The sequence below is a fragment of the Cimex lectularius genome, unplaced genomic scaffold (genome assembly GCF_000648675.2).
Source record: "Cimex lectularius strain Harlan isolate CLEC.00 unplaced genomic scaffold, Clec_2.1 scaffold32, whole genome shotgun sequence".
Taxonomy (NCBI): domain Eukaryota; kingdom Metazoa; phylum Arthropoda; class Insecta; order Hemiptera; family Cimicidae; genus Cimex; species Cimex lectularius.
Window position 1 is genome coordinate 134930 of NW_019392689.1, and position 71239 is coordinate 206168.

The window sequence follows — 71239 nt, forward strand, 5'->3', positions numbered from 1 at the left end:
GTTCGAATCCCGTTCGTGCCATTGACTTTTTTATCTCAACAGAAAACCTTAATTAATTGTAAGATATTAATTTTTTTATTTTTCATTTTCCTTGGCACTTTACTTTTTTAGGCAAAGACTCGATTATTAAACGTTAAAAAACGTGAAACTTTGATTAATATATAAAATATATACAAATCAAGTTATATTACAAGTGGGCAGAATTTTTTGCTTTTTACTGTATGTGCCAATCCTATAAAATCCCTTGTTCCATTTGTATCGTCCATCAACAAACCCCGTTTTCCTAAAGCAATTCAGGTTAAATTAATAAAGAAAAAAAATCTGGGCCAGTCGCACGCCCGAGAATCCCAAGGATCCCGGTTCCCCATAAACGGTACTGACGATTCTAAACGAGCCCGATGTGAAGAAAAAAACTAACCCAAACATCGTAAACAATCCGTCCAACACGGAAAATTAGACGGTCAGAGAAAGGGATCCCTTTTGTGAAGATAGGCCGGGAAAAACTTGCATGACCGCTGGTATAATCATGTACAATGGCCTCCCACCAATCTTCTCCGTGTTCCCCCGGTACGCTGAGGGCTCAGTCATGTTCTTCACTGTCTGCAAGACGCTGGCTTTAGCTGGTGCAGGTAATTGCATTTTAATTTATTGAGGGTGTAGTGGTTTTTTTTCGAAAAATTATACAGAAATGACAAAATCCACAAGCAAACATTGGAATAAATTTAATAAAGAATAAGAAAATTCATATGCAAGCTGCTGATAATTTAAAAAATTGAATGAATATATGATATTTATTTTCGTTATAACAAAATCATAATTCAAAAAATATTTATATATTTACAAAAAAAACTACACTCTACAAAACATAAAATCGAACTCTGTCCTCCTTCTTAACATCAAATCGGTCATTTAACCGTCTGCCAGAGTCTTCAAAAACTTAAATATTAAAAATAAACAATTAAAGAAAAAATATATACTAAACGGAATATAAAAATAAGCAAAGTGAACAATTGGGAAAAAAACGTTAATGAAAAAATAATTAAATTATTTTACTAACATAAAAAAGAAATGGGTCCAGATGAGGTTTGACTTCATCTGGATTCATCTCTTCTTTATTTAAATTGTAGTGGGTTGATGGTATGATATGGTTATTTAATATTATTTTACTAGCACGTTACTTTATAATAAAGATGCTTTTGTAAACAGAACCAAATCCCTCCAATTACTACCATTTAGTAACGAAATATCATCATCCTCTGAAACATAATCTTTTTGAAGGAAACACATGATGGTTCAGTATGGGGCACTCTTCTAAAAAGTGTTAAGTGGTATTTAAAAGTCTTATTTAAATTGCATAAAGAACATTTATAGTTTGTCCTTATATTTTTAGGGATGGTTATAAAAAAGGTAGGTTGAGATGGGAAGTTGGTGTCCGAGTGGATCGAAGTCACGATAGCTCAAGTGGTAGAGGAGCGGCGTATTTAGCCGAAGGTCGTGGGTTCGAATCCCGCTCATGACACTGACTTTTTTATCTCAACCAATATATTACATAAAGATTAATTAATTGAAAGATATTATTTGGTCAATCGGACCCCGAAATATAATGGATTATATATTATATTACATTTATCAGCCAGGGTTTGCAATTGAGAATTAGCCTCACCTCGGACTTTAAAAATAATATCTTTATATTCTGCTGAGAGGTTTTTATTCATGTGGCTAACATTAAAATTTAAACGTTTGTAGTCCTGAAAGTTTTCAATTCTTGCGATCCTTCGAACTCTTTTTCTTTGACCCTGTGCAATTTTACCCAATACCAGGTTATTTTGACTTGTCCGATCCAAACTGGGATGTGCATCTAGATGTATATCCTCCCACCAGCAAGTTTTTAAACTAAAAAGTTTTGTACTTATTTCCATACACAATAATCTTTCCTGGCTGTGATTAAATAACATACTTAAAGTGTAAGAAAACTGAAGTTTCAAGGTGTAAGAAAAAATTGTGCCCCTCCCCATTTTTACATAAATCATAATTCGGTGTATTTATTGGCATCCTGAATAGCTTTTTTTATAAAGAAACGTAGATTTTCGACCTGATCATAAACTTCACCATTCCAGACCTGACATGTTAGCACATGAAACACTTTATATTTAGGTACTAAACTGACGTGCCTATCCTATGTCATTTATGATTTAAACATTTCCTTCCTCCGCCCTTCCTGAACATGATTTTTGTCTTTTCTAAATTTATTCGGAGGTTCCACTTTCCAGCACTCGACTTTCTTATCGTGAGCCGTAAAACTCCACTGTCATCGGCTCAAAGTAAAGCATTTATCTTGATATTGTCAATTAACAACCCGCCGCCAATTTCTTCCGGAAAGTCATGTAGAAACAGGGCAAACAATTGAGGACTCGATATACATCCCTGCGTGATCCCATTCTAGTAAAAAACTAGAAGTCAGTCCACCTTTATACAGCTTACATACTGTAGCTTCAGTGTTGGCATATAAACTTTTGATTGCCTTTACTAACTCAGTTGACACACCTAATGCGTACAATTTAAAAAATGATCTATTTCGATCAATACTGTAAATTCCCCTCAAAATCAACCTATGGAGCATAAACGTTTTTCTTAGGTTGTCTCCAAACGAAGTTGATCATGCTAAAGGGCAAATATTGGATCCATGGCCGAGTGCCCTTTTTCTAACACCCACCTTGTAATATCTTTTCCATATATCTGTCTCATCAGCCCAAGAGTACAGTCTTAAATATAGCAAGTTGGTGTGTCTTCAATTTTTAGATGTATTTTGTGACCCCTACCCAGCAGGCTACTTTTCTTAGTAGCTTAATAGGTTTTAATTATATACCCAAAAACAAAAACAAACAAACATTTGTTTATTTCAAATTATATGTATTTTATCATTATAATAATTACATACTTATTGTAATTTAAACCAAATTAAAGAGACCAAAATTCATGGTTTTAAGAAAAATTATTTAATTTTGATAGTTTGAAAAAAAAATCGAAAGCGATTTTTAGGCGTACGGATTGGAAGGCATATGCTACTTTTTGTTCAAATGAGATTATCAGCATAAAAGTAAACAAAGCATAACTGTTTATTTTGAGACGATAGCTTCTAAAATTACCTGTAGAATGATGTAGAATGTTAATGGATTTAATTTTAAACTAAATAAATTGAGTGGCGGTTAAATTTATCCATCAGTATTTTTATTGTTTTATTAATAAACGTTTATTAAACATTGTTATTTTAATGTAAACCAAATTAAACGAGACTAGAAATTCATGAATTTTAATTATTTTTTTCTATTACATTTATTTGATATTTACAACCATAAATTTACATGGTTTGAAAGAAAATTTACCGAAAAATCAAAAAATCCTTTAATGATAGATTAAAATTTAACTAACAATTTATTACCTAGTTTAACTTAATAAATCCTACTTAATACTAAATACTACTTAAATTTTCTTAACTCTACTACTTAATAATAAGAGCTTCGCCAACTTAAGCGGTTTGTCTGAGTGTTATTTTGTCAATTATTGTGTAGGTGTGTAATAGTCAATCATGTTGTTTTTAATTTTTTCGTTTATACAATGAAAAAACCGGATACTCGTATTTTGACATTTATTTCAAACTATACATAATTTTTATCGTTAAATTAATTACAGCATACATATTTCAATGTAAACCAATCAAACGAGATCCGAAATTCTTGTGTTTTAATAAAAATGATGTAAGCGTGATGGTTTAAAAAAATTCACCAAAATACCGGAAAATCATTTAGTGAAATATTAAAATTTGACCAATATTTATACCTGGTTTTGCTCTTAATGACGCGTATTACATCCTAGTCTTCCAGAGGGCCTTAACTCACCTAGGCATCGAGTAAATAAGCGATCGGACTGCGTCCTGTGGGACAGAAACCCATTCTTCATCCAGGTCGCTTTGAAGCTGTTCAACGCTTGCTGGAGGCGGCGAACGATGTCTAACCCGTCTTTTTATTATGTCCCATAACTGTTCTATGAGAATCAAGTCAGGAGAACGTGCTAGCCAATTCGTTGTGGTAATCCCTACATCCTTCAAATAATGGGTGGCTACTGGAGGACATGCGGACGAACATTGTCATACGTTACGAAGTTGACCCCACAGCTTCCAGAAGAACTTCCGCAATGTACCTTCGTACAGTCAAAGATCAACAGACAATCCGTTCGATACGGCCATAACTGGTATGTGACACACGCATGGCACATGAAGCAAAGCGTTCCCCACGCACGTTCCAGGTCATCTGATCGCCAGAAACCAAACCGGCACACATCTGTGAAGAAATACATCCCGCCGTTGTTTAATGTCCAAGCGAGCTGATTTATGAATAGTAGGTGAGAACTGATGACGGACGTCTGGAGACTAAGCTTGCAATAATAAAGGTGGGGTATGTTGTTTAATCTCTTTAAAAAGATGAGATTAGGCTATTCTCTGATGACCGTTTTAGAACTCACCGTTACGTTAAGGACCGTTCGGAGTTGACAATCCGTTAAATGCCGGTTCCATAATGCGTTAAGAGCAATAAAACGATCGTCTCTAGCCGTCGTACTACCTTCTCTTCGATCGAGACTTCCGGTGACCCCCTAAACCGGTGAAGACCATCTTGGATGGTAGAACGCGGCATAACTTGGGCTATGTAACGGACGCTACTTCCGTTGTTGGTAGAACAAGTTCAGGCGAGATCTCGACTTAAAACCATGCTTTTAAGGAAAAAAATTAATAATTATTTGCTTACCCAAATTTATTGTTTCATCAAAGAAAACAATTTTAAAAAAACCATTTCTCTATTTTTAATGTAAAAAGTCTAAGAGGCAAACGGTAACTTTTATAAAGGGAAACAAAAGTTATTGATGCTGTGTTCAAGTTTGAGGTCAAATCTAATAATACAAAATTTTTATACTTATTATGTTTTCTTCTTTCCCTTTTATTTAGTTGTTTTTCATTTTTATCCTCTGGAAGTGGCGAGGATGATGATGAACTCAACTTTTTTTCCTTTCTCTTCTTTTTATTTGTCCGCAATGGATCCGCAGCTACTCTCTCCATGGAATTTATAAACAACTTCTTTATACTTACAATAGTTATTATGGAAAATAAACAAATAAATGCAAATGTCAGGGTTTTTTTCCTTTTTTTTAAATTAAATGTGCACATCATGATAGTTGGGATGGTTTTGTTCTATTAAACCAATCGTCGTATTTTTAAAATTCCTTTTGTTTATAGTTTAAAATGATAATTTTTTTAACTTAGCCGTTTGAAGAGATTTAACATAAGAATATTGTTCAGGTCGTTTTTTAAGATTGCCTGTCTTTTTGCTGTGGGAATAATTAAATTGCAACATGAGATGGACTTCCGGTGCAATTTAAAGAACACCTCATTGTTTCATTTTATGATTGTCTCCCAAATTATAATAATTAAGAATTATTATTCCATATTAGTGGAAACTCATTTTTCTCAATTGTAGCGGCGAAGTCCACTTCCTTTTTTTTTTTGTGTGTGATAAATAAGTTGTGCATTCGGAGATGCTTCACTTTTTTCTTTCTTAAAAGTGAAATTGCCATGTTTCACCGAATATGATGAATTATGATTGCCAATGTAGAAAAAAGTAAAATTTAAAAAAAAATAAGATGTAGTGTACATTGAAACCTGAGTTTTATTTGTGTTTAATAATAAATAAGACTTGGTAGCTCTGACATGGCAGAACATTTTTGAAAAAGCCATTAAAGAACTTTTAATTTTTATGGACTTTATTAACTTTAGCATGGTCTTTCTGATTTTTCTGTAGCTTTGGACCGTCCGAATGAGAAGATGACCAGAGAAAAATGGTCAGAAACGACCAAGCCACTGTTAGGTACATTTTGAGGCAGACCTCAAAAAGAAATCTCCTTATCATTAACTTATATCACTCAATAAATTATTAACTTTATTATCACTCAATTTCTTTTTTATCAACACTAAAACTTTTTGGAGGGCAAGGTGCACTTTTTAAAAATCCAATTAAAGGCATCTGAGGCATTATTTTTCAATAAAAGATCGGTTTATATCATCGCATTATTTTTCAATAAAAGATCGGTTTATATCATCGCATTATTTTTCAATAAAAGATCGGTTTATATCATCATGAGATGTCGTGCTGTGGTCTAAAAGGGTCTCTGTAATTTGATCGTTTCCAATCATTTCAGTCTGCCTATTGTGTTGGTTCCTCACCCTGCTTATCCCCCTGATGCAAAAGAAGGCAAGAATTTTAAAAAAAAACTTGTAAAAAACTTCTTCCTATCCTCACTGTTTGACCTGCAAATAACTAAACTAAAATAAAGTCTGAACACAATTTTATACAAATAATTTAATGAATTAATTTCATCTTTTTTTTTTTATCATTGCCTGGTTTACCCATTCCCACTAAAGTTTTAGCCAGATGCATTTCATCAACATCCCCTTATTTAAACTTATTTAAAAATAAATTAATAAATTACAAAATTTTCCTAACATTGAAGGTATATTCAAGAAGTCTTGTTTCGTTGACAATTTTCATATAGATCAGATTCAGATGATCTTATTTTATATTGTGATATTTCTTCTTGGGTTCTGCATGGAGATGGCCACTGTTAGTTTAGTTTTGTACAGCCGTATCCGTCTGTGCCTTAGCCTGCTTATACCCCTAAGCAGAAAAAGAAAGAAAACTCATTTATTTTGCTCTGGTATAAAGCAACAATGTAATTCTAACAATAGTTGTTATTTAAGGTTTTTATTTAAAACTATGCATGACAAACAGCACTAAAGAGTAATAAAATACGTTGAAGGACCAAACCAGCAAGAATAGGCAGACCAAATGACTAAAAACTGTCAAATCACACCCAATCAAACCAAACGAAAACATTTCACAGTACTAGATGATACAATCTAATCTTTTATTAGCAATTAATGTAGTCTTTAATTGGATTTTTAAAAAAGTGCATTTGTGTATGTCCTTTGGTATTTATTATCAATTTTAGAATTGTAGTAATTTCACTGCACTAAGTTGACCTCTATAGGTTCAATATTAACAAACACACATGCATGAGAAGATCCAAAGTATTCTAACAGAAATACTTGAAAAATTATAATGTAACATAAAATATCCTTAAAAAAAGTAATTTAAAACCTTAAAATTTATAACTGCTTGTTATGATCCACGTAAATTATCAATTTTAAAAAATTAAGTTTTCCTCCTTGTCTTTTAATTTTTTTTATTTTTTTTTAATCCTGTGTCAATTTTCTTAATTCACAAGTAACATAGTGTTTCAAGAAGGTCAAATCAATTCCCCCTACACAAAGAAAACTGCTTCAAGTTGCATGTAATGCATTTTAAGCATAAGTGCAAAATGATATGAAAAATTATGTTGTATAATAGTTTTAAAAAAAGTCTGTCACATTAAAAAAAAGTTTTTATTTTTGTTTTGTCATTACATCATCGAACGCTGTTTTAGAATCTTGAATTAAACTCAAGGCACTACTTTATACAACCAATAAACAGTAAAATAATAACTGAAAGAATGAATAATAAACTCCCTATTTGAATTGTATTTCTTTGATTTCAAATACTTTTTTAAAATATTTTTATTGATGACAGTAACATTGCAATTTTTGTTTTAGCATTTGGTTTCTCTATTGACTCAAAGATAGAGTTACCAAACCCAACATTTTCACCGCTAGCTCAAGGAGACAAGTATCCCATTTTAGACTCAAGTTTAAGTCCAAAGATAATAAAAGCTTTCTACGAGATCAACTTCATTCCTGTTGCCAAGCCGAATGAATACCAAAACCAAGTAGTAGCGCTCGGGAACAAACATTGCCCTTATTCAAAAGAACTGTGCAAATACGTTTACTTCGTCCCTTCGAAGATATCGACAGTACAAAAGGTCGAGGAGATAATCGAGAACAACAAGAACAACGAGGTCCCTGTCATCCAGGGCCTTTTAAGTGATGCTGAAGCTAAGAAATTCATGAAAGAAATTAACGACACTGTCCATAGCCAAGTGAACAAAGTCGTCGTCACATCGAACAAAGTCGATAGAAATGGAAATGGCTCGGATGTGCCTGTCTACCAAGGGACTGTCCAGACACAAGATGTTCTGAAAAAGCCAGAATACCCAACATACTATTCTCCACCGCCGAAGCCGTACTATCCTTCGACCAACAGGCCCCACTACCAATGGACGGACTACAGCGGATGGAGGAACAACCCTTGCCTTCAAGGTCCCTGCCAATGGAGAGCTGCATTCCCAACTCTGTCTATTCCAAATTTATGAAAATATATTCATATTAAATTGAAAATATATTAAAAATTAAATCAACAACAGGATACATTAATTTAACAACATTTTTATCTATGAAAGCATATTATTTATTTCAGCAAATGAAACCTGAATACTAAAAAAATAATAATTTACTTTTTTATTGCTATAAAAATATTTTTTATTAAGTACAAACTATGGTTATACAAAATTAAAGCCAAAGAAAATTAGCTTATTTTTTATTAAAATGTTTTAATTAATTTATCAGGAAAACATTTAATTTAAAAATATAAAAATCTGTGATTTTATTTAAAATTATGTTAATTTAATAGGTTTTATGAATAAGTACAATAGGTAAATAATTAAATAGTCAAATAAAATATCAGTGAAGCAAGATAAAATCATTGTATTACTTCTTAGAATAGAATGTTTTGGATTTTATGTACAATTTTAATGGTTTTAAGAAGTTCAAATTTTAATTTGTGTTTTGTTCAAGAAAATAAATAATTACCCAAAAATAAAATAATTACATACAAAAGTTTCTTTTTTTTTCACCACAATACTTAGCCGTTTGACATTGGCCAATGAATTGAGTCAGCAGTTTGATTGTTTCTTCTTATTAATAATTTTTTTAAACATTTTACAATCCTGTGAATAAATTCAATATTAATAGTGACTACAGTTCACTACTGAATTGATTGAAAGCAAGATTGAAATTATGGTTAAAAGGAGTCAGCCTCTTAACGATCTGCACACTGCGACCAGTCTATTGTGCAATCTTCATTATTGTCTAGAGCTCTTAATTAAGCTTCAAGCTTTTTACTAAGCTTTGTTAAGGGTTCCTTGTGTATTATTCAGGCTGTGGCTTGTCTTTTCCCTAGATGTGGGTACTCAGCTATCCTTCACACCAACAGCGAACTTGTTCCACTGTTTCTCATTCTTCCTGGCAATATCTGTGTAACGTACACGTGCCGCAGTAGTCTGCAGTGTCCCTTCAGTAGTCATTCTTGTTCTGACACATCCTAGGTTTAGTTATGACATTAGTTTCTGTATTCCTTTCATGAACTGTACCTCTGTCCTGCATGGGTGATGAAAACAACCATGTCAATTGCACTTGTATACTAGGAAAATTGAAGAAAAGCTCATTTAGACTCCAGAAATAAATTCAGGAAGAAATCAGATACAATGATATGGTACACAGAAGGAGCCGAAATATGACCAATCAAACTCATTTGGGAAGTATTTCAGTCTTTCAAGCTGAAATACACACAATCAAATCCTTAGAAAATCTTAAAAGAGGTTTCACTGGCAAAAATATCCTCATAAGATTATTTATTTATTTATTTACGGATCGTATAAAAAAAGACATTTTACAATAACAAAAAATATAAATAATATATGTAAAAATACAAATAATATATATAAAAAGAATAAGGACGTATATACATGGTAATAATATAAATGGTAAATATAAATGATAAATATAAAAATACAATTAAAGAGTAAAAACTGAAGAACAAAAATGAAAGACATAATTAGTAACCAAATAAGGCAGAGGAAACAAAATAAAGCTGAAAGACAATTGAAACTACAATAATTAGGTACATATTTAATGAAAATAATGCTCTTTGTAAATATATAATAAGACTAGAGTGCAAGAATTAATTGAACTAGTAAATGAAATAAATTGTAATAATTTTGTACAGTATGAAATATAAAAGCATTCAACTAAGGTGTAAGATATGGTTTTTCACAGATTGCACAGAACTATTGAAGAAGTCAATGCTATTGCAGATGTTGTTACTCTTGATCATCATTCTGTGTAGAGGAGAAGAGAGCATGTAGTTAGAGCTTTGGAATTCAATATAAAATAATTTATAGGTTTTAAGAGAGTGCGAAGGGGCGTGTAGCTGTAGTTGATAGAGGAGAGAAGGACTATCAATGAGATTGTTTAATAATTTAAATACAAAAACAAAATCAAAGTAATCCCTTCTTAGTGCCAGTTCGAAAAGTTTAAATTTAGAGCGGATTCCAGGGTAGGCAGAATTCGAAGGAAGATTGAGTTTGTAGGAAAGTTTTTTTAAAAATTTGTTTTGCACAGATTGAAGAATTTTTTGATAATTTAGATAGAATGGGTTCCAAACAGGTGTAGCATATTCTAGTATGGGTTGTACAAAAGCTTTATAAAGATGGACAAAACATAGAGGATTTTTAAATTCATAGGAGTTCCGGATGATGAAACCTAGCATCTTCATAGATCTATTTTTTATTGAAGAAATATGTTCTTTAAACTTGGATTATTTAACTAAGCGGCTATTAAAGCATTACCGTGTAAAAAAATGACATCAAAATTAGTCAATGAATCATGCAAATTCTCCAAAACCTGGGAAAACACAACAACCTGATGGTATCTTGGGTACCAAGACCCAAAGGAATTTTGGGTAACGAAAAGGCAACACACTGGCCAGACGATCTGCAGAACTATATATAGGCACTGAATGTATTCTTGGGATAACAAAAACTTCCATCACACAATGGATCAAGAAAAGATGAAAAGAGAAGTGGATAAACTCTAGAGCTAGACAAGGGCAAAAGACAGACACACTGGCCAGAGGATCTAAAAACTATATATAAGTACTGAACCTATTCTTGGGATAACAAACACTTCCATCACAAAATGGATCAAGAAAAGATGAAAAGAGAAGTGGATAAACTATAACTAGTACTAGGTAAGCTTCTACTAAAACAACCTTGTTTTAATTTGTATGGCTTTATGAACTCGCATATTAGCCAGAGTATATAATTGAGTAGATGATTGTATATAGTTGGGGGGAGGAAGGGTATCGTGAAAAAAGGGCCAGGGGCGACGGTGGGAATCAAACCCACAACCACAGGCACTACAAGCCGAGTCTGTCACACTAACCACTTGGCTATTGGTATGTCCCTTCCCTGTTATGGTTAGATAGGACTAAACTCAGAGTATTGGTAGGACTACATATATACCATCTGAGAATTGTGACAGGTCACAATGACCTCGTACTTTTTAGTATAAGGATCGAATCAACAAACTGAACTGTGGAACTAGGAAAGTACAATAAGCGAGAAGGCTGCGGTGCTTGGGGAACAAATACCTCAACTTCCTAGTATCCATCATCATCATCATCACCTTTGCTCTAAGATTCATACCCATTGTTGACTTATATATTATATATATTACGCAGGGCGGGCGACCAAGACCCAAGAGGTTAAATGCCTGGGTAGACTCATACCCTATACCTAAAGGGTCCGGGACTTGGTCGGTTCACGTGCCCTGCATAAACCTCTTAGACTTGTTCACAAACCCCAAGATTTTGGACCATTTTATCTTGGGGAGTGATTGTAGTAATGTCCTCTCCTTCAAAAGTTTCGAATCTATACCTGGCGGCACTTCTTACCTTGAAGCTAGCTAGCTTACCTCCTTTACCTAGCTTACCTAGTTCTAGTTATAGTTTATCCACTTCTCTTTTCATCTTTTCTTGATCCATTGTGTGATGGAAGTTTTTGTTATCCCAAGAATACATTCAGTGCCTATATATAGATCTATACCTATCACACTCTGCGGGGTAGTGCTGTGCCGTTTCTTCTTTTATTTCACAAAAATGGCAGAAGGGGTCTGGTAAAATACCCATTACGAAGAGGTGTCTTCTCAAAGGGCAATGGCCCATCAGGATACCTATCAGCCTCCTAATTCCCTTCCTTGAGTTAGAGAATAGCCAATTCGATTCTTTTGGTTTGATCTCCTTCACAAACTCCTTCGATTGCCTATGTCCGGGGGACAGATTCCATTCTTTAAGGAATTGTTTCATGCCCCAGCTATTAATACTTTCTTTCGCTGTGCTTATAGAGTGAGGTAATACCGGTTGTGGCCCGACAAACGCAGTATTAGAACCTTCTTTGGCCAGGCTATCCGCCTCTTCATTGCCATAGTGTCCTTTATGTGCTGGCATCCAAAGAGGATTACCCTATTCTCATACCTAGAAGTGATCCTATTGATAAGATCAACAGTTTCCTCCACCAGCCTAGATGTTGATAACTCTTTTTGTAGTGACCTAAGACTAGCCTGACTGTCGGAAAAAATTCTAATATCTTTTCCCTTGATTTTATTATCCATGTGTTCTGCAGCAAACATTAATGGCCCATATTTCTACCTGAAAAACGGAGGTGTTTTTACCAAGAGGGGAGGAGATGCGGATCCCTAATTTAGGTATATGTATTCCAGCATCTTCCCTTGCCTTTAATAAGTGAACCATCGGTGAAACAGTCTATGTTACGATGGTCATCATCCATGCTGTAGTTATATTCACGCGGAGTAACTACTTGGAAGTATTTTTTCCCTGAAGGGGTCTTAACCTTTTTATCGCTAACGCTTAACCCATTGTTGACTTATTTTCCATGTTCCCTTGTCTGATAGATCTTTTGGCAATTTGGTATGACGCTAAAGAGTTCAAAGGTGATAGGTGTTCCGAGCAAACTTTTTTTGGCCTTTTATCAGCCGTCTCATTGCCTCTTGTCTGGTGTTATTTTGTTGTTTTCCCTCATTTTTTGCAGGGCATTGATGCAATCCTAAATGATTTAAACTTTACTATCAATGAGGTAGTTAGTTGCCTTTAGTGCCACCTGTCTGTTCAAGTAGATGACTATTCTTTTCTGGTAAGCTTTAATGTATCTATCCACCAAATCACCGATTGATAGGCTATCATGGTTCTAACAACTGCTGTATATAACCATAGGGACATAGTTTAATTTAGTGCTCAGCTTATCTCACAAAGGATTTACCAATGGTAATTTTTACTCTTTGTGTGATTTTATTTAGTTGTTTAATATTTGTTTAGCGCGATCTTTTTTTAACTTGAGCACATATTAGCCCCACTCTGTGGTGACCTGAAAAGTGTCCATTCATGACTGCACCAGGTCATCTGCATATCCTAGATAATTAAATTCCCTAGTCAGATGGAAGATGGGAGGCAAGGAATGAGAAATAATTTAAAACAAGAAACATTACAATTATTTATTTACATTTTGTGTGTTGGTGACAGTTATACAAATTGAACTATTAAATAAATTATTTACTATTTAATTATAAAAGTTAAAAAATGAATTTAAAGATAAGCTTGCCAGCCCTGGAAGAGCCCGCTTAGATTGGCAGGATCTGTGGCCGTGTTAATGAGATAGTTGACTTGTCCTTCGACACCGGTTGCACCACCGCCTTCCCGCCCTTCGAGTTTCTGTTTAAGCCTCTGCAAGGCCCACATTGCAAGCGCGTTCAACTCTTCGGACGATTTTTCCTCTGTAAAAATGCATTAACATCAACCATGGCTTTTATACCTTTTATCAATATAACAAACCTGAATCGATCGTGGTAGAATTAGATCCATCTTCGGACTGAAACGTTTGCGCCTTTTTGGGTGTTATCGTCCACGTGTATAGAGGATCGTAAAGAAGCACCTCAAGCGTAGTCAAAATTGGTTCCTGACATTTTCTCAGTACTTTTAGGGTTTCTTCGCAACATCTCCTGAAAACCCCTTCGACTCCGGTCACTCCCATACCATCGACTATATCTCTAGTCAATCTAAAAGGCACAGTCTCGGGTGTTGGAAGGATTCTAGCTTGTTCAAACGCAATTCCTGTAAGAATAAATTTGAAAATTATTCAAATAAAAAATAAACAATCCTATGTTTCAACCTGAAATATTTTTTTTTATCCTTACCAAAATCTATATGGATAACTTCAGCAGTCTTAAGATCCATGAGGATGTTACAAACATGCCGATCTCCGATGCCAAGAATATATCCAATCATTGAGTTAGTGGCAACACTAAAATTTTGTGAGATTAATTTAACATACTACAATAACTAATTAATAAAACAAAATAAACAACCTGCGAGTATAAGCAAGTCTGCTTTCAAACCATTGCGTCGGTGTCGGATATTTTTCAGTAAAGAAATACCTAAAGACCGGATTCAACTTGGAGCAGATTTCATTAAATACTTTCAGTTTAATGTCTGCCTTCCTAAAATTAAAAGTTTAATGTAAACTACAATGTAATCGTTTAATGTTTAATTGTGCGTACTTGTTAGCAACGTCTCGCATTCTTTGGCGGCATTCCAAAGTGCTTAAATCCTTCGGATAGTATCTTTTATGCGCCCCCTGTCTATAATTATTTCCAGCGAGGTACACACCGATGGGCTCTGTGTTATCCACCCACTCAATTAATCCACTTCGCTGAGAAAGAGGAACAACCTAAAACAATAATCACTATGAGAAATGATCCATAAAGTTTCCCATTCTTTTAATAAATTAGATCATGTAAGAAGCAAGGAAAAAGTTATTTTCCCTTCAATACGGGAAGAAGTATGGAGGTTTATTTTCACTGTTATTGATGCATATAAAGAATCTATGGATATTTTCAAGACAAAAAATAAAAAATAAAAATCCACAACAGCTTAGTAAGTATTAAATACCTTGTATGTTCTAATAAGAAGTTTTCTATTCGCTGTACTTTCTTCACTTCTAAGTAGTATATTCATGACTGTGAAGACCTGCTGCATCACTGCATCTTGCCTTAGATCATCTTTGCCCTTGATGAGCTGGTACCTCGTAACACCGTCTGAGCAGATGCAGCTGACTTTTTTGGGCTGATTGACCCCACCTACTAGGGTATAAACCTCAGCGAAACCTTGAATGGCTAAAAATCGAACTAGTTAGAAATATTATTGAATAAAATAATATTGAATATAAATAAAAACTTACAAACTATATTACTATAGTTGCCTAATTTGTTGACTGGTATGCTCATCGATAAGCAAGGGAGAATGTTTAAACATTTTAATTTTCTTATAGGTTCCCCAGTTGCTATTTTGTAATCTCCTGGACGCATAGACCTTGGGATGTCGCAATTGGCAAGGCTTATATAGGCCAATGAGAGCTCTTGCATCTTTAGAACTATCTCACAAATATTTTTATCTTTCAACAGCTCCTCATAAATTTGCCTTATAAAACCAATCCAATCAGTACAATGTTAAAACAGAGGTGTTATGAGGACTTACAAAGCACCACGGACACGCGGCTTTGAATTTTCCTTTGAAGTGCTCGAAGAAGCTTTCGATGAAATATTTTTCTCCCTTTGGAGGTAATCTACATCTTTATATGAATTTGCTAAGGCTAAGATGATCGGCACTGAATGATATGGATGCTCTTTACAGCAACGTACTAGAAAAAAAATATGAAAAAAGTAACATTGTTGAAACAAATATTCTAAAGATTAAATAATTTCTTAGAAAGAGTAAAGAACCAGATGATCACATGTAGTACAGCTAAGTTTTAGCTCTAGTATTTCTCTCTCTAAAATGCAGAGAAAAACAGACTTATAAAAATAGTTTAATTACTTAAAATTGAGTTGAGAACTGAAGTAAAGGCAGATTTCTCATCAGAGATCCTTGCTGCCAACTGCGATAGAATTAGTATGAATTTGTGCGAATTGATTTTCTGCATGAACCTGTTTATTTCATTTTCTAAGGTTTTGTGTTGTGTGTCTGACAAGCCAAGCCAGAGCGAAACAACGCGGAACATCTTGAGATCATTTGAATCGCCTTCACCGAGTATCAAGCAATTGATGTACTCACTGAAAATTTTATTAAACAAATCAAAAATTTGTCTTATTGACGAAATGCTAATGTACCATACGTTAGGGCCAATATGAGGTAAGTGTGTATCTCTTTTTTTAAAGTCTTCATTTCCTCGTTTACGAGTTCAACTTGAACTTCGTACGTCTTGGTCACTCGAATGTAATCAACAGAATCGGCCTTTCCTTTTTGTAACTCAGCTAACATTTTTTGACTTACTCTTGCATTTTCACACTGGGAAAAAATTCATTGGTTAAATATACACAACACTGTGTGGAGACTAAAAGATCCAGAAAATAATACATTATAGGTCCCAAATTAGAGTAACTGAACATTTTAAATAAATGCACAGAGTATTATACCTTCTCGCTAAATTCCTTTGAATTAAAATACTGTATCAACCTCTGGTACTCAGAATCAGCATATTTCGCGAGGCAATCAGCAGCCGCCAATCTTTCTTTTCTGTTTCTTTCACTAACTGACCTTGCCTGAAAAAATTCTCATTCAAACTCAATGTAAACTTATAAAATCATCCCCCTCAAACAAAAAAAATTACTTTTTCAAAATATTTCTGTATTATAACAGAAGCCTGTTCAGATTTGCTTTCTGCCATCCAGGTACCGTAAGTGAGAAGCGCTTGAGACAATAAAGACGATTCAGTATAATTTTGTTCATCCATCACCTTTTTAATTAAATATCTAGAAAGCAATTTAATTAAAACATCCAATTATTATTTTATTGATCAATTTTTACTTTGCCCTTAAAGAGTCGCCGGTTTTCCAGGCAAGCTGTGCTTTTTGAAGGTACACCTTATCTAAAACATCTTTCCTAGGGTTCAACTTCTCGATACTTTCAAGCCACCTAAAGCAACCAAAAACTCTTTAACATGCCCAGGAATTGTTGAAGTTGTATTTATCACCTTTGAGCTATCAAGTATGATTCAAATTTGGTCGCCTTTTTGGCTAAGTTAAGCCAGACTTCAGGAAGAACTTTTCTATCCATCAACATCCCTCTCTGATAATAAATCGGCTCAAAATCGACCCATCGACCATTCTCCTCATTTTTCCACTGTAGTTCTCCATTGTTTTCACAGCTGACTTCCAATTCCTAGAAAAGAATAAGGAATAGATTTGGCAGGCGTTTTTGGCTAGTTATTATAAGGTTCAAAAGATTACTCGAAGTGCTCGCAGTCTGGATAACGGCTGATAGATGTTGTTTGCAACTTCAAGGCTTGCATGCTCGACACTGTTCACAACCAACACCCTAGCGCTATCCACAAGTTGACAAGCGGTGATTTTATCTTGATTATGTATTGCTTTCAATGCACCATATAACAAACCACTATAATTTTCTATAAACAAATTAGAAAAAAAAATTAATAAAACATGTATCAAACATTACATATTACACTAAGGTATGTTCTAAGTGCACAAGGAAAATGTGGTCCAATACGACCAAGGAAATCAATTATCTATCCAAATCATGTATCTAGGAAGCCAAAGGTTAAATTTTATAGAGCATATTTTTGCATTTTTGATGAATATCACATAAAATCATGTATTTGAACAATATCGCATATTTGAAGGATTTTGACATAAAATCACATTTTTCATGTAAAATATTTAAATTATTTTATTGGTTTTTGGGGAAAGCATACTAAAAACTGTAAAAAAACAACAAGTTGATGAAAAGGATTGAACTCCACACTCACCCCATCATTTATAATTTCTAAGTCAGTTAAATTCGAACAAAACTTAAACAGGCCACAACAACGAGAAGAGAAAGTCCTAGGAATACTGATAAAAGAATACAAAACCCCTTCTTAGGTCTTATTTCAATATTCACACAAATTTTAAGTAACCATAGGCCAAATTTCACGGAAGACAATTTAGAGAAGTACTGGTTTATTAACATTAATTATACTCAATTAGTATAACATAAACAATTTAATTATGTAAGTGAGAAAATATTTTTGCTAAATGTAAATAAACTCTAAATACTTGTAAATTTTAATTATTTTTAGTTTTAAAGTTTTAATATCTATTTCATTTAATTATCTATATTTCTGTTGAAAGCTACTATAATAGTTTTAAAAAAAACTGGTTTACTGCGTATCATTGCTTATTTTAACAAATTAATACAGCATATTATTGCATATTTCAGAGGGCTTTCAACCGCATATTTTATGGCATATTTTGGTAATTTTTAATGCATAAAAATCTGATCTCTGATTATAACTGTTTAATTTAATTAGTAAATTTATATTTACATTAGTTGTAAAGATAAAAATAAACAAACAATAAAAAATTAGACGAAAAATATTTAGGAAAAAAATTCCATAATTAGACTTGTTCATAATAGTTGGAAATAATTTTGCATTAATTTAGGATAAAACATGTATAAGAACCATCACAGATTTGTTTGACAAATAAGTTCAAAGACTGACCTTCTTTAGGCAGATTTAATGACCAGTCTCCCAGCCTCCAAGCACATTCGTAATCTGATTTGTCATTTGCAACTTGCTTGGCAATCGTAAATTTCCCACTCATCCTTAAAGCGTCCACTAAATCTGAGCACAAAAAATTAAGCGTTAAAAAATTATTTTATCACGTAAAATCAGCTCAAGAACCTTGGGTGAATGCGGGATCTTGGCTCAGCTCACATTGCTCAATAACCTTAGACCAGAGGCCCATTTGAGAGTAGAACTTGATCCTCCCGGACGTTTCGACTAAGTGGATGTCTCCGCATCCGTAAACCGCATCAAATTCACCTATTTCTTTGTATCCCTGAGGAGAATGGGAACAGTTTGAATATTAACAATTAAAGAAAGCGAGATGGATCAAGCACACCTCCCACAGGAGTTTTTGAAGGATGATAGCTTCCTCAGGCTTGTACTGGCTTATCTTCTCAAGTGGAGAGAGATTAGACAAGTCCTCCGGGATTTGGAAATCACTTTAAAAACAAAAAATTGTATACAGGCACATTTCTTACATATAAATAAAAGCTTACCTCAATATTTGTTCAGCCCAAAGTTCAGCATACAGAATTGAGGTGAAATACGCTTTACAAAATTGAGCGGCTTGAGCAATATAAAGGTAATCCAAGCCCAGCTTTTTACTAAGCCTACAAATAAAATAAAACTACTGCACTCTTGTATTTCAGAGGTAAAGTAAAATTGTTTTAATATCTACTTGATTTCACTCATGGCTTCTTGTTGTCGGTAAAAATTAATAACACGTAGCATGCACTGTATTGATGCCCTGTTCATATAAATATTAACGGCTGAAAATAAAACAAAATATTTCTTAAACTGATATATTATAACATGTATTTGAAACAACTGCATTTTTTATATTGAACATGCCAAAAAGAAAATTAAAAAAGTAATTCCTGTCAAAAGGGCTTAGATGTCCGCATGAGGGGTCAAATCTACTTCTTCCATTGTATTCTCAATTAAAAACAACAAAAAATTCTGGTTCTGCCAGAATTTAAACACAAGACCGCTAGCATGGCTAATACGAGTCGGACACCCTAACTACTCGGCCACTGTGGTCCCCTCATACAAATTTTTTTGTGCCAGTGATTTATTCATTACAGTGATGCACAAGTAAGATTCATACCTCCCAACGTATAACAATAATAAGAAAAAAGAAAGAAGCTTACATTTGGTATCCTCCACTTGCGTTCCTATTCCATGTGCCATGTTGAAATGTTTTTTAAAAAAGTCGTTTATTTTATGTTCGATTTGGCTAATGAAATTTTCTTGATGTTTTAAAATCATATATACCAAATAAGGGAGCAACTCTTCTGCAATATGGACCTATAAATTCGATTAAAAACATAAAATGCAAATGAGTTTGAAGCATTTTTCAATAGGACTGACCTGTGTGTCAACTATAGGTATGAGAAGCCTCAGAAAAGACTCCTCTTTTGTAAAAGCGTTGAGAATTGAAGATGTCAGCCCCCTCACCCACTCAGCGTGCAACAAATAGATATAATCAGGGCACCAGAGATGCAAGCTTTCTTTCAGCTTTTGTTCATGCATTTCAACGCAATACGAGCTCTTCTGCTTGCTGCTTTTGGAAACAAACGGTGATATATAACATTTTTCAGTTCTCTGTAGCGAGTCTTTGACCTGGTGACCTTCTTTTGTTTTCATCAAAGCTATGAGAGCCGATGCAGTTGATGAAACAAGTTCAGGGTCATTGTTAACCTGGACAAAATTAATTTAGTCGTTGTAAATTTTTTGCGATTCTGTGTACATACCAAGAGTGGTATAAGGAGAGATATAACTTTGCTGCAGAAAGAAGGTGGCTGGGATTGAGATTCAGGCTTTAAAACAAGCGTTGTTAAATTGCAAGGACCTATCTCCCCCAAGCACTGGGCTGCGCATTTTGTAATCTGGAAATGCAAATTTAAATAAATACCAAAAAAACATACAATCAACGCTAAAGAGACAATTAGTTATTTACTAAATAATTATTCTTACTTCAGAATTATTTGAAGTTGTCAACTGTATCAAAGAGATTATAAGACGGTGTAGAAGACTTTGGGCGCAGTCTTCAGATAAGCCTCTTGACATTCTTAATTCCTCGTAAAATTTGGCCAGCTCATCCTTTTTAACAATGAGCTATGGAAAAAACAAGTAAATAGTTAACATGCTTACCAAATAAACATTTTATTTTAGTAACCTGTTGACAAAGATGTTCTAATCCTTCTGTCCTATAAGAAGGATCCAAATTCTGGCTACCGGCAGCGAGGAAATTTTTAATGACGTCTTTCAGGCTATCTTTGGTGTTTTGACTTTTCTTCAACGTTAAAAATACATCACTATTGGGCAGAGGATCAAGGTTTTCCACCGAGGTGAACATTGACCTGCATTTGATGAGCAAATGCTCAAGGATTTGCATAGCTATTTCATCTGAAAACCTATTTGTTAAATCCACATACTAATTATATATAATTAAAATGATACCTTTAGTAGGATTTTGTTTGACAAATGCCACTAATGTGGGCACAATGTGAGTCAAAAGGTCATTAAACACAATCGCACAATGCGGTAGTGACACTGTGATGATCCTGTACATATAATGGAGCACGGGTATCGCTAATTCGCTTTTGCTCATCATAAGAAGTACATGTATGACCTGGCGAATGACATAGCCACCTGTCCGTTTGATTTGTGTTATATTTTTTAAAAGTTCATAGCAGAAAGCAATATACTGCGAGAGAGCCAAAGCCCTAAAACAAATTTAAAGAACTTTAAATTATATGTAATAGTATATATATATTACACAGGGCGGGCGACCAGGACCTGAGGGGTTAAAAGCCTGAGTAGGCCCGTACCCCATCCCTAAAAGGTCCGGACCTGGTCGGCTCACGAGTCCTGCATAAACCTTTTGGACCTATTCACAAACCCCAGGATTGTGTACCATTTTATCCTGGGGAGTGTTTTGGTTATGTCCTCTCCTTCGAAAGTATTAAATCTTTCCCTAGCATACCTATCGCATTCTGCGAGGTAGTGTCGAGCCGTTTCTTCTTTTGTTTCGCAGAAGCGGCAGAAGGGGTCTGGTAGAGTACCCATTATGAAGAGGTGTCTTCTCAAGGGGCAATGGCCCGTTAGGATACCTATCAGCCTCCTTATTCCCCTCCTAGAGTTAGAGAGTAACCATTTCGTTTCTTTAGGTTTGATTTCCTTCAGAAACTCCTTCGATTGCCTGCATCCGGGGGACATATTCCATTCCTTAAGGAATTGTTTCATGCCCCAGCTACTTATACTCTCTTTTGCTGTGCTTAAAGAGTGGGGTAATACCGGTTGTGGCCCGACAAATGCAGTATTTGATCCTTGCTTGGCCAGGCTGTCCGCCTCCTCGTTGCCATAGTACCCCTTATGAGCAGGTATCCATATGAGGGTTACCCTATTCTCATACCTGGTGATAGTCCTATTAATGAGTTCAACGGTTTCCTCTACCAGTCTAGATGTTGATAGTTCTTTTTGTAATGATTTTAGACTGGCCTATGTAATAGTATAAGAATTCGACTTTGCCGTGAATGACTCAAATTTAAATTTGTAAATTCCCTGAAGTCAGTCAGCCCCTTTCAGCAGTGTAGAAAGAATATATGGAGAAAAAGTGAAAAGTCAACCATAGGAGATCTAACCTGCAATGGAATTAGGCCCCCCCCCCAGCACTGATATCGCTCCCATGAGCCCCAACATAGGACAAATTATAAGTAATTATGCTTTTTCTAGGTAGTTAGGCACATTAATTGATATGGAGATGTCACAGACCCTTTCTATGGCTCCTTATCAGTAGTCAAAATGATTTTATAAGCATATGTATATAAATGTGCCAAAAGTTTTACTATTATCTATTGTAATTATTATCTAGCTATAATCTATTCTTTTTATCTAATGTAGTTTTTAAATTCTAGATGTTTATATATGACTCTTGACTGTTCAGTTTTGCGTCATGTGACCCTGACTGCAATAAAATAAATAAATGAGTGAAACTGTGTAGAAAGGGAAGCAGATTGGTTTTGTACAGGGTATCTCAGGTCTCAGAGTTCAACTTCTAGGGTGAAACTTCATACCAACAGAACTTATGATTTTTCCTTCTCAAAGGTGGGATAATAGGTCATCTCAAAAAAATAACCAGTTTTTCTTTCAATCCTCAACATTTCGGATTTATTTTAATCATTCCTCAGGTGAGTTAACGCAGTGGTTAAACTGTTGAGGTCGAAATATAGAAAAAACCAACAGAACATTCAAGCCTTTTAGTAAAGGAACCAAAATTGATTTTCCTCCTTTTCTAAGGCATTCATTAAGATTCGACTGTAAATTGTATACTTCTTTGTGCATTCTACATATTGAGTATCTCCTTGTTGGGGATTTTGAAGAGCAAGTTCTTTTTTATAACCTTTTCTACCAACTTTTTCAGACACTTCATATTAAGTACAGATTGTAATCTTCACAACAGAAAATAAAGCGAGTTTCTGCGTGTTGTTATTGTTACTTGACGGTGCGGGACTTTTCCAGTATGTTCTTCCACAGATTATTATATATCAGAGAACTTTTCCATATTGTTCTAAGACAGGGTAGGTATAGCATCCAAGTTTTAGTATCTCTGAATCCCATAGGCCAGTTTCTTCAGCACAGCCACAGTTGCACAATGCCCGTGTTCCAAATGGGTCAGAAGGACAAGATATACCTTGGGCACATGGGTGGATTTGGTGAATGGGCTGCCGGTACACAAACATGGAGAGAATGCACTCTGAGGCCATATTGATTCATTTTGGTTCGCTGTTTTGCCCCTCTGAGTTACAGTTATAATCTATTATGTTCATCTAATGTTAAATTTTTAAACTCTGAATTTTTATGTATGTTTTTTGTACTCTTGGCTGATAAGTTTTGGGCCATTTGAACTGCAATAAGCCGGGCGCTGGGTAGGTGGGTTCTCCCTTTTTGTGACAGTTCATGGGTATCACATGGTTTATGGCCAATAAGCTAATTTAAAAAAAAATCATGCTGAAGTAGGAGGTGAAATTTTTGGAACATTCAAATAACTACATTCTTGTCAAATTTCAAAGCATTTCTTTATTCCATGTTCCATACGTTTTATTTGTATAATTTTTATTGTAGACGATCTAAAGATTCTAACGAGAGGATATGGTAGGTGAGGTCTATTTCCAGCCACAATTTGGGCAAGCATTTGGTTTCATCACCTCTCTGCACAAATGTATTTTTAACAAGGAACCTGACGGTTAATTATTATGGACATTTTTTTTAAATTTTCATGATGTTAAATCAATAAAACAAATTTCTATAAATGGAAAACTACAGTTAATATTCAGTAACTTTGTTGTTTTAGATGTGGGCATCATTCATATGTAACTTCACGGAACAAACTTCATGTGTATGGTCTACGAGTGACTTCATAAATTTTACTTTAACCTATTGCCATCTACTTCTTGGTATTTGTTGGACTGAAATATGAAAAATTCAATCTTATCAACCCAAAAAGTAAAAGTAAAAAAGTATTTCCTGTCATACATGAGGGCTTAACATCCAACTACCCATTGGGTGTTGTGGACGAGGAGTCAAACCACTTTACAATACTTTTTTCATACTGTAATCAATTAAAAAGCCATGGGCTCTGCTAGGATTTGAACCCAGAACTTTAGCGTGGCAAATACAAGTGGTCGCCCTAACCATTCAGCCACATGTTGCTCTTATTTCAATCACTACTACGCTTTTATACATTTTTTCATGTTGGATTCAAATTGGCATACCCAACTATTTCAATAATGGTTTCAACAATTTTTTCTCAATTGAGTCTAAAATCATAGGTTTGGTTTTGCAATAGAAAATGTCCTTCTGATCGCACCATCACAAAAAATAAGAAAGACCAGTACCCAAAATCTATAGTAAACATGTGAAATTTGATCGGTTTTCAACAAGAAACAACAACATACAAATACTCAAAAGACAGATACAAAAAAACAGGCACTTTGAATTAAATAATTTTTATTAAAACTCATGAATTTCTTATCTCATTTAATTTGGTTTGTATTAAAATAAGTATATTAATATAATGATAGAAATACATGGATTTTAATAAACTTCAAAATATGTGTGTCTGTTTTTGGTCTTTGAGTATATATTTACCTCCTTTATACTGAAAACAACGATTTAAAATTAGCACTGTATTTATTTATTTTTAGATTTGTTTTTTTGAGATAACCTTTACCTGATTTCATCACAAGTAGCCACAGTTATGTACGTGAACAGAGTGTGCATTGTATTATGTATATGTAATGGATGTTCAAGAGCCAGGAGTACCAACAGCTCCCTATTTGGATCTGGGCTTGTTTTCTGAAAGCAGAAATTAAAATTTAAAACTGCCCCCTTTACTTCTTTAAACCAGCACATTACCTGAAGGTATGAAAGTGCGGCACAAATTCCTTCGTAGTCTATGTTCAAAGATGTTTTCTCCGGAAAAGCAACTGAATGATCGTCGCCGCAGAGTTGGTTGAAATAATGCAAGTCGTGCAGCTTGCTAAAAATGCAAACAAGAACTTTTTCGAACTTTTCCGTTAAAAGTTCTTGAAACTTATGGGATCCTGAAAAAATTCAATAATCCTTATAAACTGTACTGAGCACCAACAAGCCTTGAAAAGCAGTATGGTGGTGGTCCCAAAACACATTCAAGCAATAAAAAGTAAAACAAAGAAAGAGGGTGTGAAATTCAATAAATACCCCGTCACATGATTAATTCAGCAACAACCAAAATAAAAGGAAGAGTTACACCTATATAATTAATGTTTTAATACCTATGATTTGTTCGATGAATGCATGTATAGACAATGTTTGCTGCATCGTTTCAGTTGCTGGAGAAAATTTCGGCAAAAGGCACGACACAACTTCAGGAAAACATTCCTAAAAAAAACTCATTTATTTTTTTTTTTTTTTCACATTAGACACAAATAGCACACGTACCTGGACTAATGTTGATCTATCCATATTTATAGAAAGGGCTAAAAAATCCAACTCTGCCTTGTCTTTTTTTGATATTACAATCGGCACAAGAAATTGTTTATAATCAGTGAAAAAATCAGTCCTGCTTATACAACCCATCAAACTGAAAGGGAAATCCTACAAATTTATTAATGGATTTATTTTAATTTTTTAGTCCTTTAGATTTTATCATTAACAATGAAATGTATGCAATTATTAATAACAAAAATCACTGAATGATCATTTTATTAAGTATCTATTATCTTCTACATTTTAAAATTGATGCTGCGTGTTGGTTTGCACGTCAGTGAACCCACGCTAACCTGGCATTGGGTCTGTTGAACTACTCGGCACTGTGCCATCTTCAGTGAGGAAGTGGCACAATGCTGAAATGCATTTGGGTTGTTCAACAAATCCACATGTGAAGAAGGGCCCAATGCCGGTTTTGACAAAGTTTTTTTTTTTAATGTTCACTTTTCAGCCAATCTTCTGTCTGACTAACTAATAGCTGTCTTACCTACAAGGCATATAAACCCCTGTTTAGGGTTGCAAATGAAGTAAATAAAACTCTACTACAGTTTTTATTCATAAATATTTTTTTTAAATATATAAATCCATATTGTAAAAAATCCATTTCCGGGGTACCACAAACCTTAAAATTTTTAAACAGCTCGTACCAAGAAAGAACAATGTGATCCAAATTTTGTTCCAACAGCATTGTAACATTTGATAGATTCATATCAACTTGGATTTGGTTGAGAATCCGCTGAATTAAAGCTAAAAAATAAAATATAATAATTTTAAGACAATTATTATAGATTAAAACGGTTCAACATACTTCTTTGTATATTTTTTGATGAAACTAAAGTAGACAATTTAAACAAAGCTTTTCTTCTCCAAACATAGGAATTGGTTATGATGGTGGCGATTATTTTTAAGGCGCAACAACTTCTTTTCAGCGCTTCTTCTTCGATGTCTTCTTCAGGTAAGCCACCCTTTTATTGTTACGTTTGTCATTAAACAAATTCTAAAAGTTGGAGTCATTTATAAAAATTGTCTTACCTTGACGGTGAAAAGGTCGGAAACAGCTTCCATAAGTCTGGTAAATGCTTCCATTTGAATTTCCATCAGGTCCTGTGATACTACCTCGTTCTTGAAAATAATAGGAATGTGTTCGATTGCCTTGAACCTGACCTAAAGTCATTACGATGAGTAATTTGTTTGAAATTATTTAAAGGAAAATTCACACCTGATTGGACGGACTTTTGAAAAATTCTAAAATTTGCAAAGCAGTGGGCAAGTTGATGCCGTTTCCTGCATGCTCTATTTTCCACTTGTTGTTCCTGTCGGTTTTGACCATTGAAATCAAAACGTCGACAAAATGTTTCATTATTTCAGGGCCATAATCTTTTTTCTCTATGATAACTTTAGAACAGGTCGAAATGAGCGAACAAAGATCCTCATGGTGGTCTATATCATTACTATCATACACATGAGGAATAACATCTACAATTTTTAAAAATATGTAAATAACTTGGAAAATAAATTGTAAATCAAGCACTTACTCATAGTCATTTTAAGAATTACAATTAATTCTTCGTGGTGTTTAAACCTGGAACTGTAAAGATCCCTGACCAATAATAAAACCTTTGTCAAAATATTATTAGGCAGCTTTTTTCTGGCAAGAATCGTGTTCAAAACCATCAAAATCTATTTAAAATTAAACAAAACCATTTTAAGTGAAAATATTGGATGAAAACAATACTTAATAAAAACAATACTTACAATTTTAAAACCCTTCAATGTAGTAGGTTGAATTGTGTCATTGCAAACTGTAAAAAGATAATCCTCAATACAATAATTGCCGTTGCAGGTGCTGTTAATCATGGCCAAATTTAAAATTAATTTGAGAGAGTTGAGCTGTATTAATGGAACATCTTCGTAATTAACCTTCTTCACTTCTTCAAATCCTAGAATCAACCATTAAAATTTGAAAACGTGAGTCTTACTAAAGAGAAAAAAGATATTTACCATCAAACGCAAATTTTTGAGAGGGGGTCAGCATCGAATTCGCTAAAAGAACAATCATTATAAGCAGGAAATAAAAATCCATTATATATTTGAATTTTAATGGTTTCAACTTTACTTGTTGAACTTTTGTAATCCTGAATGAAAAAAACAAAAACGTGCTGCGCCATTTTTTCCACATTTCTATTATTCACATAACTCGGTTGTTTGACAATTTCCTGGAAAAATATGTTAGCAGCAATGAGCAACTCATTCATCACTTCTTCCCTGCTCTCTTTCAGTTGATTTGTTAAAAATGGCCAAAGAAGTTCTAAGCAATTGTCAAGCAATTTCTTAATCCTGAAATATGTGTCGGTTGAATTAAATGGAAAAATTTTTAAAAAAGAAATTATGTAAAAACCCACTCTTCCGAGCCAGATATTTTATGTTGAAGAGCTAAAGAAGTAAGGACAACGAGAGCAGTCGCATGAGGAAGGGCGACAAGAGGATCATTCATTCCAATAAATTCTTCTTCTTTTTCTTTTAATTTTTGTATGGTTTCCTTCAAAAATTGAGGATATTCTATCAAAGCATTACAGTTGTTTTCTGAAATTTGATTTGATCAACACTCTTTTATATTTTTTATTTATATCACTTGCTACCTTTGCTTTGTACTATTGTTTTTGGAAGTTGTTCAAGAGAGGTAGACAAAAAGTACAACTCAGATTCCCTCCATTTTGGACTTGGAACAATTTTTTCATCGCTTGGAAACTTTGATTTGAGCAAAAGAGCGAACATAGCTTGTCCACACAACACAGCTGAAGAGCAATCGTCGAGTACTCTGTTTATAATAAGCCATTCCAAGAGCTTCTTCCTCACCTTTGATTTTAAAAATTTAAGAGCTGAAAATATTTTTACTCAAATACGCTACCTCTGGTGTTTCTGATATGACACCGTTTTGGCACAGGCATATAAAAGTCTTGAGTGATTCTTCGGCAAACGGGAGCACACCTGTTAAATAAAGTTTCAGCAACGAATCGGCCATAAAAGTCTGAAAACCTTTTCTGATCAAGGCTCGGACTAAAGGGTGCGTTTCTTCGCTTGGCTGTTTCAATCCTATCTCTTTTGAGAAATGTAAAAAGCTGGAAGTTGTTTATTAATTATTTTTTGAACAAACAAACAAATTAACAATAAATTCTCTTACTTTATGGCTGTGTTCCAAATATTCAGCCACAAATTCTGAATTTCTTTTTCATAGCCTTCTGTTTTGTCTATTAAAACTTCTTCAAGGTTTACAAGCTGAACAGCAATTCTTAAAAAAATATTCTTAATTATTGATAAGCATTTTACATATCTATCACATAGATATGTCTGGTAAACTTCATAAGGAGAGTGTTAGATGTTCTGTTATACAATTTAACAAATCATGATTTTATTTTTTGGTCAAAAATATAACAAATAAAACATAAATTAAGTACAATCTTATTGGGTAAAACAAACCTGCAAAGCTGGTTAGTTACAACTGTCAATGTGCAGATAGGTAATTTTTCAGAAGTGTACTGCAATAATTTGAGAAAATCTTCCTCGGTAAACATCTCGGGATATCTTTCCATTAACGCTTCTAAAAATATCAGCCTGAAAAACAATTAAACCAAATGTCCAATATAATTTAATTGTAAATATTAACATACAATGTCTAAACATAAATGTGCGGAATTTCTGCTTGTTAGTTTTACTTACAAAGGAGCGACGTCAGCAATCGGTTTCGTCTGGACTGTACTGATCAAGAAGTCAATCCCAGAATTGAGCCTTCGTCGTTTTGACGTCGACGGTGTGTCAAAACTGAAATCAATCGATTCCTGAGAACCAAACTGCTTGGCATAGTTTTCTGAAAATACCTAGAAAAAATACATTAATACTGTTTTTTTCCATTAAGCTGAGGTGAATTTAATATCACCTGTTTGGCGCAAATAACAGCTAGATGGACTATGTAAGGAGAAAGAACATTCTTTGAGTTCAATATACTAAATATTTCATCTTCTAATGTTCTAAAAAAATTACAATGTTGTTTAAATTATTGTTATTTATTTATTTTTTAATTGCTCAAGTAGTTTACTTGTAAAGTGTCTTTAGCTGGCTAGTCCAATCATCCCAGGAAAATGCAAGAGCGCCTGGAGAATTGCTAGCTACACCACAGGGATGATGTACTTCTACTATTTCAATTAACAATTGTGCAATTAGTTCCTAAATACGCACACAAATTAATCATATAATTATTTAATATTATTTTCCTTTTATTTGTTAAATACTTTTTTATTGATGACATCTCTTGATTCATAAAGTGTGATTAAATAAGGACACGCAATCTCTCCAAATTTACAAACCGAGTATCTGTATTCTTCTTTGATCTGGAAAAAAATGTGATTATAATACCAAATAACTGTTTATCAAAACAATTAATAATTACCCTTTTACAAATAGTAAGTGATAATTGGATAACACTCAGTTGCAAGCCAGGCATCTGACTGGTACTCATTTGACTTAGAAAATTAGGTAATTCCTTTAACCTTAAAAAAAAAAGACCAAAATAAATGCTAAATTAAAAGTTAGAACCAGAACTATATACTTACAAATTGTGAATGTGTGGTAGAAACTTTGTAATGTGAGAACCGTGAAGGCATACAAAATTTAAACAAGATACCAGGGTGCATTTCATTTTGTCCGAATTTGCCTCCTCCAAGAGCAGTTGACACAGTTTCTGCAGGTCTATTTTTTTTTTTTTTAATTTTTTACATATTGGCATTGTACTCATGATCCTTACCTATCCATTGCAGTAGTGTTAACTCGCTCCAGTACTTTTTACATGAGAGGACATGGTCATGAAGCATCCGTGAATATCCTTCTGAAAAAAGCCTCCTGTTGTGAGGAGTTTCTGAAGCTTCTAGTATACATGATACAATATTACTGCACAGTAATCTAGGTACTTCTGAAAATAAAAAATACTTAATGTAAATAAACTTAATATATTTTTTAAAAATCATTTAAATGGTCACAACATATGTGTATATTACGTTGTTGTTTTTTTAAAGTGAAGTATTACAAAAAGGCGGATGAAAAGAGCAAGAGTGGTCTTCATTTCAAAGATCCAAAATCATACAGATCAATTAGTATTACCACCTTTCTCATAAAAATGATGGAGAAAACAATTGTGTTAAGAGCATCCAATTGGATAAAACACCGCAACATAAGAAGCAATTTAATTACAAAACTGGCAAATCTATCACTAGTGCCCTTTGTAATCTTGTACAGAAAATAAAAAACTCAATGGCTTCAGTTCTCCATTTTCCAAGTCAACAATAGTGCCATTCATCAGAAAAAAGAAATTGAATCTTACAGGCCGCTGAAACAAACCAAACAAAAAAAAATATTCTAAAGAAGTTATATACCTAAAAGTAGTTATTGGCCAAAAGTCAATGTGGATTGTTCACAGGAGCAATGAATATGCCAAAGGTAGAACTTGGAGGCTAAATCCTAAAATGACCTTATGGACATACCTTACAATTGAGCAAAGTAGAACAAAGATAGGCAGATGAACTACTACAAACAGCTCAAAGAATAGCGTCACAGGTGTTTTTAAAACAACTGCAACAAAAACTACAGCCACATGAAACGTATACTCAAGCTGCCACTGCTACTTTTATTTTTAATACATCAAAAGAATGGTGATGATCATGAAATTGAGAATTCATCAGACATTGGAAAGAAAGCATCCAATAAATGGCAATACTAACATTTTTGATCAGGTTAAAATAATTGGCATGGCTAAAACTATTTCTGATTTATCAGAAAAAATACTATACTTTGAAAAACCATTGAAAATAATTGTTGAAAAGAGATCTAATTGGAAAGATATAACAAAAATAGGTAAACCTGGAGCTCTTCTATGGTATAGGAAATGGTACGGGTATAGGCACAAAGGACCTAACTTTGAGTACCATATGGCCCCCAAACACGACAAACCTTCAAGCTGAACTATTATGAACACAAAATAAATAACAAACATCTCAAGGGTGCAACAAAAACGATAGTATCACATAGCCAGGTAGCTCTAAAAACTCTCCAAACTCATGAGATCAACTAAAAACTTGTCTCAATTGTCTAAATACTCTACAAAACTGGGATCTACAAATAGCCTAAGTGTTTTTTGTTTTTTTACAGCGAAGGTGAGTCATACATTATTTTTCTTTTCTTTCTCTTCCCCGATCTTCCATAGAAGCTCTCTTAAGTGGGGAGATTATATTCAACTATAATATGAATTAATATTTAATCTGTCAAATTATCAGACTGCAATGCTAGGATACAAATGTTGTCCTTAGTATTGAAGTCAGCACTCTCTCCCACACAAAAGAGATTATTAGTTGAAAAAAACCTTATTCCTGGTCTAGGATCCACTAAACGAATATCAGTAAGCTAAGTTTCATTGTCACTTCTAAAATAATAAAATCAACAGAATCAACCAACAATTGTATAAATACTGATGTAGTGATCTTGGTTTGGGGTGTTTCTTGATCCAAAAACAGTTCTGCCAAGCTTTCGACTTTATTTGAAGTCATCCTCAGGCCTTCTCAATGTGATTAATTCACCCTTTTGCTACACATAAACTGGTAGTTTTATAGTAAAACATTAAATCCAATAAAACAGCAACTATCTTCCTTATTTTAACAAAAACAATAAAGGACAAGTTTTTTTGTTTCAGGTCCGTATATTGGGTCAATGTTGTTGAAAAAGGCCATGATGAGATGTTGGACCTCAGTTGAGTTATAAATTGCTGACAGAATTGACCAAAAGTTGTAATTATGCTGATGTAGTGATCAAGGTTGTGGTCAAGTTCACTAATTTCGTGGTCCGCTTGACCAATTAATATATTACAATTAATTAAGGTTTTTAGGTCCCACTCGTGCCATTGACTTTTTTATCTCAACTAAAAACCTTAATTAGTTGTGGTCAAGGTTGGGGGTAGACCATCAGCAAAGAGGGAGAAATTAACTGAGTAAAAACAAGGAGAAATATTGTTAATAAATACTTTGAAAAGAAATGGGCCAAGTAATGACCTCTGAGATACACTAAATGAGATTTTTTTCTTGCCTTGGCAAAATCTAAATATATTTTGTCCACCTGTTGATGCATAGCTAAGGTTTTGATAGTGAAATCTTGAAAAAAGGGATTCGTGTTGATGAACGAGAAGGGTGGAAACTATGTTGTTCAAGTATTATGTAAGGATTTAGTAGAGGACCAACAGTTTTTAAAATCAGAGATTCAAAGACTTTTGTTTTTACTGTTGCAGACATATGGGTCTATAATTTGTAATGTCACTTCGATTTCCATTCTTATGTAAAGATACATACACTTTGAGGAGGGTGGGGAAAACACCAACTGATAAAGATTTATTGAAAAATAATGAAAGCACAGGTGGAAAAAAAAAACAAATTTACAGCTTTTTAACAGTATGATGGAATGTTATCAGGTCCTGAACTATTTCTAGAGTCTAGTTTTGATATGTGTTCCAAAACCACTTCATCAGTAATGTCCAGAGAAGCTTGGTTTATGGAAGTTAAGGCTTCTTTCATACAATGCAACTTGTTGATTCAACTAGTTGAACGGACGAGTGTCAAGGAGTGTAATGTGGTAGCAAAATGTTTGGGAATTGCCCCAACCCTTTCATACGCAGTCAACTCATCAGCAGGCAAGTGCTGCTTACGTTCTCATCCCCAATGGTTGACTCAACTCAAAAGACACTGCTCGGCATTTGTCCTTCACACCAATCGCCCAATTAAGTCAACTGAGTTCACCATGGAAAGTGTTGCAATTGCAAGTTTCAATATGGAGCAGTTCATTGAACATATTTCAATTAGTCCCGCGATATGGGACATGAGATGTGAGGAGTAGAGCGACAAAATTAAAAGAAGTATTTGAGAGAAAGAGCCCGTTTCCCAAGTTTATAACAATGGATAAACCCACACTTTTCTTTACTGGGTTTCCTCCTTTTTTGCTTCTCTTTTTGCAGAAGAGCAAGCAGAAGAAGTGCTCCTGCTTCCTCGGGTTCTAACATCATAGTGACCACCCATTGGGAAGAGTGCTTGATTCCACAAGTTGCCTGGTGTGAAACCAGCAAAGAAAAGTCTTCACAGTTGATTCAACCAAACCTCCTCGTCTGAAAAAGGCCTAATTATTGAACTTTTAATCCAAATTTTATTAAACATAACATTTTAATGGTAAAGTTTGTTTATAAATAAACGAAGTTATATATTTTAATCAATTATATTTGCTATTTCTAATATGACCGAGTCAAACAGGAATTGTCATTCTCATGACCTTAGACAGGTACGTTTGAGCTTGGTCCACATGCCGCTTTTGATACCTCTCCGCGGTTAACTGTCAAGGTTACGTTCAGGTTCAGGTTGTCGCAAACCTCGGCAGTCGGAAAGACAAGAAAATTGCCGAGGATGAACTTATTTGTTCGTCCGAATATGCGGTTCGCCCGTTTCTGCAAGCAGTTTGCAACGGAGGCGACCCAGAAGGAAAAATGGGACCTTTTCAGCGCCGTGAGCCTAGAAAGGCTGCCAGTCATATCAAGAGAATTGACCGATATGGAAAAGAAAGTCGCCGGGATCCTCTCAGAAATTGAGTTCGAGAATAGCCACTTATCAGATTTCGAGAAAAGGATCGAAGAAGAAAATAAAAGGGCACAGATGAAGGACCTGTCAGCGATGAATGTCGATGAAATCCCCAAACAGACCACACACGACTTCATCGATGCGTGCCAGAGTGAACTCAAGCAATTCCAGTTTGCGGAGGGGGTCAGAAAAGGAGACTCCAAATCCACCGACAGGGAACTCGACAGGAGGCTGCTCCTCCTAATTGAAGACGACATCGGAGCCAAAAAGCATTGGGTCCTGCCCCAAGGGAAATTCTCTCAGGGTGAAACGTCCCTCCGCGAGACTGCGGAAAGGGTGGTCAAAGAAAAGCTCGGAAATTCCATGGTGGTGAAGTTTCTCGGCAATGCGCCTTCGGGTTTCTACAAGTACAAGTATCCTAAGTCCGTGTCCAACAGAGTTGTCGGAGCCAAAATATTCTTCTTCAAGGCACAACTAGTCAGCGGAAACGTCGATGAGAAAATATGCAAAAGTTATCAATGGGCGACTAGGAATCAAATGGATAAACTACAAGATGATTATAAGAACAAAGTTGATATGTTTCTTATTGATGAAGAACATTGATAATTGTATAATTTTCTAGTTTTAAAATATAGGGATTTTTACATTGTAATGTAGTTTTTAATTTTTTTATGAATAAAATGTTTCTCCCGCAAGCCTTAGAAAAGTTTGTCTAGAGCTTTTTACAGAGAAAGCAAACAAAAAAATTCAACACTTTAATAAATATATTTGTATTTTAACATGCAATATACAAAGAAATGACCTGTATGAACATCACATACAGAATGAAAATTGTATTAATTTGTTGTCACAATAAAATTCAAAATTATTATCTCATAATGTTGGTTAAAACTGGCCACGAAGACGGCAAGAACCAGTGTCTAGGGGGAAAAAACAAATATGGGCCAAAATGATCAGGAACCATCAAAGATCACCACAGCCAGTAGAGTTTGGAGTTGACAATATGGCAAAGGACGGGACATAATGAACTATCCATCCCTTCGATGCTAAAAACGCAATAAAAAACACGATTAAAAGAAAGTGGCAACATCAGTGGGCCAGATTGAAAGAGATGCTCTCACGTATCATGAACACTGTTGAAAATAGAATATATAAATAAAATGTTTCTCCCACAAGCCTCTAAAAAGCTTGTCTATAGCTTTTTAAGTGAAAGCAAACAAAACTAACTTTCCAACATTTTAATAAATTTATATGGTATTTTAATATGCAATATACTGAGAAATGACCTGTTTGAACATCACATACAGAATGAAATTTGTATTAATTTGCTTTCGCAATAAAATTCAAAATTATTATCTCATAATTTTGGTTAAAACTGGCCCGTGGAGACGGCCAGAAGCTGACTGACTGGATGAAAAAATAAGGATAGGATGACCAAAATGATCAGGAACCAGTTAAAAGTCACTACTTCCAACATCAAAATATAACATGAGCGGACAAGATGGCGAAGGTCGAGACATCCCAACCTGAGGGCTTAATCACCATAATCTAGCCATTTGATGATAAAAACGCATTAAAAAACACGATTGAAAAAAAGTGGCAGCATCAGTGGGCCTGTTTGGCAGAGACACTGGCCCATATCACGAGCACTGTCAAAAATAGAAGCTTGGAGGATCTGAATCACAGAAAAGATAATCAAATTCACCTAACCTAGAATTTCAGACCCTTACTTTTGGGATAAAGCCCATGCATTCATATAGAGAAAGGTTGCTCGATGGGTCCAATTTAATTGAAGGGTGTCATTCAATGACACAATATAGAGAGCATAGTTGAGACGGAATGTATTTCTTAGCACGAATATGTAATGTGGGGGTACTCGCGAGTACTCCATCCTAATTGAGTGGATGGTATGGAAATAGGCAAGAATGTATTTAAGAGTGAGTGAGAGTGTGAGTTTCAATTTAAAAACTGATCCATTTGGGGCTGAAATGACCTTGCTCTTGACAGCCCCTGGAGCCCAACTTTGGTGGATAGATGAATAACACTGGTCTGACCCCAGGTGATTCTTGCAGCCTGCTGGAAGTTTATGGTCAATTACAGAAAAGTGGGAATTGCCAGCAGGCTGCAAGAAATCATAGGTTCAATTCTGTTTGTTAATTATATAAGTTAAATTTATAAAAATCAGTAATTAGTAAAAAGGGAATTGCAAAAACTCTTACTTTGCAAACTAAAATTTTTCACTTTAGCAAGCTTTTTTTGAGGTTACTAATCATATATTCAGGGAAATTGATTGCGGAAATTACGTTTATAGGGTTTTTCTGGACATTAGTAAAGCATTCAATTCTGTGGATCATTAATTAGAAAGTTCAAAAATATTGGCATTTCTGGATCAGTGTTTGTCCTCTTTACATCATATCTTATTGGTAGAATGCAGGTTACTAAAACAGACAATGACAAGTGCTTATATTGTAACTAAATCTGTTGTATCCCAAGGTACAGTACTTGGTCCTATTTTTTTTTAATTTATATTAATGAAATGCTTAACTTCAACTAGCTGCAAAGATTATTAGTTATGCAGATGATACCTGTCTTTTTTTTGCAATAATTTAAAAACTTTATGTACGAAAATTGATTATGATGTAAATATCATTAAATCTTGATGCATGAAATTGCTACATAAAAATATTAAAGATTGCTAATAATACTTTATTCTAACTTATTCTTTAAAAACCTCTAAGATATCATACAAAGCATCTCTATGATGAAGTTTAGGGATGGTTTAGGGATGGCTCAATTCAAAACAAATATTCCTAAAAAAATTTTGTATTCACCTCTTTAAATTCAATAAAATCCCTCCTTCCTATAATACTTTGTTAATCACCAGACATTTGCATATATGTCAAATGCCTAAAGTTACAACTACCGCATACTATAATTTTCATTTAATTTTGCACTTAGATTTTTAAATAAAAATAAAATTAATTACAACAGTTATAATAACTTTACACCCTTTATAAAAGCCCTAATAAATTAAATTATCCAACAGTATAATTAAACTTTTTTTTAGTTTTTGTTTGTGTACAAGTGTATTTTTTGATGAAAAATTAGTGTCATGTCTGGTTTCGAACCCACGACTTTCAGCTAGTGGTTAGAACAGCGGCATATTGAGCCGAAGGTCGTGGGTTCGAAACCAGCTTGTGATACCAATTTTTCATTTCGACCAAAAACCTTGGATGAAAAGAATGATTAATTGGAATAATTAATATGGTCATTTATGACCACTAAACAAATGTGGATGTATTTTTTCTTTTCAAAATTTATAACGTAACCAGGCATCCTGTTAACAAATACAACTTTTTACTTACTGAAAGCAGGTGGTTCCGTACCAGTTTTGTTATATTTATTTCAATTGAATTTTCTGGTTGTATAGAACGCAAATATATAATTTCTATTCTATTCTAAAGATGAGACAAGTGAGGTTTTGAAAATGTTCCTAATGAATCAGTTTTTTTAAAATTAATTGTTAAAACAAACCACACCAAATAATGTCTAGATTTAAAAATGTGTTTTTTTTTTAATTATAATAAAATGTTTAGCCCCAAGTTCTATATATCAGAATGTGTAGAGATTAGTGACCATTAATCGATAGTTATTCAGATATCATGAGACCCGACCGCATCTCACGATATCTGAATAACAATATATATCAGAATGGACAATCTGCTGTCCAAACAATAAAAACCTAAATATCAAATATGTATTGGAAAAATGGAGACTGTGAAACAAATTTACTATTTTTAGTGTCGTAACTGCCTTAAAACGGCTTAATATTTGTATTAATAATAAACAATCTAAAACTGTATACCTACAACTGATTTATATATTAAAATTCGAATTTACTTAGTTTTTAATGGTAATTTTTTATTTATTTACCTGAATTTGCTTTTGCCACTAATTCTAGGATGATAGAGATAAAATTTTTCACCCCAAAAATTTTCCTTTCACTCTTTTCAGTCAGACATAATTCAGCTTCCTGAAAGAAAATAATAAAATTAAAAAATAAAAATAATAAAATAATTAATATAATCAATTAAGGCAGCTAAACTTATATGGATTAATATAATAAAATTACTTTAAATAAACTACAATATTTACAAACATATATTTGATGGCATTACACAAATTTAGTTATTAGCCATTATATGTTTAGTCATAATTGACCATATTAATTAATTCAATTAATTAATATTTTTATCTAAGGTCTAGGTTGAGATGAAAAAGTTAGTGTCACGAGCAGGATTCGAACCCACAACCTTCTGCTAGGTTGAGTTGAGGAGTTAAGTGTCCAAGTGGATCGAAGTCACAATAGCACAACTGGTCAGAGCAGTGGCACATTTAGCCAAAGGATGTAGGTTCTAATCCTGCTCATTTCAACCAAGACCTTAGATAAAAAGAATAATTAATTGAATTAATTCTGTCAATTAATTCAGGTAAGATTCAGGTTGTTTGGGCTGTCAATGGCCGCAAAGGTTTAGGCGTTGGCCCAGAATCACTGTAAGTTAAAGATCCCCAGAATTTGAACCCGACATACTTTCAAATGAGCTTTTAGTTCAACACAAAAAAAGTCCTATCCCTAAGATTGAAAACAGGATTTTTTGCCAAAATGTTTTTGTGAAAATGAGTGTCTTAATCAAGCTAATTTTACATTAGTTTGAAATAGAACATACAAAAACAGAGAGCAGATTCAAATTCAACATTTTAAAAATAAAAATCTCACATTTTTCCAAAACTTCAGACAGTTTTTTATTGCTGAAAAATTTTCGAAGTTTTCGTGAATTTTTGGGTCTTAAGAAAAGTCTTTCCTTCCTCAGCAATCTACAAGATTTATATTACTGGTTATTTTTCTATTTAAAATTTGATTTAACTAAACCAAAACATTTCCTGGTGGAATAAATTTAATCACAAATAATAAGTTTAACCCAATATAATTAAGTGAACCATAATAGCAATAAATGTGTAAAAAGGCTGGGTGTCCCGTCTATCATGGGCACCTGCCTCGCCGCCCGGAGGGTACTGCGATGGTCTTTTTTTAATTTAATTAATTTTTTTATGTAGACAGATATTTGCAATATTACACCACTATGGAAAAGTCCAAGTCTTCCACTGACCCAATGAGCCCAAATTTCTACCGTGCCTTCCACAGACGACCCCAAAAAACCAAAAGACCTGACACAGCAATAACCCAACCATTGTAAAATATATAGAGTAATACGTCTAAATTTCACCAGTTTTTACAGTATTCTAATGGTTCTAAAACATTGTTACATTATGAAAGGGTGAATATCATCATCCAACAATTTGTTTTTGACTAAGACAATAAATTTTGAAAAAATCTATAAAAAATCAAAGACAAAAACCTGGACACTCGTATTTTGTTGCTTATTGTTGGAAGCGAATGATATATATAATCCATCTCTTTTCATGTCCCATAAGTGTTCTATAGGATTCATGCCAGGAGAACATACTGGCCAATTAATTGTAGTAATCCCTACATCAAGTGATGGGTGGCAACTCGAGCTACATTTATCATGCTTTTACACACAGTTACCCTCAATAACGTAGCAAATGGGAACACAGATTCCAGAAGAACTTCCTCACCTTATGCAGTCAAAGATCTATTCTGCATGATAATCTGTATGATATGGGCATGGACTCTGATTTCACCCCATACCACAACTGACCAACTTTGAAAAGGCTGTTATATATAGCACCTAAAGCAAAGCGTTCTTCATACACTTGGTCATCTGAATGCCACAAACCAAACCAACAATCATATGTGACCAGAAACGCTCCCCCCCCCCTATAGTTCAAGTGTCTAAGCTGATTTGTAAATAGTTGCTTTTCTAGAAGTAGAGCACCTGAATCAGGACATCTAAAGACTAGGCTATTCTCATGGTCGCCTTACGATAGTTTTAGAGCTCTTTTTTTAGCAGTCGACCATGACCTTCTCTTCGATCAAGACTTCCAATGGTGCTAAACTGCTGTAGATCATAATAGATGGAAGAGCGCAGCTCACCCAGGGCTTGGACTATGTAACAGATGCTACATCCGTCATTGGCCAAAGCATCTGCTCAAGGAGATCTCAACTTAAATCCATGCTTTAATGGTGATACTTATTTCATCAAAGAAAACAATTAATTCACTTGACAAGTTGGCTTTGGAAAGGATGAAATTGAACTGATTTTCTTTACTTTAATCTAAAGTTTGTAAATGGATTAGTAGCATTCTTTGAAGGTAAATAATAAGTTATTAATGTGTTTATGTTTAAAGTCGATTATCAATCTTTATACCTAGTTATTATGGAAAATAAAAAATAAATACAAGTGTCCTGCTTTTTTGTCTTTGAGTGTATATCTATAAATTGAGCTGTGAACAAGCGACTTTATTGTAATAAGACTAATATTTGTTACAATATATTAGCACATAAAATTTTATTGGTTTGTTCTTTTGGTCTGTAAATTGATATTGTCTGAATAAAATCTGATTCCTTCAAAAATATCTTGAATTCTTCAGTTTAACCAATGCATTTGGACAATCTTTTTTCCATTGTCAGCATTGTTTCTTGCTCTCTTTCTTTCCGTGCGTTGCGGTTTTTACCTATATATATCGTCCACATTGTCCACATGGGTTTTTAGTCTGTAGTCAGTTCACAGGGATAAAGGACTAGCAAGATCCATATCGGATTCATGGAAAGTAAATCACCTTTATTGCTCCGTTGTGAGCAGAAATAAAAAGTTGATTCCAGTTGACTCCGCCTTTATTTTTAACCGTAGAGTTCTTGTCAATTAGAGATGTGTAATTTGACTCCTGCAGGATCTGTTTGAGTTCTTCGAAAGACTTCTGAAATAGGAAAACCAAAGGATTTTTTTTAAACGTTTACGACTTCGAAATAAATCTAGGGCAAAGAATTGACCGACCTTTCTGTCTTTTATTTTATTCGAGTCGAGCTGATTGTACAAATCGATGAGATGCCTTTCCAAATCAGACATTATCAACTGTTTTCTGCTCTGTTTGATTTAAAGTATCAATTGTTTCAGACCCAGAACGCTATCAGAACCTGTTTGAGTCCGAACAATTAATATTCAAATTAAACTAAAAAACCGGCGTTGATGTTGACAGGTCAGAAACAAAATTGATATTCATTAAATAAAAATCATCAACACGAAAAGTTGTTGTACACAAATATTTACACCCAGCAAGTATAGCCTGATAGTTTCCTCCATTTGCCGCCTTTTTTGTGATAACGTCCAACGCAGAACTTACAAGAAAAAAATGGATATTTGTTTCTGAAGGATTTCTAAAACTATCTGCAAGCGCTTCTCTCAGTCTGTAAAAAGGAAAACCGAGCAAGTCTTAACAATTTTATTTTACCCTATTTTAAACCCTACTTCGTTAAAATTGGCGGGCAAACTTGTACAAAAAGAAGTCGGTGATAAACCTGTCCAGGGATCTTTTAGTCATTTTGATTTTTAATCCTTACTAACTTATTTTCTCGAGATCATGGACAAGGAGGAGATAATCAGGAATATACAAACGATCATTAAAGCAGAACCGGGAAAACTCAACGGGCCTTTATATTCCAGTAAGTAAAGTAACAACTGGCTTTGAACATCATCTGTACATGTATCAATCAATGGGTCAATCCATTGCTGATGATTGGCATAAATTCTTTTAACGAACACTTTAGACGATGAAAAAAGTAAATTCAGTTGTTAGGAGCCAAGCTTTCGACGTACTTTGAGGTCATTATCAAAGCAAAACAATATTAAATATGTGCAAAGACTGACATATTTAAGTTTTTTTTGCTGGCAATCTCAAACTCCTTGAAGACCGACTCATCCTTAACATTGCTAAGGACTGTAACTTGTCACAGTTGTTACAGTCCTTGGCAGTGTTAGGATTGAATCAGTCTTTAAGGAAATTTGAGATTACCTGCAAAAACACTTAGATATGTAAACAAATTTAAGATTGTTTTGCCTTGATGATGACTTTAAAATAAATCGAAAGCTTGTAGTAACCTTTTTCTTCAAACTATACATTGATCTAGTGTTCATGGGTGAAAAAGTGGTTGATACTTCTAACATTGTAAATTCGTATGTGCAAGTCGTTAAAGGATCAGTTTTTATTTTTTTAATTTTTTTTTATTGTGTATAAATTTAATAATTTACATTTCTGTAGATTGCCTGTACTCCACAGAAATTCTTTTTCATTATGTTGTGGTTATATTGTATTTTGTGCTTTAATGCATAAAACTAAACTGTTTCAGTAAATACATATAAATAAACAATATTTTTCCACTTTCAGAAAGGTTTAACCAACCAAATGGGTCAAATTATATAATTTTGTCTGAGATACAAAGCATTGATTGTTAAAGTTTAATGGATCATTTTAGCAGTAACAATTGTTATTTTAGAAACATCAGCTGTAAATGGAACAATCAATTGGTCAATCCATTAATGATGATTGACATAAATTCTTATGTGCAGGATGTTGTTAAAGGATCCTCTATCAGTTGTTTAAGTTAATTTCCTTTATACTTAGGTAAAATAACAACCTGCTTAGAACATCAGCTTTAAATGGATCAATCAATTGTTACAATCCATTACTGATGATTGACATAAATTTTTATGTTGTTAAAGGATCATCTAGTTCCTCCTTTATACTTTGGTAAAGTAACACCCTGCTTAGAACATCAATTGTAAATGGATCATTCAATGGGTCAATCTTACTTCGTTACTGATGATTGACATAAATTAGCAATTTTTTGTTTTTTTTAGCAACATACAACAAACATACTTTTATACTTAAGTAAAGTAACAGCCTGTTTAGAACTTCAGCTGTAAATTGATCAACCAATTGTTACAATCCATTAATGATGATTGGCATAAATTTTTATGACCTGGATGTTGTTAAAGGATGACCTATCAATTGTTAAATTAATTTCCTCTATATTTAGGTAAAGTAACAACCTGCTTAGAACAGCAGCTGTAAATGGATCGATCAATTGTTACAATCCACTACTGATGATTGACATAAATTCTTATGTGCAGGATGTGGTTAAAGGATGATCTATCAATTGTTAAATTAATTTCCTTTATACTTAGGTAAAATAACAACCTGCTTAGAACATCAGCTTTAAATGGATCAATCAATTGTTACAATCCATTACTGATGATTGACATAAATTTTTATGTTGTTAAAGGATCATCTAGTTCCTGCCAAGTAGTACAACAAAATCCATTTGAAATAACTAAAATAAAATACATTTAAAAATACTTACAGAGGCTTAAAACTAATACTAGAAAATGTGTTTCAATGCATAAAATTAAATTTATTCAGTAAGTAAATAGAAATAAACTATATTATTTTCTCCTCTGTCTGAAAATTTTAACTGTCAAATTCATACGCAACCCTAACATATAGAAAATTGTCATTTTGTCTCAGAATTATTAGTGTTTCTATTGTGCAAGTTGTTAATGGATCATTTTAACAGTAGCAATTGTAGTAGTTCTTAGTTTTCTTTTAATTTAATTCCACAGTATCAAGAAGACAGATGGCAAGGTTGTGTTTGGATGCTGGTGAGGAGCTCAATGCCATATATCACTTGACTGAATCGCACGGAGTAGGCTTACGTCAGGCAACCCTTTTTGAGATCGCCAGGGAAGAAGGGAAGTGAGTTGAGTTATTATATATTTAAATATTATAATCAAAATCAATTATTACACACAATATAATGAATAAAGGGACCGTGGTGGCCGAGTGGTCAGGATGTCTGGCTCGCTATTGGTCCTTGATTTGAATCCTGGCCCACCCTTTGGCTTTTTAATTGAAAATTGTTCTAAAGAAGTATTGTAAAGTGGTTCGATCCCTCGTCCATGATTCTCAATGTGTAGTTGTATGTTAAGCCCTCCTGTATATAGGAATTACTTTACAATACTTTGCAATAAATAAATTTATTTTTTGATAGCTTTAGGCTGGATGCAGACATAGTATCGTTCACGAAAGGGTATGCTAAACGTGAGGCAGAAGGAATGCTTGAAAGGCTCAAAGAAATGCCTTCAGGTAATGCAAAAAGAAATACATAAATAGAATTTATATTGATTTTGTGTTTTTGTGTAGAATGGACAATAGTACAGGTGACAAGAGAGTATGACCCTTTTGAACTTTTTAATCCTAGATGTCCAGAGACGAGCCCAAAACTCAAAGGTTTCCACATAACGAGACTGCCATGTGGGAATGCGCCGTAATAGAAATTTAAATTATTAATATTTTGTAATTAATATTGTAACAAAATTCATTTTAGATCACAACTGCCATTAACAGTAGAAAGCTGTTGGCCAGCTGATGCACTAAAGGACCCTGTAGAAGGGTTTTGGAATGTGAAAAAAAAATTGAAAATGCGCCAAGGTGTCTCATCGTGTATTAGAAAATTAAGAAAGGAAGCTGCAGATGAAGCAGAGGTTGTAGTGTTTGAATAAGCAAAATAACAAAAATGAACTATCAATATTTTTTTTACAGAGTTATTGTAGAGATTTTGGTCGAATGGCTTTAAAACAGTGGGTGGTGTTGTTTCTTGGAAAGCTTTGTGATAAGAACTTAGAAAACGAAATAAGAAAGAAAATTGATGAGGTCCTTAAAAAATATCCTGAAGTTACTAAGTAATGCAATGAAGCTATCTAATTAAAACTTTAGCTACTTAAATCCAACGATTTTAGGAGGCAAAGATATGTCATTTATCTCCTTGCTGAAGGCTCAGTGCATTTAAGAGATGAAGAGTTGGATGATGGGATTTTCAGCATAACCATTAAAAATGAAACACTGCAAGATGAACTATATGAAACAATTACCAATATTAGAGAAGATTACAGTTCGCTTCCAGTTCAGAGGCGATATCCTGTCATTTTAATATTGGATGAGGTTTCCCTTGATTAAAAAGTGTGTTTGTTTAGAAGTAAATTTTATTTTATTATTTTTAGCATTTAGACTTGCTACCCTGGGAAAATTTGTTGATATTCAGACGACATCCATTTTCTAGGGTGCCTTCATTGCATTTTGCCCACAGCCTTTACATGCTGCATAAAAATGAAATAAAAAATGGATTGAGGTAAGCTTAATATTAATTAAAATTTTACTGATCAGATTGAAATAGATGTATATTCAGAATGTTTTTAAGAGAGCTGCCTGAAAATGAAATATGTTACTACATAGTTAATCCTGAAGGTGATTTACCAACTGTGGAGGAAAATCTTGCTAAATTTCTTAAGAAAAGGTTTCCAAACTGGGTCGGAATCATAGGTAAAAAACCATCGCAGGAAGAACTAATTTCAGCTCTGACGAAGAGTAATACTTTTGTGTATGTTGGCAATAAACTTATATCTTCTAATATTTCTGTTGTTTGATAATTAAAATGGTACCTTTTATAAACAGATACTGCGGTCATGGTAGTGGCAGTCAGTACATGGCGAGCGAAACCGTATCAAAGCTGAAGGTCAAACCTGTACAGCTTCTTTTCGGTTGCTCAAGCGTTGCTTTGAAAGACCATGGGGGAATTGTTGAAATGACTGGAGATGTACTTCAGTATGCTGTAGCAGGAAGGTAATTAATGCCATTTGTTTGATGTGCTTAATTTAAATTTATATTGTAAAAGTGTTAAAAGTAAGTGTTATAATCAAAATACTACTTTAATTTAATAAATAGCATAACTTCTCGCTTTGAGCCCACGAACATTGGCTCATTACGCCGCTGGTCTAACCACTTGAGCTATCGTGACTTCGATCCCATCTGACACTAACTCCTCTTCTCAACCTAAAACCTTTCAAATTTTCCTTCTTTTTGCCATTTTTCGAATGTCATGTAATCAGGATTTGATTTTCAGCGACTTATGCAGTGGCTATGGGAAGCTGTTAGTGAAGTGATTACTTCTTTAATTATTATATCAATCCATATATGTTTAGCATATTAATTATTTTAATTATTTATTCTTTTTATCCAAGATGGAAAAATTAGTGTCAAGAGCAGGAATCGAAATTAGCTCGTTGAAGCTGAAGATTGTGGGTTCGAATCCCACTCATGGCACTAACTTTTTCATTTCAACCAAAACCTTGGATAAAAATCAATCATAAATCAATAAATCAATATGGTTAATTATAACTGTTAAACATTTATGGATTATTGTAAGTATTTTAGTTTCATTGAATTGTTATTTATGAGTTAAAATTAACTATTAAACATTTAAGATCAAGTATTGCTGGAAGGAATTATTATTTAAAGATTTAACATTAGCATGTTTACTAATTTTAATAAAATAAAATTTTAAAAAAATCTTTTTGTTTATTTTAAGTGGTTGTACTGTTGGAATGCTGTGGGCAGTCACATCCCATGATACTGACTTAATGACGATGAACATCGCAAACCTTTGGCTGCCTGGAACTGCAATCGATGTTAAAAGTAAGTTTCAAATAAAAGGTGTTTTTTTTACTAACTCATACCAAATGTGTTTTCAGCATTTGAACCGTTGCCAGAAGGAAAGGTAAAAAAAGAGCCAGAACTCTTAAGAGCAATAAAAGAGTCAAGAGAAGTAGCATCACTTTTTACCAACAAAGCCGCCTTTATAGCTAGGGGAATTCCGATAAAGATTGTCACGGGAGATAAAAATCTATGACAAACTTTTGTTTGTACTATATAGTATTATATCTAAAAAATTAATGTGAACAATGTATTTATATTATATATTAAAGTGAATATTTTTGTCTATAAATATAGTTGTTGTTTTTTTATTACCACCATGCAATTTAAAAGTACATACATTATATTATAAGAGTCTTGTCTCATCGATAAAAACCCCTTTGAAACGTAAGATATGTAAAAAAATATGTACACATTTCCAATTCTGGGGCATACTTCAACTTTTGTAAATTTTAATCTTACTGACAAAAGCTTGGTACAATGGCCATTTACCTGATCCTCAATTTTAAAAAAATGGTGGGATGCTGAAATGTAGCATTGTGTAGAGGGCAAGAATTTGTGGGTTGACAAAAATCCAATTTTATTTAGAAATTATTTTTTTTATACAGAAGATCTTGTTGAGTCCTCCCCACTTCATCATAATTTTCATATCATCTTCAAACCGCCTTTCTTGCTCAGTTTCCATTTTAAGTTGCTAACCAAACTCAATTTGACTTTTTAATTTCAATGACGAATAGGCAATACCTACCTACAATCAACAACAAAAAATAATCACCAAATATTTTCGACTCTACTTAAAAAGTGTTCTAACTAATACCCCTATTATGTATTTAGGGTACCCACACCTAATTCCAACCCCAACCCTAACTGAATGCAACCCCATCCCATCCACTACAGGAGAGACCAAGTTTTTATTTCCATAGTCCATAAGGATGCTAACAATGTAAGTGTATTTTTATTTTTTTTCAAACAATAGTACTCGTTTTTTAAATTTTTTTGTTGAATCTCATAGGGGTGAAACAAGAACATGGAATAAAGAAAAAATTTTTTGGATAAACTGGGGTTTTCTCAAAATGGAAGAGCTCACCAGAAAGCTGGTGGTGAGGGGGTCAAAAACGCCCAGGTTGTGCAAGAAGGAAAGGAGAGAACAGCGATGTAAGCAGCTCGGGCCCCTCTGGAGCGAACGAGAGAGTGATGCCGGGTGGGGAGGACAGGCAGGCTACAGTCAAGAAAGGATGCTGCAGATGAGCGGAAAAAACAAAATAGTTGATTGCCTGAAGTGTGATTTTCTTCTGGTTGTATAGAACTGCAGAGGACCTTGAGGAAGCAAGCACCGAAGAAGCAAAAAATAGGCTGATGCTGAGGGATTCTAGGACCCAGAGAGGGATGTGTTAGAAGAGACCAAGCTTGATTTTTTTTCTTTAAGAATATGTATGAGTATTTTGTTTAGGGGGGCTTGATATTTATTTAATATGCCCTAACTCTTGGTTTTGTGTAAGTTGTATCCTGTTTATATATGTTATGGCTGCAGAACCCCAGAGGTAACAGGAGTATGCCCTTAGAGGTCTTGTGAGTCACTTTGAGTCAATGAACAATGAAGATCTTCCACCTAAAAGGAATTTTGATTGCTCAAAGTGTTCAAATCCTCTAATTTTTGTATCTAGGTATTGAATGTTGTCTCATCAATTTGGAGTCGAGATGTAGTCCAAGATATTTGACTATAGTTGAGATATGGATGACATCATTTAGTTGCATTTGTCTAGTGAATGTGCTATGCAAGATAAATGGGACACAATGATCTGAAGGGTACATTTTTATTCGCTACCTCTTTGACTATTGGCCGACACGAATCTGAGTTTGGAGCATTTCCTGGCTTTTTAATATGACTTTTTCACTTTCTAGCTTATGACAATTCCTGAGAAAGGAGATGAACGATGAAGAATCAGGTTGCAGGGATGGGATCAGTTGGACTTGAGCAAGGCTATAGGGGTGATGGAGTTTTCCATGGATCTTGGTAAATTTTTGAGTAATGAGTTTTTGTGTAAATAGGATTTTAAATTCGTAGAGGTTAGTGTTGGAGGAGGCATACTATGGAGCATTTGACTGACCTAAGGATTATATGGTTGAGGGTTAAGCGGTGGTACCCAAGGTAATAAATGCAGTCAGATTTTGGGTAGGTACATGGCTGATGTAGATGGTGAGGATTTGTTTCAGAATGTAAATATGGTAATGCATTCATTGGTCTTCATTTTCTATTGCCTGCAGTACTACATCAATCAAGGTCTTTGCATATCTTCCAAAGAAACTGAAGGATCGGGGTCAGAGGTTAATCAGCAAAATGTAAAGGAATTGGCTGGTGTAGTTGAGGCATTGCCGTAAAGAATTGGTCCAAGCACTCTGTCCTGCGGTATTCCCACAGCTAGAGAGCCAGAGAAAGTAACTGCGGTAATTTTTAAATTTATAGATAGTGAACATTTTTAAAGAGATTTTTGTACCAATGCAAAAATAAAATGTGAAAAAATCTAAAATTAAATTTGGTTAGTTAGATTAGTTTTTACAATAATTGAAGCATTTTAATATGAATTACATTTGTTTTCCAATTAAAAACACTTCACAGAAAACAAATCAGTGCTTTACTCCAGTTACCCTCACTATTTAAATTTTGGAGCTCAAATTTAAAAATCACTGCTTGCAAAATATTGTTTTACAAATACAGTTTTAATTGTAAATTTCTATTTTTAATTTTTAATCTGTGGTATTCACTTGGAGTGCATTAATGCATTTCACAACAGTATTAAAAAAATCGATAATACAAATTACAAAAAAAGCTTATAGACTTATAATAGTTTTAAAAGGCTTAAATTGTCTATTCTTTTGTTGGATGATTTCTTTTTGTTGTAATGATATTGTTTTTAGGTTTATTCCAGTATTGCTGTGTTGTCAAAATTGACCACATTCACTTTGAATTTGCTGAGCACTGAAGTTATAAGGAAAAAGTAAGTATCATATACTTCAATTACATTTTTCTATTCTTGTTTAAACATTAAAACAAATTATTATTTCTAGTTAATGTTATACATATATTTATTTATTTATTTTAAGTCTTTTTAAAAAAGTTTTAAAAATTTTTTCTTGCAACATAATTGACCAATAAAAAAATTGACACGACTGAAAAATGTGCAAACATTTTTTTACCTTCTTTTAATTATTGAAATAAGGTATAAAACAAAATCAAAATGAAAAAAAAATGTTTTGTGAAAAAGGAATAGATGTAAATAAAAATTTAAAACATTCACAGATCAATCTTGATCATGGAATAGAACTGAACGTATCAGCTTTTATTGTTCAAAATTGTCATGAATTCATCCGTTGTTATTCCTCTAATATTTTAACCAACTTAATTAATCAATTTTAATTGTTACAAGATTTTTTAAATAATAATTTAAGTTTCATTGAAGAAATAGAAATAATAATTGAAAAATTGAGTTTTTTTTTATCAAAGTTAGATCATGAAAGATAATTAAAAGTCATGTTCCGTTATTGTTAGCTATTACATATTTAAAAAGGCAAACAATGATACTGGAAAATTAATTTTTCATTTAATTATTTATTTTTATTTAATCTTTTTTTTTCAAAAATTTCCAAATGTACTCTCACCCAGTCTATTGCTACCATTCATCACCATTTACTCGACCATTTTTCTGTACTAATGAGTTCCTTTCTGATAGCCTTTTGATTACACTATCACATCACAACTACAAACTGTCGTAAAATCAATAAGCATGGAGAAAAATAATAAAAATTGCAAGTTGAAAAAAGTATACAATCTGAAACTGTTGAATAATGAAAATTTTTAGCAACCTATTTAATACCTGACTGTCATTTTAACAATTGCAGTAAATTAGTACATTAAAAGCATAACTATAAAGAAAAGTTGTTTTAAAAAAGGATCCACACATTCATGAAAAAAATAACACAAATTTTTGGCATGCCATCGCTACTTACAATTTGTTGAAGTAGAGGAGTGGTTAGGATTAAAGTATTTCAGAAAAAAAACCTTTTTCATTTGTTTGCAGATGTTTCAACTTTTATTCGGATCATCTTCAGAGCCTGGGTGAATTATAAAACATATGTTCATTGGAAAAAAAATATTAACTTCACATAAGCCCTGAAGATTCAGCAAAACGAAAAACAAAAAGTGTTTTTCTAAAATACTTTAATCCTGACCGCTCCTCACTAGTTCAAAATTGAACATGAGGTCGTTAAATTACACACATTGCTACTTATAATGTAATAATTTCTAAAAATGTTATTACTAAAAAAACTAAATTAAAAAATGTGTCAGAAAGGAAATTTTTATTTATACACTGATTTATTGTTTGTTTTGTTTACTATAAATAATTAATTCATGATATTTTTAGATTATAAAATCCTAAAATCAAGAAGGAATATTTTCCAAGCTGGTCAAGCAGTTAAAAAGAAAAAATATATATATGCAGTTCAAACAAGACATGTTTTTGGAGTTGCTTGTATGGAAGTAAAACATAGGTATATAAACTATATTCACTTTCATTATTCGACTTATTAAAAATATTTTTTAATTCAGAAGAAAAACAAAAAGATTACTTATTCATTATGGATTGTAAAACTAATCAAAAATGTGAGCAAAAGAGAACTTCCATTGGAAAGTTAGTTCCGAAGAAGAAAATGTCGGAAAAATTTCTTATGGAACAAATAAAAAAATATACCCCGGTTGTTGTTTTAGAAAGAATGTCTCAAGAGGAAATTTGTTCAATTACCAATTTCAAAACAGACACAAATAGTTTAAAGAAGAAACCAAAAGCCATTCAAAACACACCGACAAAGACAGGTCACCTGAAAAAGAAACGATCTCATTCCAAGGGAGATTGTTCTAATGCTAAACAAGATGAATTATCTCCATGTTCAAAGAAACAAAAACAGCTTGAATGCTCAGAGACATATGAAGAATTTATGATGTTGGTAGATCGGATATTTGAAGATGTTGATTTTGTCGATGACTTTAGCCCAAGTACTTCAGCAATTTCCAATGCTCATATCAAAGAACTCTGTAAATTGACAGAAAATCTGAAAAAATTAGACATCACTGATTCCATTCCTTTAGAAAAGCTTACAAAGCTGTTGATGGTATTAGATTGCAACCTAAAAAGTAGTAATGACATCGTGCTGATATCCAGTTCTAGCGATACAGTCAGAGAAAAAGATTTAATCAATAAAATAATGTACGAATCTTACTTAACGGGGCTAGATTGTTCTTGGTGCATCCTGCACATTCTTACATCGCCACGAATCGACCAACGGCTATTTGTTGAAGAAATTATTGACCGCCTAATTACATTTGGTAAATGCCAATTGAAATATTTAGTAGTGCTTGCTGCAAACAAAAAACTGAAACTGCAACATCAGAAAGGCCTACAGAATTGCAATCTATTGTGTGAATTAATTGACAATAAAATAATGACTGACACAATAATTTTAAAAGCGTCATCATTAGGAGTATCTATTTTTTTCAGCGAACAGGAAACGAATCATTTACTTGTAAGTTCAATGAATTTGTTGGTATTGATATTTTCAAAGTATGAAAAACATAGAAAGCTAATTTTTGAAGAAGTTTTATCATCAGTGACTAAATTAGCCGATAAAAAAACTCCAGCTGAAAATAAAGAAAAATTTACTGAATTAATCCTTCATCTATGTCAGAGTGTTGCGAATTCAGATATCCGTTTGGATTACACAACCGCTAAAGTTAAAAACATTTTTGATACGGATAAAAATTTAACAACATACTTTTTAACTACTTTTTTAGAAAAGTGTAAAACTCAACCAGAAAATAATTACATACCAATTTTTAACTGTTTTGTACAACAACTAGTTTTAAACATAAATAAACTAGAATGGCCTGCTGCAGAATTCGTGTTAAGTATTTTAGGATTAATATTGGTCAATTTTGCTTCCAAACATAGTGAAGTTCATTTTAAAGTGATGTGCTTGGACTACTTAGGATCCATAGCGGTCATGTTGCAAAAGGAAGCGATAAAATATGAATCGCTCAAGACTCGTATTTCAAAAATAATTTTATTGATACAGGGCAAACCAGAAACCAGTGGAATCGTGAAAACTGATCTACTCGAAGAGGCAATATTGAGATATTATAAATCAGCCAAAAGCACTGGCTCTTTCTTAAAGTTTGCTCAATTTTTCACTATTGTACAGTGGTATAATGAAGTATATCAAGAAAATTTTGCACCTCGGATAGTTCATGAAAAAGTTCATATTCCCGATTTGGATTACAATTCTGCTTCTACTCTCTTATATCATTTTAACTTTAAAAGACAATTTTTTCACAGTTTTGACCTGTACTTGAAACGAATTGTAACTGTACTCAAGGATCATTCTGTTTTGATTCGCACAAAAGTTATTAAAGTACTTTCATTAATTATAGATGAAAACCCTAATATTCTAGATGTCCAACACGTCCAACTGGCTGTAAAATATTCTTTATATGACTCGTCCATCTCAGTGAGGGAAGCTATTTTGGATCTCCTTGGAAAGTTCATTTTGAAAAACAACAAATTCATAGATATATATGTGGATATGATTATGTCAAGAATTCTTGATGTCGGTTTAAGCGTGAGAAAGAAAGTCATTACAACATTGAACGAAATCGTTTTGCATAACCTCGATCTACCAATCATACCTGAAATTTGCAATAAAATAATAAAGCGGATAAACGATGAAGAAACAATTAAAAAATCTGTGTTAGATTTGTTCCAACAGATCTGGTTTTCACCAGTTAATTTAGAATCGAACACTGTTCAAAAAAGAGTCGACCATATGGTAAAAACAGTCATGGAAGCAGACATGTTTGAACTTGAACCCTTTGAAAATTTATTAGAAAATTTATTTTCATCGAGTGAACAAACTACAAAAACGATGATTAATGTAGCAAAGCAGATGATCGGTAAGCTGTTCGAGAAAAGTGAAACTAACGATTTAACAGCAAAGACGACATGTTTTATTATTTTGCTAAAGTTTGCAAAAGTGTGCCCAAAGCTGTTTATACCTTACATTGAAACTCTCCATGCTAACTTACTATTCAGTTGCCAAACATTAGAAGGGCAGACGATTGTTAAATGTGTAGCAAAGATCCTAGAGTTAGTCATACCTTTAATCAAAAACCCTGATTTGTCATTAATATCCTCTTTAGAAAAAGACTCAACAAAATTGATTCTCAATCAGGAACCGAAAATCATATACAGCTGCATGTCATTTCTCTCAACAATTATCAATAAAGTTTCTCACAACTATGCTTTAGTAGTAGAGAACTTTGATTCGTTGTTCAAATACATTAAAAATTATAAAAAACTTTTGGATTTTGAATTGAAGAAATCTTCCATGGATCAATGCATAGACAGGTGGAAACTGAAATTTAGTCGTACAGTATTGTCAATAGGGCTGTTTCTACAGTTTTTTGATTTTGATAATGTAGATTTACTAAAGGATAAATTCCCTCATGACTTGATAGATATAGTATACAGTTCATTTATATTTTTTATAAGAAATGATAGTGATTCAATTTTATTCACATTAAAAGCATTCGGAGCCATTTGTATCCGTTATACTAAGTTACTGCTAAAAGAAGATTTGAAGTCAATATATCACAAAACTCTAATTGACGGTGAGACACCGCTTAATTTAAAAATACAGGTATTACGAAACATTGGATCATTTATTACTGAAGTAGACAATAAAATGGCTGACAAAGAAAAAAATTGGTTAAAACAATCAAAAAAGGAGAATCTAAAAGAGATGAATGACTTAGAATCGGGAATCAGCAGTACTGTGCTTCAATTATATTTAGAAGACATTTTCGTCTCCCTCAAACATGCACATTCAGGTGTTAGATATTGGGCTTTTAAAATTGTCAAAGTGGCAGTGAACCAAGGGCTAGTTCATCCCTTGCCATTGGTCCCGTATATTATCTCTATGACTGTAGAAGAAGGGGTTGAAATTCGATCGAATGCTGAACAATTATTAGCAGAAATAGAGTCAAAATATCCAGGATATGTTCACATGAAAGTTCAAAGCGGAATGAAATTATCTTACAAACTGCAAACTTTCTTACAAACTCAAGTAGTTCGAGGCTACAAAACTGTCAACAACGAGCCTGTCGCTATGAACAATTATCTGTACATGCTTTTAGAAATGTACAAACATAGAAGGTCACTACTTCTGACTATAATCCGAGAATTTGAACCGGATAGAAAAAACAGCTTGTCAAAATTGATTTATTTCGCTGATAATTTGGGCCATTTTACTTATAAAACGCAAGACGATGTTTTATATGTTTTGCATCAAATCAATGTTTTTATGTCCGTACACGGTTTAAATTTGATGCATGCCTATAGCGATTCCTTCACACTGCATAATGCAAATATTGACGACGAAGATACTGACGATGAAGAAACGATCATCCAATTGATACCAAACGATCTGACAAAACTTCGAAACGTCTCAGCCAGTTCAAATGGATGTCATTTATTGCTAAGCATTAAAGAACATTTGAAATTCGTTTACGGCTTCAGTGATAAAAAAATTGCAAATTACTCGCTGACCAAAACCAGCAGAACTAATAATATACCTGCTGTGAAAAAGCATTTGCGTTTATTTCAGCCGAACCCCATTTTGCAAAAATTATTCATCGAAGACAGCACTAACTGTATGGAAGATGAAGAAAAGTTATATTTGGCAAAACAATACTTGGATTTTAAATTTCTATTAATGAAATATGATTTGAAAGAATAAGGAATAACTTTTATCACATGAAATGTTTCAAAAAAATCAAGTTTTATCGCGACCGATTTCATCTCAAGGAAGAAAAACTGAAGGCATTTATTTTGTTTCAAGAACTTTAATATTTTACAAGCTCTATTTTATCTCGCACAAATACATGAAATAATGTAACATAGTTGACAGTTGTTAAATGAATTTGGCCAATTTAATATATTTGTTTTATCCTTTCTTGCTTCTTATTTTACTTTATTAGGAAAATATTGATAAGCAATACATTTTATATTATTATTCAACTATTAATATTCAAATATTGGCACAAAGTGCAATCTGGACATCCACTTGAAAATTGGTACGTGTCTTGCCTGATGATGGTGAGCTGAAAGCACTGGCCTGGCAAATTGGCGTCCAAATATGGACGCTGTTTTGCCCTGGACGCCGGTTTAAATGTAAAATTTCTTCGAGGGGACGCCGAGTTGATAGGATATATATATATACTTTCTCTTCAAGGTATGTTGGAAATAACGGCATTTTGTTTGTTAAAAACTAGCAAATGTTGACTTAGAATTAATAATACTTTTTTCAACATTTCAAACAATACAAAAGTATCAAAACGTGGAATATATATATGTAAAAAATATATATATGTGTGTGTATATATTTTTTTTTTCTAAATCAGGCATAGTTAGTTTGACAATTACATTTTTTTATGATAGAACTCAACACTCTCCCACATCTTTATTTGTACACTCAAAAACAAATGTCATCATTATGCTGTAGAGTTCATAAATCATGAATGCAAATTTTGTACTAAAAATACCAGAATTGACTTGTAATCCCAGGTAAATGGGCAAACTTCTTAATTTTGAATAGTGAATCTGGCAATTTCCAATTCGTTGACAATTTCCAATTTTAAATTCCCTTGTCATTACATATTAGCCAGAGCAGTGTATGTAGTATTATCATATTTATTATTTACAAGGGAAGAATTTAAAAAAACAAATAAAAACCAGGGTCTATAAAATAGCACACTAATAAGTTTGTTAGCTGAAAAATATAAGGTGTGATCATAAACTCAAAAACTGAAAAAGTATAAGTTGAGATTATAAACTTATATATGATAATGAACCTAAAAGCTGCCAAGTATAAGTAGCTACCATAAACTTGAAAGCTGAAAAGTATAAGTTACCATCATAAATATAAGTTACTATCATAATTTAAAAGCTACGCTCTAATGGGTTGGTAGGAACTGAACCGAAGACAGCAGGATCTACGACAGTAACCCACTTACCACATGCCAACTGTGATCCCCTTCTATGACAATTGAACAAAAAGAATTTTCTTTCAAATCCGTATTTTTAAATAATATATATTAAATAAGTTGGTGATTCCAAAGGCAGTGATACTTATGACAAAATTCCAACCATTTTAGCATCACACTTCAAAACCAGAGGCTTGTTTTTAAATCAACACAACATGCGGAAAGGTTGAACAACCAATTGAGACGTTCACACATTTCATGTCGTATTCCTGCTCAAAATGACCAACTTATGACTCGAATGACAAAAGTTTGACTGGTATCTGTTGAACCTAAAGTTCTCACAATAGAAACAAAAGTTGAATTTTGAGAGCACACCTTAAGGGATAAAATTAAACATAAAAGTTCAAACACATAAATATATATATTTTTTATAGACAACAAGATGAATTTTAAACAATTTTACGCATCAAAGTAAAATTATTTGAGCTTACAAAACAAATCAACCAATACAAATAATACAACTTGAAAGGATTTATTTGTAATAATGTATGCAACTTGAAAAAAGGGAATTTTATTTTCCATTTTTCAATAAGTGACTGAAAGCGACACATTGTGTAATATTTGTTATCATCGTAGGTATCATACAAACAATAGTAGACCAAAACCATGTCCTAATGTTTTAACAAACAGACTAGATTGCATATTCTAAATTTAAAAAAAAAATTTATTATATATTATAATATATTATTAAAACACTTATAAAGTAGATGGTATAGTTAGATCAAGCCATGATAAAATTGAGAGTTTGAAAACCAAAATTGTTTTATATACAGTAAATATTATTGATTTTTTTAGATTGAAATTTTTAAAAATTAATCTTTACAAAAACTCAAACCAACACCAATTTACTTGCTTTTCACTTGACCAATATGTTTTACAAATATTAAGTCAAGGTTTTGGTCCAAAACAAAATTATTTTTGATATGTGCAATTGTGATGTGGATTGAAAGCAAATTAACAGTTCAAATATAAATATTTAAAACAAATTGCATATACGACATAGAATAACAATATAAAACTAAATATCAACACGTTGCCTTAGAATAAATAATTAAAACAAATAGTGAGTATTACATTACATTATATATTATCACTTATGTCTGTTTTACTACCTAACCCGAATCAACCGTTGACTTCCTAGAAATCCTAAGAAAATACAGTCTATGTTTCGATATTAAGGCAATATACTTGGCATCCTGACATCCTCAGTACAAATTTAAACACCGTTTTTGGACGGACTTAACAACCCAAACTTATCAGTATAGCTAATGAATTTATAGAAAATAAAAGAAAGCATAAGAAGATGTTTTAACAGCTTCCACATTACACAACACCTAATATTTCAAATAGTAGTAATTTATGAGCTATACTAAAAAATATATTTTTTTTTACAAACCAATAATTCAAATCACTCGGAGAAGGAACACTTGGCACTAGGCCTCATGGTAACATAAACACGTCAAGGAAACAAAAATCACAAGAGGAAATTTCTACTTCCACCCATAGGAAGCTTTTTCAATCGCTTGTTTTTCGTCTGGAGTGAAGCCAAGGATGCTCTGTATGGCAGCCAAGTGGCCTGTCGTGTTCTCCTTATCAGTCAGGAAATAATAAAACGCTGATTTAAGAAACTTGAGCGTCACTTCCGCCTCCTGTTCACCCTTGGATTTATTACTTTCCAACAGCCTCCTGTACATGGTCTGAAATATTTTTATTAGTGTAAAACAAAAGGTTAATTTATTACAAATATAAGTGTAATATAATTGAATTTTGAAAGGAATAGCATTCGTAAAACAATTAGTTTTTCCTTTACTACTTCTTTTAATGGATTTGCCTTAATCACATGTTATCTACTTATGGCCTAAATTGATCAATCACGGGTAGTATATGATTTGGAGATCTGGTTTAGCCAGGGTTTGATGAAAAAAAGCCTTGCAATTACTTGCGAAGACCTTTATAAGATCATCCTCTTCAGGCGAAAGCTTGCCATGTAACCTTAATCTTTATTTTGTTTAAGAATTAGAGTCTTGTACAAAATGAAGTTGGGTACATAGTTTGAGTACAGTAGTTACAATGTATAATTTTTTTTTCTTTTTAGGTAAATTTTGTTTTTTAGAGGCGAGGAAAATTTGTTTAATAATGATAATTTGTCTGCCAATTTGACTTCGAGAGAAATTTGTACAAAATATCATGAGATTTATACTGCATAAAGAAGAGAATTCCAGAGACAAATAAACATAAACCTAATATCTTTATTTTATGCTGAACAGGCACGGGCCACTTATTGGGTCTGTCTTCACTTGCAGGTTTTTTAAATTACTCAAACGCATTTTGGCATCGTGCCTTCAGTCAAGTACAAAGTGCCGAAACACGTTTGAGTAATTCGACAAACCTGCGAGTGAAGCACACAATATCAATCTTTAATTCAGTTATAGCAAGCAAATTTTATCTTTCGATTTTTGAAGAGAATCAATTAAGTAAAGGTTTAAGTTTTTTCATTGGCTTTCTGCTCAGTAAATTAGTATGGAATTGAGATAACAATTTTTCATGAATAGAGTTCGGTGGGAAATATTTTTTTATTTGAAAAAAGGACAGTCAACAAAAAATGCAACATATCAGCCTTTACTCTATTAAAACAAGTGAGGCAAAGACCATCTTGAGAGAATTTATGGAATACAATGTAGGGTATTGGTCACTGGATGGTTGATCATTCTAATCTTCTAATCTAAATTAATCCATATATGTATTTAGCAGTCATAAATGATCATATTAATTATTTTAATTAATTATACTTTTTAGATCTTGGTTTAGGTGAAAAAGCTAATATTCAAGCCCACGACCTTCGGCTCAATACACCACTGCTCTAACCACTTGAGCTATTGAAAATATTCTTTTCCCAATATATTCCCTTTCTAAAATTCTTATATTATCCATATATGTTTTGCAGTTATAATTTACCATATCAATTATACTTTTTTATCTAAGGTCTTGGTTGAGATGAAAAAGTTAGTGTCACGAGCAGGATTCGAACCCATGTCCATCAGCTTCGACAAGCTTAGTTCGAATCCCACTCATGACACTACCTTTTCATCTCAACCAAGACCTTGGATAAAAAGAATAATTAATTAAATAATTAACATTGTAAACATACATATATTAATATATTAATTAAATAAGTAATCCCTTCGTTAACAGCTCCCTGACTTCATAAGTCAGAATTGAATCCTGATTATATGGCATTTGAACTGGCAAAAAGAGGGAAAATTCAAAAGGTTGTAGAGTGAGATGAGGAGTTGGTGTCTGAGTGGAGTCTCAAGTGGTTAGACCAGCGGCATAATGAGCCAAAGTTCGTGGGTTCGAATCCCACTTGCTACACTAGCTTTTTATTACAATCAAGACCTTAAATAAAAAGCATAATTTATTTATATTCAAATTAAATAAATATCTTTACAGTATTTGAGATGTTTCTGAACAATTAATTCAAATTAATAATGATAATACAAATGAGTTATTTTCAAATTTTATAATTGAATCTGATTTTTTTTAATACTGTAGCCGCACTTTGTGATACCCACAAATACATCGGGCAGCAATCATCTTGAGATTTTTGTTTTGTTTTAGTGTTTGTACCCAATTAAATGAAATATTTTTGTTTTCCATATGTCAGACTAGACTACTTAACAATGTTTCTGGATAGGATCATCAGGGAGGGAGAGCAACTTTACCCAGAATTTGGTCAAAAATAGTGACTTTTAAGGGTAGGAAACGGTCTCTCAGGCACTACAACAATTTTTTGGTAAATATAGCAAGGTTTTTAGGAACCTTAGCTGTACCTTTACAACTTCATCTGCAAAACATGGAGCCCAGATCTGTCCCCCATACAGCAGAACTGAACGAACCAATGTTTTGAACAATTCATTTTTAAAATCCCATTTTTAAGATTTGTAGGAAACAAATATACTTAAAACTATAGGGATTCTAACATTACTCTTCATGACAGTTTTACGCTGTTTTTCTTAATTTTCTAGTGGATAAAAAAAGAAACTACCAGGGGTATATCATTGTAGCGTAGAGGTCTTTTCAGTCTAACCGATCCTGATTTCTGAACAGGCACATTGTTTTTTGTACATTCACATCTAGTGTTCCAACCACAGCGGCAGATCCTTCTATGAATACGCAGTTATGGCTACACCTTCATTAGGAGATTTGTGATACTATGTCTCTAATATGACTTTGCACTTTCACATTGTACCCATTGTTAATCAAGAGGAGTACGGAGGAACTGGACCTGGTCCTGTCACCTCCTAAACCCTATGCCCACACCTTACCCCTCTTCCTACCTCAATCCCTACTCTAATCTCACAATCCAGCCCCAATGATGTGGAATAAACCAAACCCCCATCAACATAGTAGGCTGGAAGGGCAATGAGACCTATCAGCAAGGCCTCAAAGCGCTAAAAATCGCTTTGTATTGGAAGAATACCTGGACAAAGAGTTAACAGCCTAACAGAGCAGGGCCTCCAGTGGGCCATCATAGCGGAGGTTTGGAGGTGCAAAAATTCCAAAGGATCAGTTACAGTACATTCAAAAAGCGGCTTTCCTGCAAGAACCAAACTGCCAAGGAATGGCTTATGGAAACTGTACCTCTTATCCACCTTCTGTAGGGGGCCTACATCAGGGTTTATAAAAAAACCTCTAGAGTGGCCATATTGGTGCTACGAACACTGCCACTATTCTTGGGCTGATTAAATCGCAAAACTCAGGTATGGAGGGTCATTAGTCAGAGAATAGAAAGTAAAGGTCTAACACTTGTGTCTAACTTGTATAGAAATCCTTTAGGGCTCTAAGCAAAGCCAACTTAAAACTGCATCTTGGCTTTGCAATGATAACCCTAAGGGTCATGAAAAAAGCAGTAAAAACTGATGCTGAGGGTGCTTCAAGCAACCTACAGGACAGTAAAGCTGCAACAAATGCTTCTCATGTGGCCAAGGAGTACATCATCAATTGTAGCCCTTAAGAAACCCTGGCTAGTAAAAAGTAGAGTAGCTGGATTGGGAGGTAAGGGAAGAAAAATCATATATAACCACACGCAACAAAGCATAAGAACATGCATTTCAATTAAAAATGAACTACCATGTCTTTTCACTTACGAGCTCTGTTCCAGGGACAAAACAGTAATTAGATTAAATATATAAAGGAAGGAGTCAGGACGAATATGATGATAGCCTCAACCTACATGCCCTATGACTCAATAGGACCTCTACCGACAAAGGAAACTGATGGCTTGATACAATACTGCAGGCAAAGTAGCTAATCATTGGAGCCGATGCTAACTCGCACAATGAGGTATGAAACAGCAAAAACACCAACAAAAGAGGTGAGAAGCTTTTAGAATTTGTACTAGCAATCTTAGTATTGTTAATAAAGGCTCTGAACTGACATTTGTAACTAACTGAAGACAAGAAATTATTGATATTACCTTTGCTACTCGCTGTACTACAAACTGGATTAGTGAATTGATTTATATCAAACTCAGACCATCAACCTACATGGAAAGCACATTATTGGGTAAAACATGTAATGTGGGTTGAAACCCCCGAAACACAAATTGGGAGAAATACGGCGAGTTACTGGGGGAAATACATCAACTACAATGGCTAACATTAAAAATACCCACGATATTGAGCTAACACATTACACGTTACATTCTACGCAAATATAAGAAGTTATAATAAACTCATATCATGAAGCCTGCCCTCAAACCACCTACACCAACAAAAAGAGAATCCACTGGTGGAACGACAAACAGGTTCTTGGACTGTTTGTGTCCAATGAGCGAGTTCCATTGTTCCCTCATTTTCTTTTTATCCTTCTGTCTGAGATGCTCATTGATAGAGTGCATTCCTATGCCACTGAAGGGCTCGGGTCCTATCAGCGGTATTAACCCTCTCCTTCCAAAGGCATCTGCTTTCTCGTTGCCTTCTACTCCTACATGTCCTGGAACCTAGCAGATGACTTTGTTTTGCATACCTAATTTGTTGGTTTTGCAACTCAGCGCCATCTTTGAGCTAATGGTGTTTGGACTTAGCACTTTGATGGCTGCTTGGATATCTGACATGATAGCTATTCTTCTTGTTTTTGTACTCTTTATTCAGATTGAATTGGGTACATCTTTCGATTACATGAACCTCAGCTTGGAAGATACTAGTGTAGTTTTCCCATAGGTTCTGAGTATTTGGTTCCAGTTAACAGCCACCCGTACCATCTTCAAATGCAAAGCAACGGCTCAATGAAGACAAACAAATAAAAATAAATAAACAAAAATTAAAAAAAGGCAGCGACAGTCAATGACCTAATAATTCTAAGGATTAAGTCAATTGCACTGAACTAGTCGGTACAATAAGCCAGAAGGCTGCAGTTCTCGGAGAGCACAAACCCTGCTTTTTGGTAACTAACATTATCATTAGATCTGCCATATTGTTAACACTAATGCCTTCTGCACTATGGTTATGAAAGAATTTAATTATATCTGACAAAAAAGTGATAAAAAGAGTGGGCTTAGCTTTTCACCCTGCAAAATTCCCTTAGTGATGTTAATCGGATCTGATAGGATTCTATACTAATTCTGGTAGACTTGTACAGTTTTTATTTATTCTGTCCAATTTACTTTCTCCTAGATTAGACAATTTTTTGAACAGTTTATCATGAGGTATGAGGTCACACCCTTTGTTTGACACATAATAGCAGTTTTGATTTTTTTTCTTCAAACCCTGAACTAACCAAGAAACCAGACCTTAAGGTCATATAATCAACATTTATAATTATCTCGTCTAATAAAATTACAGCTACTACGACTTAGTCTAGCTCTAATGTATCTAAAAGCCCGATATAAAAGACTATATTACATCAAATTAAATGTAATATAAATGAATTCAGCAAGTGGCTACTATTATGCAGTAATTTATCATTTTTCTAACATTTCTATTCAGAAATTGATAATAAATCACGATCAATTTATTCATGATGCAACAGATCAACAACAGCAAAAATATTCTATATATTACATTTTTTAAAAATTGTGTAATTAACAACATGCATATTTACAAAATGTACATTGGTTTTTGTTTTATAATTTATTAAATTTGAAGCCCAAAATAAAAAGGTGAGGTTTAATATGATACAGCAAAGCAAAACGATTAAAAAGAAAATATCGACTTACCCTTATTACAAAAATTTAACCTTGGGATTTAAATTTGGCAGACAAAAATAAATTAACATACCAATTTAGAGGCTGTTTCTATCATTACTTCACAGTGTCCTTTGAACGTCTAAATTTGAAACGAAAAGAAGCAATACAAAAAAATAAAAAGATTCTGATGTACAATTTACATAATCAGAAAGCAAAATAGATTTCTAAGAAAAATCTAAAAAAAAATTACGATAATTGCAATCTAAAACCTAAGAATAGACTAAATGGTTTTTAAAAGAAATCAAACATGCGATTATTAGTAAAATAATTTGTTATTTATAAACACCAAAACTTCTTTAAAGTTTTAATTAAAAAGGAAAAAACAAGAACTAGCTAGCTGTTTATAATAAAAATTCGTGGGTTTATCAGACTGTTTCCAAATAAAAAAATAAATAAATAAAATTTAAAAATAAAAAATATTACAAGTTAAAGAGAAAAAAGCATTCAAGGTTTGTTAGAAGGATTAATGCAGTTATTACCATTTTAGGTTCAAAATTTTATCGTTTATACAATTTTGTTTTAAATCATTCATGGAAACAATTTAGGTTACATCTGTTAGCATGAATTTTATTTTTTATTACTTTTTATTTTATTTTTTTAACGTGCAATATTTTGGGCTTCTCTTATCTTAAAAAAGTTTGCTTAGTGTCACCTGTAATAAAGATTAAAAGAAAATGTGACACCTTAATAGAGCTTACGGTGCACAAATTACATTTAGAATAAATTTTGTTTATAAAATGGAATTTGTAATTATTAATAAGGATATCTTTTGCCAAGAGTGCATGTTTTATTTTTTAAGTAGTAGTAATTTATTCTAATTAGATGTGTGCAAGAGACCACAAACCCCAAAATAAACATAAGTTGAGTGATAAATTATATAAAGTGTACTGGAACTTGTATTCCAGTTGAACTTCACAGACAAAGAAAAATATATTTATAAAGTCGCCATATAAGTCCATTCCTTTAAACTTTAATCAAATTCGTAACTGTTAAAAAGTAATTACGAACAAAAAATTCAGTAACAGTTTAAAAACAAAAACATACTGGATTTGTATGAACGCTTGTTATTTAATGTTAGAAATAGAGACCATTTTTCTTTCACGAATACTGGATCAATGTTTGGTCTTGAGGATGGTTAGGGTTTTTTTTAATGACTTTTTAGTTTTTATGAAGAAGAAAGCAAATTCAGTTGTTACTGCCAAGTTTTTGACTTATTTTAAGGTCATCATCAAGGCAGAACAATCTTAAATATGACTACAGATTGACTTATTTAAGTTTTTACAGGCTAAGTTTTTTACTGAGTCGTCCTTCAAAGAAATTTAACTAACTTTAAAAAACTTAAATATGTCAATCTGTAGACATATTTAAATTTTTTTTGCCTTGAGATGACTTTAAAATAGGTCGAAAGCTTGGTAGTAACAAGTGAATTTGCTTTTTCTTCAAGACCATACATTATTATCCAGTGTTCATGAGAAAACTGTTAGACCAAACAATCCCTGCACAGCAGATTTCTGAAAATTATGACAGCATCCATTGTCACTTCCCATAAATTATTTTAACATATACAACAGGGTTTACTTTATTTACAAGAGATTACAGATGCGAGATCACCAATTTTAATAAACTTTTTTTATAATAGGTGAAAAAATATTAGATGACAAGAATTGTTTTAAAAGTGATTTACATGCTTTTTTTTTGTTTTGTTTTTTTAATTAAGTTTTTCTGCCTTTGCAGTGTGTGATGAGAAGATAATAAGTAAGATTATTACAAACAATTATTCTTCTTAATTGAGAGAAGATAAATAAAACATTACACAATAATGAAAAGATCCTTCCGAAAGTAGGTCAAATTTGGATATATTTAAGCAACCTTTAAATTCTTTAAAGAGCTTAAATACAAATTTTTCTGGCAATCTAAAAATAGATATTTTTAGACAGTATTAGCTGGGTGTATTTTTTCCTTTGGTGTTCAGATTTCCACTTTAAAATTCGTAACTCTTCTCGGTTTTATCTAAATTCAATAGCATTCAACCAGTGGAAAACCTATTCTTTTTTCTGCCTATGTCAATGACTTTTAGATTTCAAGGATTCATAAGGATGAAATCAACAAAAATACTTCATTTTGTATTTCTGATTCTAATTTATTTATGGAGGCTACGCTTGTGCCATTAAGTGTAGGTCTCAAACCACAATAGTTTTTGGTGGAGTCATTCCAAAGTTTGTCCAAAGTCAGTCCAAAATTAAAAAAATTTTGAGCAAAGGTACAAAAGAACAAATATAAATTTTGTTTCTTGCTAAAATTAACCTATTTAGTTGCTCGTTCACTATGTTAAATTGTGTTTGGTATTGTTGATACTGAAATACATAATTTGTAACTAAACGACATAGCTAAGTTGGTTTAAATATTTATTTTTTAGATCTAATGGAAACTTTACTGGGGGTTTAGAATGCTATAAAACACATAATGGCACAAACATTGCCTCTGTAAATATATTGAAACCTGGAGAAATAAAATAAAATGTTTGAGCATTATACCTTAATGTTGCTGACATAGCCTGAAAGAAGAAATAATCACTTTTCCAACAGTCGTATGTTCATTTAGAATACGGTTCAGAGGAGTTATAAACTTTTAGGTGGAACACCGGACATCAGTAGAAAAAACTGTCCCCAGGGAAACAGTCCAAAAATGTCTATTTTTTATTACAATGAAAATTTGTTTATTCTTGTTGTTGTATTGTTCACTTCTATTCTGACATATTTTACAGAACACGTCTCGTGGTTTTTGTAACTTTTTATATATTTGATCTCATTCGTTTAATATGCTCCTACTTATTATTTTCTTATCCTAAAGGAAAAAGCATATCAACTAATACATAATACCCTTGAAATACATGCACAACAAAACCAGAAAAACCTTATTTAAAAAAAAAATAACTTTTTTTGCTCTAAACTCATTGAAAAGAACAGTCTCACAGAGCTTCCTATTTTTCGACCTATTATTTAAAAAAAAGGTTTCATTAAACTCGGAGATCTCATGTCCCTAGCCTCGCTTTGTTAGTTACTTCCCTTATCATTATTCAACACTTAGAAATATATTTAATTACATTCTCATAAACTTTAAATTATTTAAATTATTACGAATAATTATTTTTATTTTGTTTTAATCACCTTGAAGACCAGGCGTTCAATATAAATATAATTTAAATTCCTACGGAGTGAATAAGTAAAACCGGACTGGTTAAATTAAAACACTACGACATGAAAACAAGAGAAACCAAGGCATTTCATGCAGAGGGGTGGATTTATTATTACAAATGTGAGTGCCAGGTATAAAGCAAACATCGTTCTTTGCGTGCTAACTTCTTGTCATTTGATTGTTGTCTTTTTTCACTTTGGATACAAACCTTTCGGCAAAGGTTCCAGATAGAAACAGCCTCCTTTCCACTTAACGACCCGTGCGTCTTCCAGAAATCTACATCCTGTGATGTACAAAAAAAAAAAAAAAATCCCACCCAAAACAAAAATTCCCAATGTTAGTACGGGGAAAACAACAAACTGAATAATATTTGATATAAAAGGAAGTATGATTTTTCTTCTTTCAGAAAAGTTAATACTTTTATTTAAATATGAGCATTGTTTTAATTTAAACGCACTACCTTTTATACTTTCAAAATTAAAAATGAAATTTGATCAAAAACGTAACTAGGGGGACAAACGGCTGGATCAAAATTAATTTTAGCTTGTGCAAAAAAATCAGTACTAATTAAATATTGTATTGAATTTAAATATCAATGTACAACATCAAAATAAATAAAAATGTATATTTTTTAAATTGTGAAAGTTCATTATACCTTAACACTTTCAAGCTCCGATTTAGTGACTTCAAGCTCTTTCAGCAGTTTAGGAAGGTTTTCAGCTTTGCTAGGCCCATCAGTCATGTCATCGACCTAAAATATTGTATTATTAGAGGAGATTCATCGTCAAACGATGTAAAATATACTTGAAATATTGCCGCCTCTTGTCCTTTGTTGAATAACTGTAGATACGTGGATTTATGCCTTTCCTCACTCTCAGTGAATTTCTTTTCAATTTCGTCCTTAGACTGCTGCAATTCTTCAAGTTGTTTTTTCAGCCCTTCATATTGTGGCTTCATTTCATAGTACCTAAAAAATGAAAAGAAAAGATGTATAAAAATATTTTGAACAACATGCAAAATCATAAACAAATTTCATTAGATTTATGTAAATATATTTTCAGAATTACCTATCATTAGCCTCTGCAAGCCTGTGAACCAACAAATCAATTCTACTACTATTATTAAACGTTTCTGGCGTGGAATGTACCTGAAATAAAAAAATTTTCAAATTAAAAATCATACTACTTAAAGTGAGCATTCAATTTAATTAACAATAATCTAACCAAGTTCTGAGTTCTTTTTACATTTTCCTGCACACCGTTAGGTGCATTCCGTGGTGAGGGATGGGGACTCAGGCTCAGCTCTTCAAAATGACCAGAATCTGCAAGGGAACATGACGTTGTCTCTAGAGTTTGCCTTCCTACTGGATCTATGGTTAATCTCAGTTCCCTAAAATTGAAAATGTATCATAAATGGTTCAAAATTAACATAAACAGAGCAATCCATATTTGCTTAGCCGAAATATAGCAATAATTGACTATATTAATTGGAATAAGAGCAAAACTTTTATTATGAATTACAAATTAACATTTTTTATTTATTTACTTTCAAACGATTACTAGTTTATTTATTTTTTAATTAAATGCTTTTCAAGCTAATTCAGCATTTATTACAGTCTGATTTCAAATAACGCATAAACAAAAGTCAAAAAAGATACTTGTTTAAATTTGTTTACCTATTAAAGTTAAGATGCATTAAATTCAAACAGAACAGGCAACCATATAAATTCATGCAGCTTTAACAGTTTAATCCTTGTTGCAATTAAAATTACTTTAGAATATTTTATTCATGGAAGGTCTTCATTGGGTCTATAACCTTAATGAGTAATGCCTAGCCTGCTTACTAATCCAGTACTGCCCTCCTAATAAAAGTTTGGATCCTGGGATTTAAAAAATAAATTCAGTTCATTTTCCATCATTTGGTACTACCGATTCCAAATATCCATTGATAAGGAAAGGTGAAAGTCAAATGGGGCCAGGTCTGGAAAGTACTTTGGGTGTGGTATGACTTCCCATACCAACATTCGTTGTCACCTCATTTTTTCATTCTGGCTGTATGTCTCATGTTCTGGTGAAAAAATACCTTTTCTGTTTAGTAGAGCAGGCTGTTTCTGGGGAAGAGACACCCGTTGCAGTTGGTTTGAGTAGATTTTTGCGATAATGGTCTGGCCAAGTGGCAGGAGTTTATAGTACACAATGCTTGCCTTACTCCACCATAAAGCATCAGATTGGTCATTGGTGAATATTTGGTTTTCACATCAATAAGACAGGGCCATTTAGTACAAACCCCTGGTGCAACTGTACAGGATCTGTTTTTAGACACGTGTGACGAAAAAACTTAACTTTGTGCCATGGAAGCTATGAAAGGCAAATTTTAAGAACACTAAGAGAATCGCTAAGAAGCTTGTTACTGTAGGTCAATTTATTTCCTCAGCTTCCACGTTGTACACTCTAGCAAGCTATTGACATGTTTGACTTGAATCAAAGTCGATAGCTACCCTCAATTCAAGACTGAAGGTCTAGCAGACTGTCGTTCATCTTCAATCCACTTATTACCCAGAAGCGAATTTTTTAAAGTACTTTTAAGCAATGCAACTCATATTGTTTCATCACCGAAAGTAGTGCAAATTTTACTAACTGCCCCCTAGTACCGGGCTTAAATTTATACAATGGTACAAAATATGAGTTTTGGAGCCCTGAGAAAGAAAATAATTTATAATATTAGTGTTATAATTAACACATTAATAATGTATAGTGTTTATAGTGTAGTTATAAATTATAATTTATAAGTGAACTGTTCAAGACATTTCTTTATAAACTGACACATTATCCTCTAGGTATTACATGATGTAAACTCTGATCCTCCTATGTAAATAGAATGTTTATTAACAGTATTAAAGCAATAACAAATGAAAAACCACATGAACTTTTCTGGTTACCTGGAAAAATAACTAGTCTTTCTTTATTTTACTTGTCTTTCTAAAATTTCTAATTGTGTGACAAATAAAATTTAAAAAGTTTTTGACTGCATTTCACATCATTGTTTATTTCAAAGGTAAAATAACTTTGTTTCTCACACTTTTTTTCTAAGCAGTTACTGTTTCACATATTAATTTTTATTTATTTTTTTATTAGCAATAACTTTTTAAATAAATTAGTAACTTCAATAGTTATAATGTTCTATAGTTGGCAATTAAATTGCAAAATTAAGTTTTAGTAGACACATGGGTTTCCCAAAAATTAAAAAAGAGAAAGAAAATAAATGAAAAAATTTTAAGTTAGCACACATAAAATTGAGTTGAAAGTTTTTACGCTAATAGCTACGTTATTAAGTTAGTTACCCCCCACCAGGAGAATGGCCATTTGATAATTCCTCGGTTTTAACCAGCCTCAGTTCCACCAGTTCTTTAGTCAGCCTGGCAATCTCATTTTCCTTTTCAGCGATGTCGGCCTGAGATTCTTGTAACATGGACTATGAAGAAGATTTGATTAGAATTTAATCTTTTTTTTTAAGAAAAAAAAATAGGAACTGTTATATTTCTAATAGAAGCATAACTCTGGTTAAATTGGCTGGAACAAAAGAAGGATGTAGTTACCCTTCACTGAGGTCATTAACAACTCATGCAGTTAGAATTACATAAAAGTTACATATAACTGTAATCCTTTTTTTTTTATTGCTGCACTTTTATTTTTACAATATACCTGAAGCCTTTTGATTGTTGCATTTGCTCTCTGGGTCGGGGTCAAATATTTGTCCGAGTCCAAGTGTGTGGGTGAACAGTGAACGATGAATTTTTTCGACCGGCCGCTGTACGTTGTTCCGTTTCTGGCGAAATGAGCATGGTCGCATTGTGAAACGTTGCTACAGCCGCTGAAACCACTCCTTAAAGACTCATTATCGTCGTCATATTTGGGGCTTCGGCCTCTTGAGTTT

At 33.1% G+C, this 71239-nt stretch overlaps 6 protein-coding genes across 12 annotated transcripts in view; 4 read left to right on the forward strand and 2 right to left on the reverse strand.

Moving 5' to 3' along the window:
• Positions 1-511: 511 nt before the first annotated feature.
• On the forward strand, positions 512-8410 carry LOC106664984. Its single transcript, XM_014391096.2, has 2 exons — positions 512-629; positions 7694-8410. The coding sequence occupies exons 1-2, from the start codon at positions 527-529 to the stop codon at positions 8347-8349; spliced, it is 759 nt and encodes a 252-aa protein (XP_014246582.2). The 5' UTR covers positions 512-526; the 3' UTR covers positions 8350-8410.
• Positions 8411-13404: 4994 nt separating this feature from the next.
• On the reverse strand, positions 13405-41253 carry LOC106664980 (serine-protein kinase ATM-like). Of its 2 annotated transcripts, none has more exons than XM_024225867.1 (53): positions 41168-41253; positions 40953-41090; positions 38124-38223; positions 30338-30502; positions 30147-30282; positions 29984-30083; positions 29826-29924; positions 29633-29760; positions 29474-29564; positions 29257-29414; positions 29017-29151; positions 28721-28828; positions 28448-28658; positions 28179-28395; positions 27942-28122; positions 27656-27876; positions 27541-27582; positions 27295-27479; positions 27075-27219; positions 26759-27015; positions 26572-26703; positions 26348-26504; positions 26187-26286; positions 25492-25633; positions 25326-25431; positions 24928-25115; positions 24743-24867; positions 20971-21236; positions 20687-20916; positions 20485-20625; positions 20262-20396; positions 19879-20208; positions 19659-19815; positions 19187-19277; positions 19005-19118; positions 18845-18947; positions 18625-18781; positions 18442-18564; positions 17171-17346; positions 16915-17102; positions 16749-16856; positions 16552-16693; positions 16358-16483; positions 16057-16229; positions 15759-15994; positions 15420-15582; positions 15124-15362; positions 14835-15058; positions 14444-14613; positions 14252-14383; positions 14081-14187; positions 13719-13997; positions 13405-13660 (listed from the first exon to the last, which is right to left on the reverse strand). In XM_024225867.1, the coding sequence occupies exons 1-53, from the start codon at positions 41237-41239 to the stop codon at positions 13473-13475; spliced, it is 8337 nt and encodes a 2778-aa protein (XP_024081635.1). In that variant the 5' UTR covers positions 41240-41253; the 3' UTR covers positions 13405-13472. The 2 variants fall into 2 exon arrangements, with proteins under 2 accessions (XP_024081635.1, XP_024081634.1); XM_024225866.1 differs by having other exon boundaries at positions 25492-25647; positions 26162-26286.
• Positions 33934-34842, forward strand: LOC106665083 (39S ribosomal protein L46, mitochondrial). Its single transcript, XM_014391274.2, has one exon. The coding sequence runs from the start codon at positions 34020-34022 to the stop codon at positions 34791-34793; it is 774 nt and encodes a 257-aa protein (XP_014246760.1). The 5' UTR covers positions 33934-34019; the 3' UTR covers positions 34794-34842.
• Positions 41232-46991, forward strand: LOC106665082 (separin). Its single transcript, XM_024225868.1, has 12 exons — positions 41232-41832; positions 43790-43922; positions 44218-44312; positions 44370-44493; positions 44554-44710; positions 44769-44908; positions 44966-45167; positions 45227-45354; positions 45412-45603; positions 45678-45845; positions 46591-46697; positions 46754-46991. The coding sequence occupies exons 1-12, from the start codon at positions 41751-41753 to the stop codon at positions 46909-46911; spliced, it is 1686 nt and encodes a 561-aa protein (XP_024081636.1). The 5' UTR covers positions 41232-41750; the 3' UTR covers positions 46912-46991.
• Positions 46992-49492: 2501 nt separating this feature from the next.
• On the forward strand, positions 49493-55774 carry LOC106665123 (nipped-B-like protein A). Of its 3 annotated transcripts, none has more exons than XM_014391336.1 (3): positions 49493-49711; positions 51137-51263; positions 51322-55774. In XM_014391336.1, the coding sequence occupies exon 3, from the start codon at positions 51351-51353 to the stop codon at positions 55557-55559; it is 4209 nt and encodes a 1402-aa protein (XP_014246822.1). In that variant the 5' UTR covers positions 49493-49711; positions 51137-51263; positions 51322-51350; the 3' UTR covers positions 55560-55774. The 3 variants fall into 3 exon arrangements, with proteins under 3 accessions (XP_014246822.1, XP_014246824.1, XP_014246821.1); XM_014391338.1 differs by having other exon boundaries at positions 51481-55774; XM_014391335.1 differs by having other exon boundaries at positions 51137-55774.
• A 2472-nt stretch (positions 55775-58246) lies between these two features.
• LOC106665076 overlaps positions 58247-71239 on the reverse strand; it is a 16114-nt gene continuing 3121 nt past the window's right edge. For 3 of the 4 annotated variants that reach the window (XM_014391256.2, XM_024225872.1, XM_014391258.2), the window contains 8 exons: positions 71008-71239; positions 70647-70777; positions 68530-68695; positions 68374-68453; positions 68111-68273; positions 67962-68057; positions 67515-67589; positions 58247-58562 (listed from right to left, as the gene is read on the reverse strand). The exon at positions 71008-71239 is cut by the window's right edge and continues 14 nt beyond it. In XM_014391256.2, the coding sequence (XP_014246742.1) occupies positions 58356-58562; positions 67515-67589; positions 67962-68057; positions 68111-68273; positions 68374-68453; positions 68530-68695; positions 70647-70777; positions 71008-71239 (1150 nt within the window). In that variant the 3' untranslated portion in view covers positions 58247-58355. The remainder of the gene's footprint in view (positions 58563-67514; positions 67590-67961; positions 68058-68110; positions 68274-68373; positions 68454-68529; positions 68696-70646; positions 70778-71007) is intronic. The other variant, XM_014391259.2, reaches the window with a different exon arrangement.

Excerpts from the sequence above, each read along its gene's own strand:
- LOC106664984 (XM_014391096.2), top strand. The coding sequence starts at position 527 with ATGTACAATGGCCTCCCACCAATCTTCTCCGTGTTCCCCCGGTACGCT. Across the intron at positions 630-7,693 it reads GCTGGCTTTAGCTGGTGCAG|CATTTGGTTTCTCTATTGAC; the intron begins GTAATTGCATTT and ends TTTTTGTTTTAG.
- LOC106665083 (XM_014391274.2), top strand. The coding sequence starts at position 34,020 with ATGAACTTATTTGTTCGTCCGAATATGCGGTTCGCCCGTTTCTGCAAG.
- LOC106664980 (XM_024225866.1), bottom strand. The coding sequence starts at position 41,239 with ATGTCTGATTTGGAAAGGCATCTCATCGATTTGTACAATCAGCTCGAC. Across the intron at positions 17,103-17,170 it reads CCAGACTGCGAGCACTTCGA|GAATTGGAAGTCAGCTGTGA; the intron begins GTAATCTTTTGA and ends ATTCTTTTCTAG. Across the intron at positions 16,694-16,748 it reads GGCGACTCTTTAAGGGCAAA|ATATTTAATTAAAAAGGTGA; the intron begins GTAAAAATTGAT and ends ATTGCTTTCTAG.
- LOC106665082 (XM_024225868.1), top strand. The coding sequence starts at position 41,751 with ATGGACAAGGAGGAGATAATCAGGAATATACAAACGATCATTAAAGCA. Across the intron at positions 41,833-43,789 it reads CAACGGGCCTTTATATTCCA|TATCAAGAAGACAGATGGCA; the intron begins GTAAGTAAAGTA and ends TTAATTCCACAG. Across the intron at positions 44,494-44,553 it reads CTGCCATGTGGGAATGCGCC|ATCACAACTGCCATTAACAG; the intron begins GTAATAGAAATT and ends AATTCATTTTAG.
- LOC106665123 (XM_014391335.1), top strand. The coding sequence starts at position 51,351 with ATGGATTGTAAAACTAATCAAAAATGTGAGCAAAAGAGAACTTCCATT.